Raw genomic sequence first — 69,456 nt, forward strand, 5'->3', positions numbered from 1 at the left:
GTACCTGATGCTTACAAAGTTGGTTTAAAGTTTCAAGGGAGGAAAGGGTTTCCAGCCACCTCCTAGATGTCACACAGAGACACTCAGCACCCCAGCAGCCCTGGTGCCTGACCCTGGCAGGCGAGTTCCCCACAGTGCCCTCAGGCGCCAGGCACACGGCAGGGACCGCGCTCCCTTCCGTGCCCCCAGCAAAGGTCTCAGGGACCCTGCTCCTGCCCAGCTCGCCAAGGGGCCGGAGGCTGTTGTGGAGCCCACACACACACCAAGGACACACGGGGACACCCACCGCCCACACCCACAGCAAACGTCCCACCATGCTGGTAAGGGCTGTAAAACGGAGCTTCACCAATTCCACAGGAGGATGGGTCACAACCAAAGTGACAAAAACAAAACGTCAGTCCTGTGTCACATGGGTTCACAGCTCAGAACATGAGAAAGGAATGAGATCAGTGACTTTTTCGTCTCCTGGCAAGACGCGCCGAGAGCCAGGGAAGGACAGACAGGGCCCCCAGCTCTGCCTTCCTGCCAGTGCCTGGGCGTGCGCCCTGACCGCCCGGACAGCTAACTAGGAAGGCGCAACACTTAGTGCCACGTTGGACGCAGTTTGAAACGAGAAGGAAGCTGAAAGGAAGACACGAGCACATCACTGAGCGGAAGCAAACCTACACGCAGCAGCCACAGCCGGCCACGCGTGGCCAGTGCTGCCTGGCCGATAGGCATGCTGCTCCGGTGCCCGGCAAGCCCTGCCCTCGGCAAAAAGGACAGGCTTCATCGTGCACCGATGCCAGCACTGACCACACGTGGCCCCGACTCTGGGGAGCCCCGAGTGAGGCAGAGGTCGCCCCCCACCCCCCTTACACACCAACAGGGGTGCCTCTCCCGGCTCACCTCTGCGCAGCAGGGACACTGACCACACGAGAGAGGAAATGTGCCTAGGGGTCTGTGTCCTGAACCAGGACGGGGACCTGACAGAAATCCGAGGAAAACGGCAAGGGGTCCTAGGGTACCAGGCCTCAGGCAAAGGCCGTCACCATCGTCATCACGACGATCTGCTATTCACAAACTCCATCAGACCTGCCCCTGGGGAGCCTGTGTGTCTAGGAAAAGATCAACAGACACCTGGCAAGCGACTCAGTGACATGTGACGGGTCGTGGCTGGGCTGAGGCCAGGCCCCAGGGACAGCACAGGGACTGCGAGGCTTAAGCCGGGCTCCTGGCCACTCTGGGGAAAAAGAACTCATTTCCTAAGGTATTCCCAGAAACATCACAAAGGCTGCTTCCGGCCTACAGCTCTCGCTGAATCCTGCAGCTGCTCCGCTGAATAGCAGAGAAGATGCCCCTGTCTCGCCTCCTCCCTTGTGCCTGGGGGTGGGGGGTGGGGGTGTGTGTGTGAATCAATGAATTTCATATCCTTTTATGAGGCCTGATTTCAGCATATTTCTAATTTCGCATCACAGTGCATAGCCCCCCTCTCATCGAATGTCTCTGTGATCCTTTTCATGGGCAGAAAACAAACCCAGCCCCAGGTCCCAATGCCAGCCTGCAAGAGTGCTCGGCCGGGGGCACTGCTTTCAGAGTGTCCGTTCTGTCCTGACACTGCTGTCCCATACAGCCACGTCCTGGCCACGTCAGCCTGCCCTCTGCATGGCCCTGAGTGGGCAGGCAAGGGCAGCGAGTGAGGACAGAGGCTTCAGGGACGCGTTCTGGTCCCTCTCTGAGCCAGGGAACTGCCACTGCACAGCTTCTCCAGCTCGTGCTTTTCTCCTGGAAACCCAGGGATGCTCAGCAGCGGCCACTAGGTTCATGCTGCAGAAACCAGGCCCACTTGGTCCGCTCGGGTCTCCAGCGGCCGGCTCAGGTCCAGCAGCGAGCAGCACATGCAGTATGCTGGCACGGGCACAACACAACCCCTGTTCCTCCTGTCTCCGCAGCAGGGACACCACCCACAAGGTCTGGGACATAGACACGACAGACGACTTCCAGCAGTTCACAAAAGGGGCTGCTCGCAACAGTGGTGAGGCTCCTGTGGTCCGGCTGCTGCCTAACAAGCCCAAGGACACTAGGGCCTCCCGGACCCCAACCCTGCTAGGCCAGAGTGCACCCTCGGTCCTGCTGGGCCTTCCCCCAGGAAGCTGACGGCCCCAGCTCTGCCGGAAGCATCAGCAAGGCCGAAGGGAGCAGCTGAAGAAAGGGGGTGGGGTGGGGAGTGGGGGGGCTGAGAGGGGCCATGCAGCCATGTGCCACCAGCAACTTGGGCCCCCAGCCCCTCTGACTACGATTAATTGGACCACTGCTACTGCTTGTGGTTCTGAAGTCCAGACGTGATTTTAAAGAGGCCACGTGGGCCTGAAGGAATGTGGAGGGTGATGCAGAGAAGGGGGGCCCTGTCCGTCCAGCTTGTGGCCTGGGGTAACACTCGAAGGACAGGGGCCTTGGGTCCCTGTGACTTGGGGACTCAGGCCAGACACAGGCAGACCACATGGTCTCAGGCCAGGAGCCTCCTACACCAACAAACTCACCCATGGGAAAAACCCCACCACACGGCCACGCACATGAGGCGAGCAGGTCCTGAGCAAACTGTCCTCGCCACCAACGCTGGGCGCTGGCGGGCCGTGCCCGTGGCTGGCCACACTGCTGGGGCAGCCCCCACCGCAGCCCCAGGGGCACAGGGGAGGAGCAGCCTGGGAGGCTCCAGCATCCGGCCAGGGCAGCCACACTGCACCCCACTCGCAGCGCAGACAGACATGGAGCGTGACCCCGTACATGCTTAGAAAGGAGACACAGAAGACAACGACGTAGCTAAACGGCTGTAAATACGGCATGCTACGCGCTTCACGTGGCAGGGGTCGGGGAGCCCGGCGCGGTGGCCCCCCCACGCTGGGACTACAGTTTATGATCCTAAGGTTGACGTGGCCGGCGCGGGCGTCTCCCGTCACGGCTGCTCCTGGGCTTAATTGAACCCGTCGGTGTGGTAGCTGGGGTGGGAGTCGGCCGTGAGCTGGGTGGTCTCTGTGGCAGACGCTGGCTGTATGACAATCGGCGTGTCTGTGGCCTCTGAAAAGCAATCACACGCGTGTTCATTGCACGAGGACGGCAGCCTCGCCGTCTGGCCCCTGACAGCACCGTCCTCCGATGACAACGCTCCGTCGCCTGGTCGCTCTACTGGGCCAGAGGTCGCGGGACAAGCACTTGGAGGGGAGAGGCTATTTGCTGACCTCCACCCAGCATGGCCTTCCAGACAGTCACCTCAGGCCACCGCCAGCCCGCGCGGCCCGCCCCCTCCTCGATCCCTCGGAACTACGCTACCACGGTGAAGGCAGGGACGGCCCTGTGCGTCTGCTTTTACCTCGGTGTCCAGTTCACACCTCAACAGTCCCAGCTGCCACCACACACACTCCCGGCACAGTGTCAGTGCCCTCCTGTTTGACGAGACAGGTGACACCGTTGAGGGCCCGTGCCGGCTGCGCCCCACACACGACGCGGCCCAGCTCGCACTCACCGCGCTCGTCCGACTGCAGCTGCGCCTCCAGGTCCTCGGGGGACACGTAGAAGTCGGCGTCCTCACCCTCGGGCGCCCTGGGCTTGCACCGCCCACAGCAGCAGTTGAAGCAGCAGCACAGGCAGCAGCAGCAGTAGCAGCAGGTCAGCAGCCCGCACACAACAAACAGGGCCTGCAGGGACAGGGGAGCTGGTTGGCGGTGTGGTCCCCACACCCCGGGCACGGCCCCCAGAGCCGCCCGGGCACTCCACGTGAGAGCAGTGGCTGGCCGACTGCGCAGTGTAAAGGGAGGGCAGAGGCGGAAGGAGGACAGTCTAGAGCAGCGGGAACGGGCACCGCACCCAACAGGAGGTGCCCAGGGTGGGCTTCCTGCTCCCAGAGCCACGCCAGCGGGCACAGCCTCGGCCTAACCTGTGGCGGGGGCATAAGATAAAGGAGGAATGTTACAAAAGAAAACAAGGGAATACGGCAAAGGCTTCTCAAGTGAGACTTCCAACGAGTCTTCCCAGCAATAAAACACCCCCCGCCCCGCAACGGCACCATGCTCTGTCCTGGCTCTACCTTTTGGAGAACTTACGGTGACTCGGGGCGAACATGGTGCTGACACACTGGCGTTGTGCATTTGGTGTTACAGGCAGAGAGCCAAAACCTCTGCCCACATGCACAGAGGACGAACACAAAGACCATCACGTGCCCAGAAATCAGTGCTCAGGAGTGTGGAGCACGGGCCTGGGACGCCCCATCCGTGAGATCGGAAAGCCTACCGGGCCCAAGACAGCAGCAGCCCCTCACCTTGGCCCACCAACTGGACAGCACGAAGTAGGTGTTCACGTTCTCCTCCCCAAACTGCTCGGCCACGTAGAGTCCTAGCGAGCCGTATTTGTCGTAGATGTTCCTCTTGGTGGCGTCCGTCAGGATGGCGTGGGCGTTGTTGATCTCCTTGAACTTGTCCGCGGCCTCGGGGTTATCGGGGTTCTTGTCAGGGTGATACTTCAATGCAAGTTTCCTGCAAACCAAAGCCATGTCTCAGCCTCACGCTTCACGTCCATCCACTGGACAGATGGGCCAGCGCAGACACGCCTGCCCATTGCCATCGCACTCTCCAACTTTCCACAGAATTCGAGAAGGGCAAGGTCAAAAGAAATCTCTGCAGTCATTTCAGGGCGTAGCTCCCTGCCCAATCCATCCACAGAGAAGTGGGTCCCCAGGGGAGAGAGGGTCACCCTGGGAACTTCCCACAGCACCAGGCAAACCCTCGCGTCTGTCCTGGCGGCTAACTGCAAATTTGCCAATTGAAGTGATAAGTGAGGTGGGGTGCTGTGGCCCCTGAGCGTGCATTTGTCAGTACACACTGCTGAGGACACAGGGGAAGTCCACCTGAGGCGTCTGGATTAGCGACGGTGTCTCTTACAGCTCAGTCAACAGAGCTGCACAGAAGGACATGCCCCTCACTGCCACCACTGTTGACGCCCTGCAGCCCCACTAGCCAGCAGCTCACGCCCGGTCCCCGCACAACTGTCCACTCCAGGGCACACAGTCTGTAGCAACTACAAAGTGCTCTTCACTGTTGCCAAGGAGACAGAAGTATAAGGAACAGTTGTAAGCTACAAAGGGACACACCACACATGCAAAGGCAATTTCCCAGGGAAATGCAGTCGGCAGTTCTGGGTCAGTGCCAAGAAAACCCCCGGGGCGTGCCCAACCCCCAGGAGGGATGCGGTAGGCCTCTTACCGATAGGACTTTTTGATGTCGTCGGCGGTCGCATTCCTGTCCAGCCCAAGCACATGGTACAGAGACTCCCCTGAGGTAGAGAGGGAGCGCTGTCTCTGGTCCGCCATGGTAGGCTAATCTACAAGGGAAATGTGAAGAAAACACCAAAAAGTACAGGTAAAAACTGCAGCCACAGAGCTGATGGACTTTACTCGACGCAGTGCTTCTAAGCACCAAGTCACAATACTGTTTGTGGGGACCATGACGTAGAGGCAGGACACACTGCAGCAGACAGGTGTGGGGCGTGGCCCCACGTCGGGCAAGGGGCAGTTTTCCACTGGGCATGTGTCCTGCCCCAAGGAGGCTATAAAAATCACGTGCATTTACTATCACCCCTCCAGCGGCCTCCAGCTAAAAAACGACCAAAAAAATGAAGAAATTGTGAAAATGGATAAAAATGCAAGACACGACCATATGCTACCTGCGCAAGGCACACTTTAAAGACAGAGCCTCAGAATACATGAAGACAGAATTAAAGGGAGACACAGACAAGCCTCACAGCTACAAAAATCTTAACACACCTCTCAGAAATTGACAAAAAAAAAAGAAAAGAAAAGAAAAGAAAAAGGACCAGGATGGGCTGGCCGAATGGCGCGATGGTTAAGAACTGGCTTGGGACACCAGAGGGCCCCGGTTCGGATCCCACATATGAGGGCCAGTGACACTGCCCTCTACAGCTAAGATGCTGAACAACAGCTCAACCTGGAGCTGGGCTGCCGTGAGTCGCCGGCGATGGTGTAGGCTGCAGCCCCTGCAGCAGTAGGTTGCCATGGGCTACCGTGTGTAGCCAGCAGCCAGCATGAGCAGCCAGCAGCCGCTGTGAGCGGCCATCCAGAGGCCGGCGACTGATGTGCCTCGCCCGGGAAGAGCACAATGATGGTGCCAACTTGGGCCAGTGAAGCAATGTCCTCCGCAACTAGACTGAAGAACAAAAAGACAGCAACTTGTCTGTTCCCCTCCCCCAATTCCCCAGCACTGTTCCCATCCCCCAATAAAGATCTTTAAAAAAAAAAAAAAAAAAAGAAAGAAAAAGGACCAGGAAAAACACTGTCAATCTGAAGAACACAATCAACCATGACCTAACTGATACTTACATGACATCCAGCATCTTAAAAATCACCAAGACATACTACATACTGAACCTTAAATTTCAATAAATTTAAATGGGTTGAAATCATACATAGTATGGTCCCTGACCTTAATAGAAGTAAATTAGAAACCCAACAGTAAGATATCTAGGAAAACCTCAAGTTTTTTTTTTTGTTTTTTTTTTTTTAGCTGAGCCACCCTGCCACCTGTTGGCGGCTCAGCAGCAGCTCAGCTTGGGCAGGGACTCGAACCGCTGTTGCTCAGAGCTCAAACTCTTGAGCGAGCTCTTAACCAACTGAGCCACTTGGCCGGCCCTCAAGTATTTAATCTTAAACAACACACTTCCAAGTGACATGTAGCTCAAAGAAGAAATGGCAAGGGGAATTTAAAAACATTTTAAATTAAATAACAACAAAATACAACATATTAATCAAGACCTAAGGTTCAACCTCATAATGCTACAAAGCAGCAGGGAAAACCCAAAAGAAATGGAAGGAAGGAAATAATGAAGAGCAGAAATCAACAAAATAGAAAATAGATTTTAACCAAGCCAAAGGTTGGTTCTTTGAAAACAACAAAACTAATAAACAACTGGCCAGACTGATAAAGGAAAAAAAAAAAAAAAGGCGCACAAGGAAAGAAAGGGGCTCCTCGCCAGACCCTACAGGCATGAGGACAGTAAGAGAAGGCGAGGGACAGCTTTACGCCAAGAGATCAGACCAAATAAACAGACACCTTGAATAACACAATTTACCAAAAGCGAACAGAGGATGAACAGAAAATCTGAGCAGCCCTACAGTCATTAACAATTGAATATGGAATAGAAAACTCCAGGCCACAGTGGTTTTTCTGCTAAATATTCAAGGAAGAAATGACACCGATGTTACACAAACTTTTTCAAAAACAAAGCAGGGGGCTTTTCCTAGCTTGTGTTTGGAGGCCAGCATGACCCTGATACTCAAACCTGACAAAGACAGGTTTATCAAAAAAAATTATCAAAAAAATCCCTCACATGGATGCAAAAACACTAACAAAACATTAGCAAATTGAATCTAACTTGATACAAAAAGTTATATAAATCACAATCCAGCAGAAATTATCTCAGGAACGCAAGCTTGATGTAACATTTCAAAATAATCAATGTAATTCACTATTTTAATAAAACAAGTGAGATAAACCACATGGTCACCTCAAAGATTCATAAAAGCATCTGGTAAAATTCAACACCAAGTAAAGATTTAAAAAATTCTCAGCACATTGGGAATAAACGGGAACTCCGTCTGTCTGATAAAGGGCAGCTCACCGCAAACCTACAGCTAACACACCTATGCTCAGGCGTGAAGTCCTGATTGCTTCTTTCTGAAGACTAGACTATGACAAGGATGCCCCACTCTTAGCACCTCCATTCAACACCGTTCTAGGACTCCTGTAAACTGCAACAAGAAAGGGCTAAAAAGACCATAAAAGACCTGTTTTGGGTCAGGATGGCAGATTTTTTAAACAAACAAACACAGACATAAACCTGTCCCTATTCAGATGACTTGGTTGTTTACATAGAAAATCCTAAGGAATCTACCAAAACCCAACTAGAATAAGTCACGGGATATAAGTGTAATACTTAAAACAACCTATTTTTCTTTGACAGCAGTAAACAATTAGAAAATTTTATTACAGAAGTCCCCCATCTCGGTTTCACTTTCCGCGATTTCAGTCAACCGCGGACCAAAAATGTTAAATGGAAAATTCCAGAAACAAACTATTGAGGAGTTTTAAATTGCACGTCCTGAGCAGAGTGATGAAATCTCATGCCATCCCACCCAGGACGTGCATCCTCCCTTCATCCAAAGCATCCCTGCTGCCTGTGCCCCCGCCCATCCATCGCTCAGTAACCGTCTGGGTGAGCGTCTGGGTCAGCGGTTCTCAACCTGTGGGTCGCAACCCCTTTGGGGGTCGAACGACCCTTTCACAGGGGTCGCCTAAGACCGTCGGAAAACAAAAAGATACTTACATTACGATTCATAACAGTAGCAAAATTACAGTTATAGAGTAGCAACGAAAATAATTTTATGGTTGGGGGTCACCACAACATGAGGAACTGTATTAAGGGGCCACGGCATTAGGAAGGTTGAGAACCGCTGGTCTGGGTGATCGGCTGTCACAGTATCGCCTGTGTTCAGGTCACCCTGATTGTGCTCATAATGGCCCCAAAGCCACTCACACACCTTTTATTGCAGCATATTGTTATAACTGTTCTCCTTTACTAGTTACTGTTAACCTCTTACTGTGCCCACTTTATAAATTAAACTTCACCACAAGTGTGTATGTGTAGAAACAACAAGGTGCGTGTACAGAGCATTCGGTACTATCCACCACGCAGGGAGCTACTGCGGGTTGTGGACGTGACTTCCATGCATGAGTGGGGACTGCTGTATATATAAATTTCACCCACAGCAGCCTCCAAAGCCATAAAATTATTTAGGAGTAAAATTTAACAAAAGACCTACGAGACCTCCACATTGAAAACTACATGCTGCCGAGAGAATGAAATGTCTAAGGAAGTGAGATTCACCAACTCATCATGGATTACGAGGCTCAGATGATCGCGATCTAATTCTCTCCAAATTAACCTATAGATTCAATGTAAGCTTCAGGCGTTTTTGTAGAAAATGACAAATTGACTTAAAAATTAGTATGGCAACGCAATGGGCGTAGATTAGCCCGGCAATGTCAATAAAAAGAACAAAGCTGGAGGATGTATACTACCTGACTTCAACACATGCCCATGTCAGTGTGTGCGAACCCAGGCTGTTTGGTGCCGACGAAAAGGAGGCAACAGCACAACAGAGGCCCCGGCAGACCCACACCTAGGCGGCCACAGGACGAGTTGGAACACGCCTGCTACATACACCTGAAAGATGGCTCCACCCACAACACACAAAAACATACACAGCTCAGTTATTAAGATGAAAAATGGGCAAAAGACTTGGACGCTTCAAAAGATATCTAGATGGTCAACAGTATATGAGATGTTCATCATCAGTCATTTAGAAATGCAAATAAAATGAGACAGCACTACACATCTCCTAGAAGGGCTGGTACTAAAGAGATGGGTTATATCTAGTACCGGTAAGGATGTGAACCAACACCAACTCTCCTAGGTGCGGAGAATGGGAAATGGGGCAGCCCTTTTGGAAAACAGTCTGCTGGGACTTAAAAAGTTAAACACTTCACATGACCCAGCAATTCCACTGCTAGGTATGGCGCTTACCTGCAATAATGAGAACCTATGTCCACACAAACACCTGTACACAACTGTTTGCAACAGCTTTATTCACAGTGGCCCAAGTCTGCAAACAACCCAAAGGTTAATACGGCATGACTCCACTGATATAGCATTTTTAAAATGATGAAATTCTAGAATTGGAAGACAGATTGGTGGCTGCCAGGGGTTAGCAATGGGAAGTGACTGCGACTATGAAAGGGCAGTACGAGGGTCCCTGTGTTGTTGGAAATGCTCAGCATGGTGACTCTCGTGGTGGACACACAAACCAACACAGGTGATAAAACTGCGTGCGTGCAAGCACGTGAAAGTAAAACAGGAAATCGGAGAAGGCCGAAAGATCACATCACACCAGCATCCTGGAGTGCGATTAAACTTAGTTTTGCAGATTGTCACCACTGGGGGAGCCAGGCAGTGTCTGTGTAATTTTTACAGCTATTGGGTTGTCGGGAAAGTCATGACACATTTTTGCAATGTAAAACATAGAAAAACTACATCATGACTTTCCTAACAACCCAATACATGTGAACCTGTAATGATCTCAATTAAAATGGAAATTAACAGCTAATCACTGGACCAACTCAAGGTTACTTGGTCAGTTTAGACCATGAAAATAAGTCTGAACTACAGACAACGCAGCATAGTGGTATCAGCAGCAAAAGCCAGATCTAAATAACCAGTAACACCAAAAGGCACACACAGCCTAAAGCCGTGACTAGCTAAGGGAGCTTTCCCACCGCTGCAAGTTAGCAAAAACTACCAGGCTGCCTTTCCAAGAAGTACGGGGGTGCAGCTTCATGGTCAGGCCCCTCGGAAGCAGGCTCCAGATCTTGCCAATCTCTCTGCATCTGTGAGAAGAGTGGTGGACGGGCCAAGCCCTGGAGCCACCCAGCTCCATCACTCACTGGCAGCCAGCAGCCAGCCGGCCAGCCATCTGAGAGACGGGGGTATGGACATGACTTCTACACTCGTTACTGATTTAATATCAATGTGAGATTATAGGCTGCTACGTAAAAATAAGGCGATGTGTTCATAATCACCAAAACTCAGAAGCAACCAAGACGTCCTTCAGTAGGTGAATGATCAACTGTGTCCCTCCACACAGTGGACTACTACTCAGCGCTAACAAGAAATGAGCCGTCAGGCCATGAAGAGACATGGAGGAACCTTAAATGCACATGACTAAGTGAGATGACCGAATCTGAAAAGGCTACACGCTGTAATTCCAACTACATGACCTTCTGGAAAAGGTACAACTATAGGGACAGTGACAGATCAGGGGTGGCCAGGGGTTGAGGAGAGGGGGAATTAATGGGCAGAACACAGAGAATGTTTAGGGCAGTGAAACTATGTCATGTGACACTACAATGGTAGGTACATGTGATCATACACTGTCCAAACCCACAGAGCATGCCACACCGAGAAGGACCTGAGTGTGAACTATGGCCTCAGTAATTATAATAAAGACATACCAACACCGCATCATCGACCGTTAACAATGCACCGTACTAATGCAGGATGTTAGTTAACATTATGGGCGAAACTTGGGTTGGGGGACTACGTGGGAACTCGTGTACATTCCACGCAATTTTTCTGTAAACCTAAAACTGCTCTAAAATAGTCTACCAATTAAAAAGCAAAATACAAAAAATAGCTGATGACCCCAGAGCAAAAGGGGCAAACTTCTGAAATCCTCAGAGAGTGAAGTCTATTATAATACTTTATATAAGTAGTGCAGAAAAGGAGTACAGAAGGGTGAGTGTCCGTGGAGATCGCCACTGGGCAGTGAAGCCTGAACTAAGCAGCTGGGCACAGTATGGGACCGAAGTGGCCGGAGGCCAAAGCAGAGACCACACGATACGGTTCGGGAAGGATCTTAGGAGAACCAGCACAGAGAAAAGAGGAAATCTGTCCAGCAGGAACCGGAAAGGCAAAGGACACAGCCAACTAGGAAAGCCAGTCAATTCAAAACAAAACAAGAGCTGAGAGAAAAGTCAAGTGGGCAGACTGAGGGCCCGAAGTACCAAGGCCACACTTGAACATCCCAGTCAAAACCGAGAACTTCCCAAAACCAAAAAAAGTTTCAAATTCTAAAGAGAAAAGATTTTCAGCCTCGAGTCCTATTACGAACCATGTGTAAGGTTGAAAGAACATATAAACGCAAGAGCTTGGGGAAAGCGCCGACAGTCAACCACACGAAGGGGCAGCTCAAGAAAGAGGAGAACACGTGGTAAGAGAGTTGGTGGCTGGCCAGGTGGCAGAGGGCCGGCAGGGGGGACGAGGGGTGCTCCACACTCCTGCGGGGGCCCCACTCCTTTCCCCATGCCCAGTTACAACCCACACTGCAAATGGGACAGACGACAGGACGCTGACAGCAGACAGCAGGCTGTGCTGGGGCCCCAACTCCCTCTGGGGCCCGCCTTGGCCGCTGGACGGGGTCCCTGTGTGTGGCAGTCCACAGAGGTCAGGGTCCCCCGCCACCTGAGGACGCAGGTACGACGGCAATATCACAGGCGAAGAGACGAAGCAGAGAGAGGTGAAGCTAGGGCCTGAACCCAAACGGCCCCGGGACACCAGGTAAGTCGCCGGGCAGTGGTGTGTGGCTGAGGGCAGGAAACAAACCAAGTCTCACGGCCAGGAGAGATGGAGGTGAGGGTTCTAGGCCCAGTTCTGAAAGCCTTGGGCATGTCCTTCTCACCTTCAGATGGAGAGGAGAACACCCAACACTCACCCCAGGGGCTGGGCTGGCACAGAGCCAGAGACCGTGGGCCGCTGCAGCCGTTCGTTGGTGGTGATGAAGGGGGAGACCTGGCCAGTGCCCCCCCAGCAGGTGTCAGGCCCGTTCTGCCCGTGTCAGAGTGCCACCGGGACGCCTGCTTAGCTGCTGTTAGGTCTGTGCTTTGCTCCTCAGAGCTGTTCTAGAAAGTATAAATTGGACAAAGTACTTTCTATTCTCAGGTACTCAATGTCTACTAAATAGTGGGCTTCTAGACCCCATCCGAGGGAAAATATCAAGAATGAGTACTTCTCTATCTGCTCCGTAAGCGACTGACTGACCTAAGACATGGAGAGGCAGCCAGCCACTTCCCCTGCCTGAAGACGACTGCCTACGGAAGCGGGAATTCTCAATGGCGACGCAGCGGAAGGCGGATGAGTGTGCCTGCCCCACGTCACAGTGCTGCGGGCACCAGCACACCCTCCTCTCAGAAAGGCCGCCCCAGAAGAACCACCACGCACTGGCCTGGCTACCAGGTAAGCACCCATCTTGGTTCACGACCAGCTTCTTAGCAGGTACAGATCACAGACTTTCAACACCTTAGAAATAATTTTCTTTGTTCCAATGAACTGCCATCCAAACCCCAAAGACTAACACTTGCTTAATAAGAAACCCAGAGATCAAACACTAAGGTGTCGTCCTGAGTCACTTGTGCATGGCAGCCCCCTGCCCAAACCGAGCAGCTCGAACACTCAGCGCCAGGACGCAGCGAATGACATTCAAACACTTGTGACCCAGGGATGTCACAGCCAGGCGAGTCCCCCACAGACAGAGGAGCACACTAACATTCCCATGGATGCGAGGGACACAGAGCTTCCAGAAAAAAACGACTTGGTGCTACAATCCAGCCAGTAAAGATGCAAACCAATAGGAGGCGGTCACACATGGAAAGCAGGGTAACAGGTCCGCAGGTAGGTGTAAACCCACAGGCACATCAAAACCAGGCTGAAAGACTGTGGGAACTCTGGCCACAAATCCAAACATAAAGGTCACAAACCTGCGAGGACAGAGGAAGTGGGGTGTGCAGAGTCCCCACCTCCTCGGCAGGTGGCGCTGCTGGAATGGGGGACAGGGGACCTGGGGTGGGAGCACAGCCCTCCTCGACAGGGGTGGAAGTTGCCTTGTGGACAGGGAGCAGCAAATCCATCCTATCACCTCAACACAAATTTGTTTGCCAAACTCAAGGAAAATGAAACAAATGCTCTTATTCTTTACCTGTTTCTATACCATTGCTTGATTTTTCAAATCATGGTCTTCTCTATGCTTTTTTGTACTGTTAGAATTTTTATAAATTTATGTATCATTTTGATAAAACCACAAAGCTGTCATTTTCTTTTTTTTTTTAGCTGAGCCATCCTGCTACCTGTTGGCAGCTCAGCGGCTGCTCAGCTCGGGCCGGACTCGAACCGAGAACTGTCATTCTCTAAAGTGAGCAGCCACAAGAGCTTGTCTAACGAACAGCTTCCAGGGCTGCGTGTCCTCCCCAGAGGCTCCTTGTACGAGTCACTTCTAAGATGGCTTTCGTGAGCACCTGGCCTGTAACCTCAGTGAGATGGGCCGTCAGGCACACTGACAACCCCAGCCTACCTGGCCACCAATGTCCCTGCACCGCAGGGGTCTGGAGCTCAGTCCTGTGTGCTCACTTGCCAACAAACAGTCCCCACAGAGCCCCTTGTCATCAAAACTCAAGAGGAAGCCGTTCATTTGGGGTCTGCCTCTTCTGGCCTCTAGCCAATCAAAAGGACCGAGATGGAGGGGCCAGTGAACCAGGGCCTGGCAAACAAAACATTTTCTAAGAATCGGCAAACATCCTAATTGGGCCTCCCTCCCAATACAATTCCAAAGCATTTGGACTTTTCCAACATCATCAACAGCGAGGAGTAAGAGACCAACCCTCCTTATATTTTAACGAAATGACTGACACATTTATTTATCAAAGCCAAGTAATAAACACAAGAAAAGAGCAGGCTGGATACAGCAGTCGGCACAAGCTTTACCACTTAGGTTTACTTTGGTGCCATTCTTCAAAGGGCTATTTACTCTAGAGCAGGCGTCGGCGAGCTTTCTGTAACAGGCAACACAGTAAGACTTCAGTCTCGTGGGCCAGACAGAGCCCGTCGCCTGCTCCCAGCTCTGCCTCTAAAGCACGAAAGGGCACACAACATGTGAAAGAATGGGGCACAGCTGGGGCTCAACACAACCCAACTCAATGCCAGGAGCAGGCACAGCGCCGAGAGGTCAGGTAATGGTTCTCCCGGGAATCATGTCAGGGAAGTTAGGTCTGACAGACGGTCACGTATGTTTATGCATGATGGACCGGTGGGAGCGGTAATGTGACTTTCATATGACTCAAAATTAACTTTGCACAAATACAACACAAACAAGCAGGCACACACTAAGGGCTGTAAGAGAGAAATGTTTTAAATCTACATTTTTAATCAAGATGGCAAAACTCAAAGACATGTGTTGCAACACAGAGCAATGAGGTCAGACGGTAGCAAGAGCGCCCTGTTCCCACAAAAACTGCTGGGATCGCTGCATGACAGTGATGGCGTTTCTCAGACACCAGCCGAGAGTGTTGTGTCACTCCTTACCAGTTAGTTTGTTCTTCCTACTTCATTTTTATTTATTTTTTTAAAGATTTTATTGGGGAATTCGGGGAGGGAACAGCGTTGGGGAATCAGGGAAGGGGAACAGACAAGTTGCTGTCCTTTTGTTCTTCAGTCTAGTTGTGGAGGACGTTGCTTCACTGGCCCATGCTGATATTGTGATCATTGTGCTTTTTCCCAGCTGAGGCAGTCGGTCTCCAACGCTGTTGTTCACCATCTTAGCTGTAGAGGGCGCAGCGTCACTGGCCCATGTGGGATCCGAACCAGGGCTCTGCAGCTCAGAGCTGGCATTCCAAGCCAGCTCTTAATCAACGCGCCACTCGGCCGGCCCCCATTCCTCCTACTTTAGATGATTATTTGTTCACTCTTGTCTCTGATAGTGTACCTGAAATGGTACCTCACAGCAAGTGCAGAAATTTAAACCAGAAGACATATTCAGAAGCCACGGGAACAGATGCTACTGCAAAGAAACACAGTGGTTGTCACAGCACCCTCTGAGGACCCTCTATGGGAGGGCTGTGGCCTGCTGCCTCACGAGCGGGTCCCCTAGATTCCCTGACAGCACAGCAGTGGAGGCCACCACGGCTCACACCAGACACGCTGGCCTCCCGGCCACACATCCACAGCACATTCCGAGGCTTTCCAACTGGCACGTTAATGAGATTTTCGTGTGGTGGGAACGACCCTTTTCTGCAGGCCAAAGGTCACAGAAACAAGGTCCCCTGTTCTGCACACTTCTCCAGGGCTCAGAGGACAGTCCACTGACTTACTAGTCTACTCCCTGTGACCACCAGGAGCCACGGGTCACAGCACGGCGGACGTGCAATGCTGTCCCTAAGGGACCGTAGGAATAAAGACAGCTCCCACGTTTTGCTGGGGCTGCGGTGGCTGTAACTTCATTCACAAGACACAAGCCTATCCCATGTGGCGTCTGTCATTCTCTCCGCCAGGCACTGGGAGCCTGGTGGTGAGCAGGACACCCAGCCCCTGACAATGGGGAGAGGGTCTGGTGAAGGATGATGCCTGAAATCAGGTGAACACAGTCCCCAAGGACATCCTGTTATGGGGACAGGCAAAAGAGGCAGCATGTTCATGGTTTAAGGTCACTCTGGCTGCAGGTATAGAATTCATGTGAAGAAAATCACACCCAGGCACATCAGACTCAAAGTGCTGAAAACAAAAGACCAAGAGAAAATCCTGACAACAGAGAAACGGACATGTTCCATGGGGATCGTCATTTTCACCACGCTCTTCTCATCGGAGGTCACAGAAGGCAGGGAGAACGTCTTTAAAGAGCTGAAATAAATAACCCGTCAAACCAGAATTTTATTTCCGGCAAACACATCCCTCAGAAATAACGGAGAAACAGAACATTTTCAGATAAAAGGAAACTAAGAAAACCCATCACAAAGACCTAAAACACAAGGAACGCCCAAGAGAGTTATCTGGGCTGGAGGGGAAGACACCAGACAGAAACCAGCACCTTCAGGAGGGAAAAAGACCATGCAAATGGCAACTTTCTTCCTTTTGATTTTAACTGTTGAAGGCCCAAGCACCCACCCTGGCCTGGGGTCTGTGATGCACGTAAGACCAGACGCGCAACACAGGGTGCCTGTGGGACAGGAGAGGGCGGCAGTGGGCCTGTGTGGCTTCAGGCTCCACCTCCAATGGGGTGCTGCCATCTTAGCTCCGATCTTAGCTCGGGGCAAGGAGGGCCAAAGGGCAGAGGCCTGGGAATTGGGTCCACTCTGCACGGGACACTCCCCACCCGTGGAGAGGGTAACACACCAGCACAAGCAGTGACACTAGACACAAAACGACCCCGTCTGTATACAGACGAGGAACAGGGAAAACAATGTTGTGATGAATTGCAGTGACAGATACTCGGCAACAATTTCACAACTATGCACACACACAACGCGGGAGATTTAGTCATACCTGCGCGCTGCACTGCACATCAGTCTAACCTGCACCAAAACGAGAAAGCAGTGTCGCCCTCGGGTTGCTTGCTCACAAAACGAGTCTGTAGGACAGGCTGCCCGTGGTCATACTTCCACCGGGACAGAGCCACACCCACGGGCTCCCATAAGCACGGTGGCTGCTCTCCACAGATGCTGTGCAACCGTAAGCCTAAACACTGTCTGGACCTTTAAGAAAAGCAGCAACTGCTATGAACACTATTCAAGTGGCTATTTTATAGGTCGAGTCAGAGGTGAAATAAATGCCGTCCAAGTACAGAAATTATTAAATTTCCACACTATTTCCAGTTAGCATTCTTTTTTTTTAAAAAAAGATTTTATTGGGGAATTGGGGGAGGGGAACAGGCAAGTTGCTGTCCTTTTGTTCTTCAGTCTAGTTGTGGAAGACGTCGCTTCACTGGACCACATTGGTATTATCATTGCGCTCTTCCTGGGTGAGGCAGTCACTAGCCAGCCATTGGATGGCTACTCATGGCGGCTCACGGCAGCTCACGCCAGCTGCTGGCCACTCACGGGAGCCCACTGTAGCCCCACTACAGCCTACACCATCGCCAGCCACTCACAGCAGCCCAGCTCCAGGTCGAGCTGTTGTTCACCATTTTAGCTGTAGAGGGCGCAGCGTCACTGGCCCTCATGTGGGATCTGAACCGGGGCCCTGCTGCTCAGAGCTGGCGTCCCAAGACAACTCAACCAATGAGCCCCTCGGCCGGTTCCCCAGTTAGCATTCTTATTAGAAACTAACCATCGTGGGCAATATGCACTTTTAACTTTATGCTCAGCTGGAATCATCTGGTAACTAAAGACAGATTTAAATCACAAGGAAGGCCAAGTGAGAGAGACAGTTAAGGGGAGAAAGGAATAATAAAATTTTTTGATTTTTTTAATCATTAAAATCAACTCCTGAAAAGTTATAATCTTAATACTTTATTTTCCTAATTTTCTGAAATGAACAGATATACTTTAATGATTAGAAGAAATAAATGTTTTTCCAATACAGGAAAAAAAGATCATCCTAAAAGTATTACCCTACAAATCGCAGACTGAAGGAATTGTGTACCTGGTTACTGTTCTAATCCCCCCAGTGTAGGTTTCTGTCACTTTTTCGTCACCTGTGTTCTTCTGTTTCCCCTGGAACCACAGGCACCCAGCTCCCAGCTGAGCGCTGTGCCACGCTGGCCCCAGGGAGTGCAGAGGACCTGGGTGTCCTCTGCACCAGCCTGCAGCCCAGGGGAAGCCCAGGCTCCTGAGCTGGTGACTCATCTGCAACTGAGCCCTGCACGTTTGGGGGTGCTCCCGTCCCTCGGGGTGACCAGCCTGGGCATGTATGCCACCTGAAGGAGCACCTCACCACTCTGTTTTCCTGAAGCTGTTTTAACTAAATTTCAAAGGCATTTCTGAGGCCCATGTCAAGATCTGGCAAGCAGCCCCGTGAACTGCACTTCTGCCACCACAGGTCTGTCCCCAGGCTGCATTCCAGGAGGGCTAAGCCCTAGTCTTCAGGGTACACCTTCTTTAGTGACATCGAATCTCTAAAAACAAAAGGGCACGTTCTGTGCACCTGCGGCTATGAAGAGCAGTGGGGCCGTCTATATTCAAACAATTTTTCTCAATCCCAAGGTCAAAAGTAAATAGTCCTATACTTTCTTCTAAAGTTTGGTCATACACAGGCAATCTGCTCCACCTGGGCCTAACCTGGGCACGAGACACAGCCCAGCTCCAGCTGTCCCAGGAACCCTGTGTAGCCTGTCCTCCCTGGGGCCTGAGAGCACTCCAACTCCCAGGGTGAGGGCTTCGGGGGCTCCATACCGCTGACCCATGGACAATACAGTTCCAGATGCGTGGGGCCTGTGTGTATGTGGGATTTTCCGCAACTGCGCTGTTCTCACAGTGTTGTCCAGAGGTCAGCTCCGACACAGAAGCTGGCTGTAGTCACACTCGGATTTCCCACTGTGCAGGCAGCCAACACCCCAGCCCCCATGCTGCTCACAGGTCAACTGTATTCTGTTCCTTTCTTAGCAGTTTATTCAAAACCTCTAAACTTACCTGAGGCAGCCTCAAAAACTTTTACAACAGTTACAAATTCTTTGGCATTTTCATGCACATCAATAGACAATACTGCCTAAAACAACTGTATTTTAATATCGGGTTGTCAGAAAAGTCATTACGTATTTTTTCTGTTTTTCGTTGCAAAAATGCATCATGACTTTTCCCACAACCCAATACAAGCATCCAATAGGAAGATGAGGGTTTTAAAAGCAATTACAGGTAAGCCGGCAAGTCACAGCTCCTCCATGCGCAGGGAGGGGTTTGCTCCTCACATCCTGAGCCCAGGCTCCCTGCCCTGCAGCAGTCTGGTGGGCCATGCAGCAGTGGGACAGGGCCACACCACAGGCCTCGCACGGCACCTGAGGACAGACACCCGAAGGCCGAGGCAGGTCCGTCCAGGAATGTGGCTGGACAGGCACCCCCGCGAGGACAGAGTGCCCACAGGAAAGTTCCAGGTCAAAAGATAACACACTGTATGCTCCTGACACACAGTCTGACACGACAGAAACTAAGAAAAGGCGAAGTGTAATGAAAAGGCTACTAGGAAGCCCGAGCGGAGAGGGAGCCCTCTAGCGAGAAACTGTAATCAGAGCAGGGACCTCGGCTCCATACTAAACATTGTTTCCACATGTGGAAATAACGGAAGCATTTAATGGATCTTCAGCAATAAACTTAGAGACAAGCAACTTTATGGTCACAAAACAAGGTAAATTTCTCTGCCTCAACAGTGCAAAAGTAGAAGGACCCACAAAACTCAGAAGAAGAGGGAATGGACGACACACTCAAGGCCACAAGTTAAGAGAGATGGCAGATAATGTGTGTTGCTGATGGAGCAAGGCAAAGTCACGTCACCCTGAGACCAAGGTAAGCACTCAAGAGCCACCAAGGGTGGCTGTGACACTGGGAAAGAAGGACAAAGGTGCTGCTGCCTCAACTCAGGACAGAAGGTACGGGTAATTCATTAGGTGATGGGTCGGGAAACAGTGGCAGATGTGGCAAGTAAGATGCAGGTGAGCAGCAGCAAACACCTCTGGGGGGAGGAGGTGCAGTCTGGGAAGGTGCTGCCGCTTTCCCCGTACACCCTGGACCCAGCCCTACAGAAGAAAAACTGCTAAAAATAAAAACACTAAAAATGGTGTTCCAAAGACAGCTGATTTCTAATCCTTGGAGCAAGATTCATTTAAAATCCGCGATGAACCGACGGCCGAAGGGCACTCAAGAAGCAGGTGCGTCTGAAGCACCTGCCCAGGAAGGGAGCCAGCTACCACCAATATTGGAGACACACTGAGAACAGTGAAAAGGTTCAGAAAACCAGCGGTCTGAATGTCTTAACTCTGAGTTTATCATGTATTCCAAAATAAAAACTAGTACACTGTAGAATAGAAGGAACTAGTCACCAATGAACTTCACAGAGGTGTGATCAAACAATACAGTGAATGTTTAAATTTTTAAAAATGTATTACAGTAAAAGACGCATTGCCATTAATCCCCCTCAAAGTACTCCCCCTCAATTTGAAAACACTATGGAGAATGATTTATGGCACACTTTAAAGCACACCTTCCCTCAACTGTAGCTCACACCCAGCTGACTGCACCAAATAAGTTGAAACTTGTCACACACTGTTATTAAGGTTCGACGCACCGCTTCCCATATTGAAGATCCCTGTCTTTCTGTTGGATGGCACTCGGCAGCAGCATTCACTGTATTTTGTGATCACAACAGAAAAGCTCTGTCTGGTATACGGCAATTTCTGTCAAATAAAAACATTACAGTGTGTCCTCATCCATCTTATTCACCGGACCTGGCACTGAGATTTCTGGCTCTTCCCCAAAGTCGAAAGGATTCAGGACATCGAGGCAGCCACGATAGCACAACAAAAGACACTTACAAAAATGGACTTCCAGACCTGCTTCAGAAAGTGGCAAGAACGACGGGATAAGTGTGTTCAAAGCAAGGGTGAGTCTTCAGAGGGGGATTAATGGCAATGTGTCTTTTACTGTAATAGACTTTTTTAATAAAAAAGATTTTATTGGGGAATCAGGGAAGGGGAACATTGTGTTTTCCCAAGACCCATCAGCTCCAGGTCAAGTTGTTGTCCTTCAATCTTAGTTGTGGAGGGCGCAAACTCAGCTCCAAGTCCAGTCGCCGTTTTCAATCTAGTTGCGGGGGTGGGGGTGTGGTTGCAGCCCACCATCCCATGAGGGAGTTGAACCGGCAACCTTGTTGTTAAAGGCATGCGCTCTAACCAACAGAGCCATCTGGCTGCCCGTTGGCAGCTTGCAGCCACTCAGCTCAAGGTGCCATATTCAATCTTAGTTGCAGGCAGGCGCAGCCCCACCATCCTATGCGGGAATTGAACCAGCAATCTTGTTGTTAAGAGCTCACGTTCTCACCAGCTGAGCCATTTGGCCGCCCGTTGGCAGCTCAGCGGCAGCTCAGCTCAGGTACAGCTCACTGGCCCATGTGGGAATCGAACAGGCATCCCTGTTGCTCAGAGCTCACGCTCTAACCAACTAAGCCACCCGGCTGGCACCTGTTATACATTTTACTTTTTTAAGATTTTATTGGGGAATTGGGGGAAGGGGAACAGACAAGTTCTGTCCTTTTGTTCTTCAGTCTAGTTGTGGGTTGTGGAGGACGTTGCTTCACTGGCCCATGTTGGTATTATCATGGCACTCTTCCCGGGTGAGGCAGATGGCTCACCGGCCCCTTGACGACTGCTCACGGTGGCTCTTGGCAGCTCACGCTGGCTGCCAGCCACTAATGGTAGCTTACGGTAGCCCACTGCAGCCTACACCGTCACCGACGACTCACAGCAGCCCAGCTCCAGGTTGAGCTGTTGTTCACCATCTTAGCTGTAGAGGACGCAGCGTCACTGGCCCATGTGGGATCCGAACTGGCAGCCCTGCTGCTCAGAACTCGCGCTCCCAAGTCAACACTTAACCAACGCGCCACTTGGCCGGCCCACAGATAGTTCTTTTTTTGTTGTTGTTTGGTTGGTTGGTTTTTTAGCTGAGCCATCCTGCCACCTGTTGGCAGCTCAGCAGCAGCTCAGCTCAGGCCGGGAATCGAACCAGCGACCCTGTTGCTCAGAGCTCACACTCTTGAGCGAGCTCTTAACCAACTGAGCCACTAGGCCCGCCCCCTGTAATACATTTTTTTAAATTTAGACATTCACTGTATTGTTTGATCACACCTCGTATCTAAAGAAGTTATAAGCAATAGTCAAGAATCGTGGAAGGCAGAAAATAGACGATACTGTGTCACACAGTCTCCTGTTATCGCCATTCCTATCTTACAATGAATTTCAAATGTACATAATTCCTAAAGTTGTGGAAATACAGGAACCCCCGAAGGTTACGCCTTTCCTCCTTAATTCTGAGAATAAAATGCAGCACTGATGCTCAGCCTCAAAACACAGAGGGAAATAAAAAGAGTAAAATGGTCACTCTTTCGGGACGACCTCCCCACCAACCTTCAAGGTACAGGAGGCAACGAACCTGATCGGAGGCGTAGGGACGATCAATATGCCCTGTGCCGGGTCACTAAGAAGAATATCCATGGATTCCAGTACTAAAAGAAAACCAATTCTGCTCTCACGATTACACAGTCAGCAGAAGCACCAAGCCTGACCCCCTCAACCCCCAACCCATCCCCAGCTGCAGCAGACATCTGAGGAAGAACTGCAAAGCAACCCCTGGGGCCACACCTTGCCCAGAGCCGTGGTTTCCCCAACAGTAAAACCGAGCAACTGCCCCGATCCTGGCAGGGCATTCGGTAAAAGTGCATTCATTTTATCGTAGTAGGGACTTGGGTCCAGACACCAAGTAAGGATATTCTGTAGTGAACTGATGCTCAGGGCACGGCAAGTCAAAGGAAAAGGAGCAAAGTAACTCCAGTTACTGGAGTTTCAGTACAAGGAGGGTCCAAAAGACTCAGGCATTCTCAAAGCCCTTTGCCAGTGGCCCTCCCAGTCCTTCCTGCTCACCATTGAGTGAGAACAGCGGGGCAGGGTGGGGTGGGGTGGGGCGGGAAGGGAAGGGACCACACGCAATGAGGTCCTGGGGCAGGATGGCATCTGCAATCCCTCCTATACGTACACGCGGCCAAGCACCAGCCCGGACCCCTACGCCAACAGCAACGTGGGTGGTGCCACCTTCACCACACTGCAGCCAGCAAGCACTTGGCTGTGCACAGCGGCAAAGACAGAGATTCCAGGGCACACCCATCACTATGACCAAAGACATCTGGAAAACCTTATTTCCAAATCTAAACACGAACCAGACGGAAAGACAAAGTATCCCTCGGGACAGTGATATGCTTTGGGCTTGGGGTACTGGTGTTCTAACTTCACAACACCCCAAGTCTCGGGGTGCTTCTCAGGCCGGGCAGGAACCTGCTGCTCCCCAGGCTCCCTGCAGACCCAGAAAACTCACAGGCACCTTACTCTCGGCAGGACAGGCGACCAAGGACGGACAGAGCCCACCCTCGTGAATGGCCACCAGAAGAAACGCTCTCATCATCTGCAGGTCATCTCAACTTCAAATACCATGAAAGTATGCACGACCACAAGCACAGTCACCCAGGGGCAGGCAGGCTAAGGTGCCTGTTTAAACATTCTTGGAGAGTCCCAGGCCATCAGTGCGTGACACTGACAAACAAATGACCCACCAACCTGTGTACAGCTCCGCCCCCAGAGTGGACCAGACGTCCCAAAAGGGCTGACTCCAGAACAAAAGCGTGAGACACACCCCATGGGTGAGAGTTCATAAAATGCGACAGAGGAGGCCACCATGACTTCTGTGTCTCCAAGACATGCACGTCCCGAAACACACCTGCTGGTCACAGCACAACCGCCGACCTGGGTGTGCATGTCCCCCGAGAGACGGCTGTCTGTTTCCCACATGGAGACGGCCTCTGATGAAGCAGATGAACTGGCTTCAGAGGGACTGCCTGCCCGTGACCATGACCAGAATCAAACTATTCCCTCAAACCTAGTACGAAGCCAAGTATAAGGTACCAGTTACACCATGACAAGCCAACTGTGAGACGCCTGGTGCCAGAGGCGGAGGGCGTGAAAACGGGAAGCAGCACAACTGTGACAAGTCGTGATCGCTGCTGCAGCTTACCAACACGGCGCTACAACTCAGGGAGCACCTACACGGCAGGCATGTGGGGCACACGTGCCCTGGACTCATTGCGCACCCAGAAGTTGGCTGTTTGGGCTGCCAGGCCAGTGGGGGTGGGTGGGCAGCTCTGGGGTCGCCTGCTGGGCTCCGTGATGGGCGGGTTAGCAGACCCCTCCACGTCTCCATCCCTTTGCCTCGTGGGGATGGAGACCATTTCACATGGTGGGGGCGTGTTGAGTGCTCACGACAGTGTCAGGTGCACAGGGAGGAGCAGCAGCCAAGGCCTCTGCTGCCTGGACAACCAGACTCAGGCCCAGCACAAGGGGCGATCCACTCGAGGCACCTGAGCTCAGGACTGCAAACCAAGTCTGGCGTGCTTCTCAGCACCCATTTCACAAACGGGAACACCTCTTCCTGAGCCCCACAACTGAACTTCTTGCACATTAAGTCTTACCTGAGTACGGTACTGTATCAGCCCTCCCCTTATTTTTAAATAAAAATAAACACACATATAGACCAAGTCTGTAATGCTGGGGTTGAAGTTAAGCTGGCTATAATTTATTTAACTCTTAGCTTGAACTCCAATATTAACTACAGCTGCTGCACACATTCTAGATGTAAAAGGTCTTCCTTTCTCGGGCAGATCTGTCTTCAAGACTTTAAGGGTTGCCGTCGAATTCAGTGAGGCTAACTGCTGTCCACTGAATCATGCTCTGGGACCACCTGGGACCACCACACACAGGAGCCAAGCCGTCCAGCAGCTGGATGACCATTCTGGAGTGAGGACAGGGCAGAGGTCGTGGGTGACCCAGGCTCTGCTTCACAACACACTGGGACTTTGACAGTTTGAGATACGCCACGAGAAAAGGTACCGAGCACAGCGTCTTCCCACACCACTGCGGGTTCAGGCGTGTGGCAGTGCCATTCCCACCTTGTGTGCGCCACAACCCACTGGCCTGAGCGACAGGATGTCAGAGCCAGCGGCACATGGCTGACAGCCACCCAGACAGACCCCTCAGGTGATGGGCCACAGCTCCCCCTGCATGGTGAGTTCCATAAAGGGACAGCAGGGCATGCACATGAGCAAGGGTGGGGACCACATCAACACTTCACACCAGGGAGCAAAGGATGCAGCTGGTGACAGCCAGGCAGGAGGAGCCAGCCCCACAGGAAGGCCCCCTGAAAGGTGTGAATCCTGTGTTGTCACTTGAACCCGCCATGGTACATCTGTGTGTATTCGGCACCACACCTTTACACTGGAGGAAAATACGTGACTCTCAGCTCCCTTATCTATAAACCGGTCCCAGCTGCCCTGCCCCAGCTGCCCTGCCCGGCTGCCCTGGGGACATGGCAGATGTGCGCTGAGTAACCGTGGTCAGTTCACAAACAGGGGCTAGGTCATTTCAGAGGGTTTCCTGTGTGTGGGGGGGTACATCCTCTAAGTGAACTTCATAAGAAACGTACTGTTTCAAACAGAAAGCAGCTTTACTTGGACTGGTTAAGACACACCTCATAGATAACCGTCATCCGTAAACTGTAGGCTTTCTAGTTTCATCACAAAATGAAATAGGGCCATTACGGGCATTGAAAATCTGAACTTTACACATGGTCCAAAGTCCAAGACGAAGACAGTCCAGTAAAAGTCTTTATCCAGAACACAACTTCCTTTTCAGTTAACTTAAAAAAGAGATGTTGACTGGTTTCGTGCATTTCAAAAAGTCCATTTATGACTAAACTTTTTATTTTACTTATAATTAAATTCCTATTTTAAAGGACACAGCAAAATTTATTGCAGCTGGAAAAAAACCTTAGCTTTAATATCAACCCCCAGAGCAGTAGCTAAATGAGCACCAAGATGGAAAGTGGTAAAATCCCACATGGGTGAGAAGACACACTGACAGAACACAGACTAGGTAATAGACGGCAAAAATAATCAAGTTTGTACTCGTTGACCCAGAGTTTTCCGCTATTTATCTTAGAGAAACCCTCTCACAATACATTTAACACTGCTACTTACCCCTCTGTCGGGTGCAGCTGATCTCACAGATTCATTGCACACAAATTTTCAAATATCTAACAGTTAAGTATCGTGACGCATCGCTTCTATATCGTCCCCTCTACTGTAAACTATCGCCAGTCGTATTTGTGACTTAATACAGTAAAGATGTATTTCATAGTGGCATCTCTGTGTGCAATGAATCTGTGAGATCAGTTGCGCCTGACAGACGGTTAATGAAGAAAATTAAATGGGACTGCCTGGCTAAAAACCACACATTTGCTAAGCTACTAATCCCTTCCAAAAACAGAAGTAAAAACTAAAAGCCAGGCAGGCGGCAGCAGCGGCTGCTCTGCAGAGCGGGGTCACTCCTGTCCCATGCCTGCAGTTCCCTCCCAACTGGTACTGCCTGCTGGGAGACCCCTGGCCCCTGAAGCAACATGGGGTTAGAACAAGACAGGAAATTTGTCACTGCAGCCGGTGACAAAAACAGGCACAGGGCAGGGAGAGCTCCCTAAGAAAGGGGCCAGCCATCCCATAGCCAGCCAGGGCGGGCACAGCGGGTACGGTGGCTGGTCAGCATTCCCAAGCCTCTGACTCCCAGAGCTGCAACTTTACAACCAGCTGGTACAGAATTCCTCAGAACACAGCAATGGAGACACCAAAGAACTGGACCTTTCGTCTTGTAAAACACCACGTTTGCTGGCCATACACTTTCAATGTAGAAAAATTAAAAGGACGATAAAGTTACAAATAACCTGCGATGATAGATAAGGGTCAGTCACACTCATACATTCAAGTAATGGTCAGGACAGCTCACAGTGTTTCACACTACTTAAAAATATCAGTCGGGTCTGACACACAAAGGTCTCTGCCACAGAGCTAAGTTTTAAAAACCATTCACGTAGATACCTGTACAATGTAGAATGGTTGTGGAATCAAGTGAACCCTGATTCTGTACAGACCAGTCCTGAAAAGGAAACTGCTTAGGACGCCATTTTCACTGACACCCAAAGCCGTTCCCACTCCCTACTTCCCTCTTTGGAGAGTGAGATGCTACACTCCATTTCTGCAATTTCAGTGTTAACTACCAATGTGTTTGCAAAACTCTTAGAATTTAGAACTATTTTATTTGCTGAGGACCTAAATCTATTAACTATCTGTCAGGACCGGGAACTGAGGCAGACACACTATTTCACTGATGCTACTCAAACAAAATAAATGCAGAGGAGGACAGAACGCAAATCTGAAGGGAAGGCTGTTTGGGAACCTAATCCTTAAACCTCGGGTGGTGGACAGCGGACTAGCTGCTAATCCTCTTGGGGCATGTCATTATGGTAGAGCTGGACCTGGTGTCACCACAGCAGGCAGCAGAGGCACAGCAATTCACTCTCGTAAAGGAGGGGTAGCATTTCCATAGGACAACTAGTCTCGCTTTCAGCCTCTCTGTTACTTACATCTAGGAAGCAGCGGATGAGATAGCTCTCTACTTGTCACCTCCTGTCCTCCCCACCAGGCCGGCAGGGCAAGTACCACGGCCCTCGTTTCAGTGCTGCCTGACCTGTGAGCCCTCCTGTTGCCCACTTTCAGGAAGGAAAGCCTAGCACAGACCCCACTGACACACAGGGGAGGACTAGGACAGAGCAGGAGGGGTCTGCAGCCCCCAAACGCACTGATCTAACCCCTCAGTTAGAACACACTCTGGGCCTCATCCCAGGAGCACCGCAGTTTCCACTGGACTCATGAGGGCACCAGCAAGAGTTACGACCCCCCTCCCTACTGCTTGTGCAAGGATCCATCCCCGGTAGACACCGGGGTCTGTTTCCTTACTGGAAAACTGGCTGCCTTCAGTGGGCTGAGATATAGTTTGCCTATGGCATTCCACACTCCAGCCCTGTCCCCAGTACTTTCCTTTTCCAAGGGCGGTATCTGTGCATATCATGACTTGAGAAGGAAACTCCCACCTTATGTGCCTTACCATGACCTCTAGGCTCACTGCATTTTACTCATTCATTAAACAAACACTACTGAGCGTCTGCTACAGCCCAGGACCCACGTGAGCCCCTCACGCTCATGTCTGAGTCAGCAGCTGGTTATGGGATTCTGCGTGGTGGTGTCAGGTAGGCGGTCAGACAGGGACCAGTATTAAAGGCCTGAATTTAAGCTCCAGGTCTGAGAGTGAGCAAGGCACTGGTCTCCAGGGTACCTCCCAACTAAGCACAGTGGCACCCACCTTCTGCAAATGAGGGAATGCAAGAACAAAAATGGCATCTTAGTTCAAGCCCTGTACATTAACCGAGTCGCCTTAGCAACACAGGAACATCCACCCACTCGCTCTGAGTTAATGTGGGCATGAGGTGAAGGTTCTAGAAACGACCCGAGTCCTTCAATCACAAAGCAGGACCCACTTTGCTCCATCCCAGCAGCACAGTGAGGACAGCTCACTTTCTAACAGACTACTCACCGCACTCCACTTAACCAACCAACCAATGTCACCCAGTATTAAGATGAGCATGTGGGATTTTGGGGTTTTTTGGGGGGTGAGGGGAGTAATCAAACACAAAATTTCTGAAAGCATTATGACCAGTGGAGATCTGACTTGAAAATTTTTATTATTTTGAAATAATTATAGACGAGAAACTGCAGAAAGATTGACAGGGTGGTCCCAAGCACCTCTCTGATCTGGCAACTGGCTGTTCTTGCCCAAAGGGCAGATGACTCGCCACAGACCTCCCTCAGGACCCAGTATCCCTAAGTGCTCGGTACTCACCCACGATGACTTCCAAGTGACAAAGTCATCATATCACCCAGCTGTCAGTAGGCTCATAGCTTTCATTCACTCGCAAGTATTTACTGGGCATGCAGTATTGCCAGCAACTGTTCTTTGCACAAAACAGCCCCTCTATGGACCTTATCTCACAGTAAAATAATAAGTGTAACAAATATGTATGTTAAACAGGACACTAAAAGAATCAGGTGCCGTGAAATCGGGGAAGGGAGACTGGAAACAGGAGGCAGCGGGCTGAAATTGGAGGGAGGGTAGTCAGGGAAGGCCCGGCCTCAGGGAGCATGGGCGTGAGGAAATGGAGTGTTTCGGGCAGAACTGAAAACAGCCTGTGTGTTTGCTCAGAGACCAGCAAAAAGGCCGATGTGGTGGGGACAGGATGAGTCAGGAGACAGGCCACACCGGGGTGGGGGTGGCCCAACACGGGTTCCCACCCAGAGGCCACAGCAGCTCAGTCTCCTCCATGCGCCTGAGTGTCTGCTCAGCACACGGCAGCCCCCCCACACTTTCACCACGGCCAAGGGGCCTGTGACACTCATCTCCCTGAGTCCAGTGCCGGTCCACCATTACCACCCACCCTGACCGCTGGGAGACAGTGCCGTCTGCATCACCCAAGCGCGCCTGCCACACAGCCGGCCTGCCAGCCCGACCGAGCCCTAGCACCCTGACACCGGTGACAGGGTAACAGTGCAGCATGACATCTCCCCAAGGCTCCCCATTTCATCTCCTATTTGACACATTACTCAATCCCGAAACTCAGCACATTTAACAAGAGAAAAGCAAGTAAATGAACATAGATCCTTTGGCTAGCTTTGCCCTTTGCAGCCATGGTAACAGATAAGGCCATTTCTGATTTGATGGTCTTGTCATCACGCCAGTTTTTAAACAGACAACTAAATCAGGAAAAGGTGTCTAACCATCCAAACACAGCACCTATTAGGCTATGGCCGGCTGGGTAAAACCTGAGAACAGGAAGAAAAAAAACAAACAAAAAAACCGGAAACTTTTGCTTCCCTTCCCTGTGTGACACAACTAAGTGAATTTTGAGAAATCGCCTCTGGGGCACATGGAAGGAGTCCTTAACCCAGCCACCCAACAAATACTAATACAGGAGGGCAGGAACCCTCTAGTCACGGGGCAGCGCGGGCGCAGGGAAGGCTGCGCGGTCGCCGCGACCTGGCAGAGCCGGGATGGCCTGACGGAGCTCCGCACAGACCCGTGAGACCCCCGGGGCGCGACCCCACCCACATGCGGACGCAAGCCCGCTCGGGGGACCGACGAGCGCACGCCGCACCCTGCGCACCCAGGCGGCACCCCCGCGTCTCCCGGCGACCCTGACAAAGACACGCGCGGCGCCTGGACCGCGCGGTGGGCGCACCTTTCCGCCCGCCCGGGGGTCGCCCCGCCGCCTGGTCCTCTCCCCAAGCCGCAGCGCCCACCGGCCCCCGCCGCAGCCAGCGCTCCCGGGAAGCTCCTCCCCGCAGACCCCGCGCCCGGGCCCGGAACGAGGGTCGCCGCCATTTCCGCCTGCGGGCGCGCCGGCCCCCGCCCCTAAGCCCCCGCACAGCCCGCCGCCCCGCCGACTTCATCCCGAGGCCCTTGCACAGCCCCGCCACCCCCTCGCTCCGAGGCTCCGCGGCTCCGCGACTCCGCGGCTCCGCTCCGCTGCTGGGCAGCCGGCTGACGCGCTCCTCAGCCGGGGCTGCGCCTCGGGGACCCCCGGCGGCGACGGCGGCGGCGGCGGTAGCGGCGGGGGCAGCGGCAGAAGGCGCGGGAGCGGTACCGGCAGAGGCAGCGGGGGCGCGCACGCTCACGCACGCTCACGCACGCACCCGCACCGGCGCGCGCGCCCCCGGAAGGACGTGGGCTCCGGCGGGTCGCAGTCGGAGACGAGGGAGGCCGCGCGTGCGCCCAGAGCACTAGGCAGAGGCTCCGCCCACCCAGGGGCGGAGTCCCAAGTGACAACCCTGGGGCCGAGGCCCCAGAACTGTGGGTGGAGCTTGCTCTGTGGAGCCGGAAGCGCCCGCTGCCAGGCGGTGGCGAGGCCTGCGGTGGGTGCCCAAGGTGCTCTTAGGCGGGCGGGAAGGTGCTGCGGCGAGCTGCACGGAAGAAGAGGTGCGGGGAGTTGTCTCGAAGCTGAGTTTGCAGCGGTTTATGTAAGGTGGAGAAAACGTAATTGTCATCAAAAAGCGCAAAAGGGAACTGGTGAGAGATGACCCGGAGGCCGACGCCTCCCATCCAGCCTGTTTGGGCCTGACGTTTGCTCCTCCCTGGAGAGCCGAGATGGGACTTCCTTCCTGCTCAGTCACCAAAGGGCCACTTCCATCATCCAGTCGCCCTCTCAGAATCACTCACAAACAACGGCGTGGAAAGGCAGAAACCAGCTTCCACTCACTTCCCTGCCCTGCTCATCCCACTGACCCCGAGGGAGGGGAGACCTTCCCCACCTGGACTCCTGTAACTGAGTGCCTGCTCTGTGCCCGCTACACCCATATGTGACCGTTTTCATCCTAAAAGCCATTCCAACAGGCCTTTATGCTCAGTGCTCCTGCCACCTCCCTTCCACTCTTCCATTAGCCATTTGTCTTCTTAAAACAGGAAGCTGATGACATGCAAGACTTCCTATGACACAGTAACATTCAAGCTCTTTGCCAAGAAGCCCTGGCCCCCACCTACTCTGCCCTCTTCTTAACCTCTTCACCGCCACGCTGGCCTTGTACTGCCCAGTTTGTCCCAGGCTGTGGGCCTGCCTGTAAATGGCAGGGAGCTCGGGAAGTCTCCTGACAATCAGTCATTAAATTGTGCAATATCAAGCAGGCAGCAAGAAAAGAGAGGCCCGTGAAAACCAAGAAGCAGAAAGGCCAGACGGATATCTGTGTCTGTTGATTCAAAAGGGTGAAAGATTTTGGGCCAGAATCAGGGGAAATGAGAGAACAAAATGGAGCTAGTGCCAATTTCAGATGGAAGCTGAAGCTGTGTGCAGCCTGTGTTGGGAGCTGCAAGAATTCTGCTTCAGGGACATTCTTCCTAAGAACATGTTACCAAATACAGGAAAGGCTGTAGGCACAAGGCTGCTCTTGGGGTTACTTATCACAGTGAAACGGAAACCTGCTTACTGTACAAGCAAGCACACTCAAAAGGAAGTCTAGTTATTAAAGTTGGACACAAAGGCTATGTAACATAGAAATTCTTGTGATACCTCCTGAGAGCAAAATGGGTAAGATTCATGCCACATCAAGTACCGTATCACAAGTACTTCATAAGCAAGCCAACCTTGGGAGAACATAAGACAGGAAGGATACCCGTGTGCTTCAAATGCCCTTTTATTGGGTAAGACGGACCCCATCAGCCTCACCCTGAGGCGAGGGAACCGAGGCTTGAGAGAAGCAGGCCCTGGGCTGCTGGGCAATGCCGGCCCCTCCCGTGCTCTTGGTTCTGCCCACCCACCACTTCTCGAGTCATCCAGGCTCATCTCACACAAGTCCATTATTCATGGAAGCGCCTTGTCTTCCCCACAAATGGAAGTGCGAAGTCCCTGAGGGTTGGGTCCACATCAAATTCACCCTTGTAACCCACAGAAGCCCAGTGGACTCTTACCCCAGGACATTTAATAAACGAAGACCACGTGAGACCCATTTCCAGCATAAATGAGGGTAAATGTTGACTGCACACAGCTGTGGTGCTTCCCACCCTTTGTACCAGCTCACTGTTGCATTGGACTGTCGTGTGGGGACTGCCTCTGACAACTACAAGCCACTAACTTCCCCCGCTGTCACATCTGGGGCAGGCCTGGCTCCCTGACCCCAAAGGAGGTCAATGCCCCCTGTAAGGGGTTCCCACTGTGAACACCTGAGACAGGCAATAGACTCCTGAGAGGCAGCAGGCAGCTGTCCCTCCAGGGCCTGGGGAGGGGGTGCAGCTAGTACTGCAGCATGGCGCTAAGCAAGGAAAGCAGGCCACAGGCCTTGCACGCCATCTCCAGATAAGAAAAGGAGGCGAATGAGAGTACATTCCATTTGCTGGCTTGTGCAGGATGAACGGTCGTCAGAAGATGGGTGGGTTCTGAGCATGCCTGGTCATGCTTGTTTTGGATCCTGTAGATGGACCACCTTAAAACTGTGCCCGGAGGCAGGCTTCCCGTAGCCATCCTCCCTCCCAAGGCCCCAGCCCCAGGCAGGGTCTAAGTTGCTGTAGCTCATCTTCACTCTGCGCTGTCATGTTCCTTCAGGATGGTCACTTGCCCGTCATCTTCCTGTGGCTCCAGCTGCACAGGGGAGAGCTGGGGGTAACAGCCAGTACACCGCTGGTCCGAGGAGCAGGACCGTCTCCTTCCCGATGCCACTGCCCGCTCAGTGTGCTCTGCCCACTTGTCCAAGGGATACATGTGGCCCCCCTGCTCACAGCAGGGGCTCTAACAGCAACTGGAGGCAGGCCTCACCCCAGGCCACCCCTTCAAGGGGGTGCCTCCTGGTTTGCTTGCCCAACTCCTACAGCTCAGTCTGACCTACACACGGGGTGACCCACTGGCTTCCCCTCATCCTCCATGCCCCTTCCTCAGAGAGCCCACAGGCTTATCATCTCTATACGCTGTCACGGCATGTCCTTCTTTCTTCATAGCACCAAAAGTTCGGAATTTGTGTTTCAGACCATTACTTCCTGCCTCCCTCTCCCTGGGGTGTGGGCTCATGCCACAGCAATTGTGTCCGTTGGTTTGTTCGCCACTTTCGTCACCTTCCTGAGTGAAGTAAGACACACACACAACTGAAGTGGCTTTTCCCCCAGAGGAGTGCTTTATTGACAAATTACCCATTATTTACTTTAAGGAGAAGACAAATCCTGCCTTCTCTGCAGCCCGTCTGAGAGATTCTAACTCTGGAGAGAGGAAAGTGTGTGGTGTTCTTCCCACAGCATCAGCGGGGACCAGCAGACACACAGGTCCAGAGGGCACATCACCGTCCACCAAAGTGGACACTCTGGCTGACGGGCCCCCAGGGAGGGCAGACAGACGCATATGCAGGCCAGGTCTGTGCCCCGTCCCCTCAGAGCCGGTAAGGCACAGCTGTCCCTCAGACACCCCGACACGTGGGGCCCTGGGTGAGAGGCTGCTGGGCTGTGGCAGCTTCAAATTGGGAAAGAGACTTTTGTAGCTCCTGAGAAAGGCGACAGCAGAGTTCCAGCTGACCCCACACCCAGCCCGGACCCGCCCTGCAGGGTCCGCCCGCAGCTCACTTGGCCCTGGCATGTGGTAAACAGGCAGGCTGGAGCCACTGACCAGGGATGCGCTGGCCAGGCCTGGCCACCCCACTGTGGAGGGTGCTGGCTTTTCCTTCTCCTGTCTCCCAGCCCCAGATGCCCAGGAGCCTTCTGGCCAGCAGGAGCTGCCTCGGTCGTGGAGGACAGAGAAGCGAGTTTCATCCACTGGGATGGAGCACGTTAGATAAAACACACCATAAGTACAGGCATGCTGCCCTCGGGCTAAATGCACAATCCTACAGTGCTCAGAGCCCACTAAGGAACGCTTGCTGTTTTTATATATATATATGTATATATATATATATATATACATATATATATATAAAAATTTCTTTTTTTTCTTTTCTTTTCTTATCTCTTTTAGCTGAGCCATCCTGCCACCTGTTGGCAGCTCAGCTGGGGCCGTGAATCAAAACGGTGACCCGGTTGCTCAGCGCTCACACTCTAGAGTGAGCTCTTAACCAACTGAGCCACTTGGCCGGCCCTAGGAACCCTTGTTTTTATATATAAAAACATTATAAACAAATAAAGCATAAGGCGACATAAGGCTTGTATTTCAGCTTGAGTCCAAACAAATAATATTTTCTAACTATGAGGCTAAAGCTGCTTTCCTTAGTTTTAAATTTTGAAAAATTCACTGCATTTAAAAAATAAAGAATTTGCTTCTGTTAAAGCTAGATCATCAGTGTAACAATTAGGCAGCTGCTGATAACCAGTTTCTTCTTAGAGGGTCTCAGAAGCCGTGACTCAGGGAAGGCCAAGGTTAGAAAATACACTGATGCTCCTTTCTCTTCCTGTTCTTTCAGCATCCTGATGGACTAAGGTTGCAAAGGGAGCGTGGCCACGACCCCCACCCCACCCATTTCCTGCACCAAGGGAAGGACGGTACGGTGACCTATGACGGCATCACCAACTTCAGTGTAAAGCATCTGTGTGCAGACTGTTCTCTAAGTCATGCAACGCAGCGGCCACGTCTACATGTGGATGGCACAATTGTCCTCAAAACCGCTCGCTGCACCGGCCGCAGCCTGGCTGGTGCTCCATGCTGCAGTGGCAGGTGTGGCGATGAGGGTGTCTTCTTGTCCCGTGGCCGGGAGAGCTGCTGCGGGCTTAGAAAGGCGTGTGATCGGGCAGGGGCTTGTCACCACTCCCAGTTGGAGACGGAAGGCTGTCACTGCCATTCTCTCTGCCACCCACCACCTTTGACTACATAGAAGAAGACCAAGAAAGAAAAACCTGAGACAGAGCACATAATGCCAGGCAGAACGTAGGTCCCCGTTGGGAACTCAAGGTGCTCAATTCTCCACTTGAGTTACGAGACATGAACACTGCTTAGCAATAAGACAGAACAAATCACTGACACAGGCAACAGGCTGGATGTTATCTCCAGAAATTTATGCAGAGTGACAAGAGCCAATCCCAAAAGGGAACACCCCACATGGTTCCGTGTACATGACCCTCTTGCCATTACAGAACTACGCACATGGAGAATGGACTAGTGGTTGCCGGGCAGGGCTTGAGGAAAGAAGGTGGGCACCATGAAGGGTTGTGGTGGGGGTGGAACTGCTGGTAGCCTGTCAAGTGTCACATCCTGATGGTGATACTGCAACGTTATCACTGGGGAAACTGCCCAAGGTACAGGGCTCTCCGTATGACTTCCTTTAACTGCACATGAATATCCAACAATTATATAATTTACATAAGTGCCAGGTCACACCCCATCAAGAGAATTGAATGGTTCAGGTTCCGTTACCTTTATGGTCCCAACTCGGTCTTCAAATGACTTGAAGGTTGCAGAATTCCTTTAAAGAAAAAGGGAAGCGGTGTCGATATAAGGAACAAACAGTAGTGTTGTCCTGAATTTATAGGGCCTCAGGGTCAGGGTCATCCTCCGGAAAGATCCCCAATAGCATTCTGAGGTCTCACTGCACAAATGTGACAAGCCAAAAGAAGGGGGGGGGGTACACCCCCTGCAGAGAGCCCAGCCAAGGTCACTAGGAGGCTTCACCAGGTCAGAACCGAGGTCAGCCACACTTGCCCACCACAGGGACAGAAGACCCGCATGCCACCAGCTGGTAAGATTCAGACCTCACGTGGGCGAGCTGCGGACCTGGCCTGCACCGCGGGTGGGTGCAGGGCACCTTTCTGCCGCCCCTGCGTGTGGCTGCACTGGCTTAGGAAAAGTGCCACATGTCCTTCACACAGATCTCCCCTGGAGTGAGATGCAAGGAGAAGCAAGGGCACCCTGGGACAGGGAGTGGTAAGGAGGCAGAGGAGGGGAAAGCAGGCTAGCCCCAGCGCCACCCAGCCCTCAGGCCACTGCAGGTAGCCTGTCAAGGGCTCCCAGCATGCTCTGGGGTATGGCAGCAGCAACAAGGACAGGAGCAGAGGGGGAGAAAACAGGCAGGGACTTTGAGAGGGAACAGCCATGGCTTCCAGGGCTCTTGGGAGACCAGGGATCCATGCCAGGAGCAGATAAAACCACACAGGCCTCGTGGGTGCCAGATATATGTGAGAGCCTCTGCCCCTCCCCGGCCCGACCCTGCGGGCAGCCCTGGAACGTTCCAGATGAAGCCCAGTTTCGCACACCGTCTCCCCTGCTAGCTCTTCAGCCTAGAAGGGGCCTTTCCTAACGCTTATCCAACAGGAGGCTGCCAGGGGAAGGTGGTCCTTGGTCCAGGGACGGGAAGTGAGGCTGACCAGCAGGGGCCGCCCGCTCCCACCCGGCCCCCGGCTCTGGGAGCCTGGAGCAAGCGTACGTTACCTCATGGCCGGCATACTTATGGAGTGGCGGATGGCAGAGCTGCTGCTTGGAAGCATGGGAAAGCAGAAAGGGAAGCAAGAGTTAGGGTGGGGACGAGATCGGTGCATCGGCTGGGGTCACACAGAACCCGACCATGGGGCAGGTGGCGGGAGCTCCACTCCACTCCCAGCCTGACCGTGGGACAAGAACAGGGAAGCCTCGTGAGAACCCTCACCAGGAGGAGAACGCGACCCCAGGCTGCTCTCTCCCACTCCAAAGTCGCCCCAGAAGTGCGACACTGCTGAGGCCTGCTTTAGGAAAGCTTTAGGGACAACCGGCTGTCAGATGTCCTTACTTAACCTCACAGCAAGTGAAATGGTTTTTTGGCAAAAGAGAAACAACCAGGCCAACAAGGTAAAGACATTGATCGTCGCAGAGTATTCTGAATGTGGGTCGCAGACCTCCCAGCCAGAACAGCATGTGACACCGGGGTGCTGGTGTCGCTGGAGGCAGACGGCTGGGGGGGTATCTGACTGGGTGTCTGCACCGTGCGGCCCCCGTGCAGAGAGCACTCTCGGTCACAAATGAGACAAGCGCCCCTTGAAGCGGTGGGGCTGCTTCTCAGGAGGGTGCAGGGCTCAGGACACATGAGCATGTCTCTTTGGGAACAGACATGGGAGAATGCAGAGGGGCAGCTGTGGGGCTGGTGGGGCAGGCTGCCACAGAGCCCAGTGGCAGGGAGGCCTGGGCAGCAGCCCTACACCCGCCACGCTGCTGGGGACGGCCCACAGGGGCCACAGCTTGAGAAGCCAGTCCCATGGCCCCTCACCACCTCACCCAACAGCCTCCACGGCCCAGCAGAGCCCACCCTGCCCCGAAACAGAGCAAAGCCCTCCACAGGTGTGTCCAGCATCAGGCTTACCTAAAGGAGTGTGAGAGCGGACGAGCCCTGAAAGGTGGCAGCAGGAGAGAAGAAACGCGGGGTTAGGAAGGGAAGGCCAGTGCCCGCTCGGCTCGGACTCCAGAGGCCACCCTCTAGTACTCAGGTCACCACGGAGAGCAGGACGTGCCTGAGGCCCAACTGGGGCAGGCTGCCGCTCCCTGGCACACACACTAAACCTGCGCACCCTACAGCTCTGCCCTCCTGGGTGCAGTCACCTACGAGGGCCCTACACGTCCATGACCCTGTTTGGAGGCTGGAGGGAAAAAGTCCCAAAGGGATGAGCAGTGCAAAGGTGAGACACGCCATGGCGCCCCGGGACCCGGAACTGAGTCACCCGGCTCAGCTGCCACGCTGCACCTCGGCAGAGTGCCTGTGTCCTGCAGACACACAGGGCGACAGGACTTGGGATGCCGTCAGGGCTGAGCACTTGGCGCTCCGGCCCCATCACCCCAGATGACAGGAGCTGACCTAGAAGCCAGCATGAGCCCCAGGGCGCTGACTAGAGGCAACACGACCCCCCTCCTTTCCCAGCCAGGCCATGTCCTCTAATACTGAGGCTGCCCCACAGGGAGGTCCTTTCAGAGCCACACACACAGTGCCATGGTCTGTCGTGCCTGGACCGCACAGGTGGGCAGCAGGGCCTGCTCCCTTTGGGATGGGAGGAGGGGGTGAGGGGAGGAGGGTGCCTTGTCAAAGGTCCCCAAATTGGACTGAGACCCAACCTCTGACCCAAAGCCAGTCCCACCACCTCCAGCCCCAGGACACGACAAAGGCTTCTCAGGCCAGGTCAGGGCTACTGCTGGACAGGCCACCGAGAACTCCAGCCTGGGCAGCTGTCCTGAAGACCTGGCCCTAAACGTCGCAATGCAGTGACCCATTAGGGGTCACTGGCCCAAACTCATGGTGGAACCTTGCTGGACCCAGTTTTCATTCTCAGGAAGTGATGAACTCACAAGCTCGAGCCCTAGACCAGGGAAGTTAATGGCCTCGGCCTCAGAAACCACCTGAGACCACGTGATGACACAATGGGGACACATCAAGGACCCCCAAGACGTCAGAGTTCACAGCACCACTGAAACACAAAAGGACAAAACCAGTGGAAGATGAAAGCCCCCATGGTAACACACACCAGCAAACAGGATGATCCCTCCAGGCACCCGAGTGCCACCTGGTCCCTCCCCCTGGCTGGCCCCACACAGAGCGCAAGTGGCGATTCCACACACGGGAAGCTCGGTGAGGCCGGGCATGGAGCCATCCCAGCGTCACTGTGACAGGAAATGGGCTCACTGCTGGCCATAGCCTGCATGCCCCGAGTTGGCAGCAAATCCCAGTTCTCTGAGCAGAAGCGGACGTGTCACTGTCGCCAGAGCAGACCGTGCAGAGCTGCGCCATCAAAGCGGCCGCGACAGGCTCACCCACAGCCGCTGCCATCAGCATCACGCCCGCCGTCCTCACCGCTTTCCACCCAGGATACTCTGAACACACTCAAAGTGAGTGAGGGCACTTCAGGTGAGCAACAATGCCAGAAGGGGAAGACAACATCCCGGGGGGACGCACAGCAGACGTCCTGCTTCCCTTAAGTGCTGTCATCAGACCAGCATTTTGAGGAAAAAGCAGACACAACCTGACACGCTGCTCCCTCCAGTGGCACTGGGAAGGCCCGCCTCGCCTGTCCTAGCAGTCCCTGGAGCTCAGCCAGGCCACCAGTGGCATGTGATCGGTCTGTCACTGGGCTTACCACAGCACAGCTCAGGTGGCCAAAGCAGGCATCCCAGAGTGCAGCAGCGATGGTGTCATCTATTTTAAAGGAGATTCGTTACAGGAACACAGCCACAAGGCAGGTATTAGCAGCTCAGTGTGAGACCTCTGGGAGGGGTCACAGCAGGACCCCTCACTGCCAGCTCAGAGCCCCGAAGGGGGGGCACATGGGGTGGGGTGTCTCCTGGGCCTAAATCACAGCCGTGTGGGCAAGGCCTGCATTTATAGGCGACCACAGGGACCTGCCCCCCACCCCACCCCACCCCACCCCCAGCCACAGCTGCTCAGGAGTACGGCCAGAGCCCCAGTGTGGGAGGCCGCAGTCCTCAGGCGCAGTGGGAACACACAGACCACATACGACTGTTCTGCTTCTCCAAAGGTTTGAAGATGTTCAGAACAAAGCTGGGGAGAGGGTAATTATGTGAGACAAACAAAATAAAATGTGGGCAGGGAGCCAGGCCTAGGCCATCCTCTGCTGGGCTGGGCGGGTGCCTGGGGGTGTCAGCATCTGCCTTTTGCCTCTAGCTAAGTGGCCAGGGCAGAGTCCCCAGCAGGCAACTGTCAGGCCTGGGAGGTGGACAGGCAGGGAGGGAGCTCACCAGGGTAGAGGTCAGGTGAGGGGTCAGAGAGGGGGGAATCCCCAACGCCACACTCAGCACGCCAAGCCCAAAGGCAGCGCCCCGTGTGGTTCTCTCGGGATGGGCTACAGGGAGGCATTCCCTGAAGTCAGGGAGTGGGCTGGCGATGGTGGCAGCACACACTGCCTGTCTGTTGCTCTCTGATGTGCGTCTCATCCTAACAATCCCCGGGAGGGAGGCCTTGCCCAGGGCACAGCCAGGAGGCAGCGAGCCAGGATCACGCCCTGGCCTCTGGCTCCAAGGCTCAAAGGCCCAGCTGGGTGATGGCATGGCCATCAGGCTGGGGTCCTCCAAGTGCCCGAGTCACCCTGCACTCCCTGGCCCCCAGGCCCTGCTCAAGGGGTACCCTCGGTGGCCATGAGGGTCGCGTGAGCCTCTGAGAGAGGACACTCAGTCGGGGTCCCTGGCATGTGACCACACTGTCTGAGGTCTGGGCCAGGAACACACCGGAGAAGGCCCCACACTTATCCTGGCCCTGTCCTGACGCCGACCCCCAGACCTGAGTCCTTCTCTCTCCAAGAAACTTCAACGAGAAGCACTCGCCTTCACCGACCCAACCCCAGAAGTCACCCATGGCCGCCCCTCCCAAGAAATACAGAACAAGCAGAGAGGCTGCCAGCGGAGCAGCACAGCCTGCACACGAGGGCCTGGGGCGGGCGCGGCCACACCTGTGCGTGTGCCCGAGCCCTGGGGCTCCAGCAGGCTGCCCATAGAACCTCTAACAGGTGTAAAGCCCCAAACATCTGCCCGATGGGCCAGGCCTCAGGGCAGAGGGGCCGGCCAGGCAGTGGCCTTACCTCATGTCTCCAAGTTTCCTGCTGATGGCAGAGCCCACGGTGGACAAGGCAGCTGAAGTCCTCTGTCCCGCCTGAGACAGCGTCTCCTGAGTCCTCTTGTAGCTGGCAAGAAGAAACACCAGTTCAACCAACCAAACACAAGGGGCAGCCACCACCCATAAGCCAAGGACACAAGGCGCCCAGTCACCATGGAGGAGACGCGTTCACGCTCCAGGCCCCTGGAGAGGGACAGAAGCAGCACTCCCAGGTCGTGACCTCTCAACCCTACATGACACCATTTTCTGACCTCGCTGGGATGCCAGTTCTTCCACAGCGACTCTGACTAGGGAAGCACAGGGCCTGCCGGGGGAAGACAGGATCCTCCTGGCTATTCTCATGGGACAGTCCGCAGTGGAGAACACAGCTTACCCAACCCACAGGAGCGCGCTCCCCAGAGTGCCCTCCAGCCCCGTCCGTCCCACATCGCTTCAGAACCGGGAACCTTGGCCCCACGCCACCACTCTCAGCTCCAGGGAGGTCTGGGCGCCCAGCGCGGACCACCCTCTCCAGGCCCCCTGCCAGTCTACCCTCACACTCATGCATCACAGGAGACACGGCTCCATGACCCCAATATCAGCGGGCCAGGCAGGAGGCCTGGGCCACAGGGACGGCAAAGACACCCCTGGGCCCACCTTGAGAGCCAACACCTGGAGCTGCCGGCCCTCATCCAGCTGTTACCACAACAAAGACACCGCAGCCTGAACCCAAGAGCTCCTTTCTGGCCAACCTGGCAACCCTGAGAAAGCAATGGCTTGGGATGGCAGGGCTCCCAAGATGCCAGCCTGCCCTTCTCGCCTGCTAGCGTCCTTGGTGACAGGTGAGCGCAGGGTCAGACAGCGCCAGCAGTGGGTCCTCTGAGCCCTTCCCTCCCACCTGCTGCCATCCGCCCTCAGGCCAGCCTCTGACCACTGCAGCCTGCCCATGTTGTCTGTTTCTGCCATGAGCTTGGCCCTCTAACTTGACAGCGTCTGTGCCTGACGCTGCCACCTGCACCACAACCTGTCTCAGGGTCTGGCAAGACTGGCAACGATGGTGAAGAAGCACCTGTGGCAGGGGTAACGACACACCCCACCACATAGCTTCCCGAGGAAAGGCTCTAGAACCTTCTTGGAGACCGCTAACTTGCAGTGCCTGCTAGCCCCTACCCCCCACCCTAAGGCCTAACCTGATCGATTGCTTTCATTTCAAAATGAGCTAAGTAAAATTATCTGCAAAAAACAGGCTTCTGTGCGCCTGGAGCCATGGTCGTTAACACAAAACCCCAGGTGCATAGTAGCTGAAGACACGCCACATCTCGTTAGAAACACAAATCCAGAACATGTCTCCAGGCACAGTTTCCCTGCAACGAGCAAGTTCGGAAGATCACGTTAACATCCTGTGGTTCGCTGGAGTAAAATGGTCTGAAGCGGAGGGTTTAAAGAAAGCCTCCTGGAACCTCTGTGGCCACAGGACCATGTCTGGGAGGCGCAGGCTGCAGAGCAGCACGAGCCTGTGCCAGAAGTCCTTGGTGACGACCCTGGGGGCAGCACCCCACAGCCCCGGCATTTCTGGGGTGCAGAAACAGGCGTCACAAGAGACTCCTTCAGCAGGAACTGCGAAGCCAAGGCAGATGTGGTGTGGGCGCCAGCATCTGCACCCACCTTAGTGCCACACGGCCAGCGCCCCTCAAGAGTCACTTCTACCTGTCAGGAAGACACAGGCAGAGCGCCCCACGACCAGCGCCCGTCGGTCAGCATAGGGCGTCTGCTGGACGCACCTTCTGCTGCATCTCCATTCGGGGCTGCCCCATCTCCCACTCAGGGTGGGCATGTGACCCCGGTCTGACTGGCCAGAGCTTACCGCTCCTGACCATAGCGAGAGTCCGATTAGAGTCCACATCGGGCCACCTTGTGTTGGGCTGCGACGCTGGGTGCCCCGTGCATCAGAGGACGAGCTGGCCTGAGAACAAAGCCATCCTGGGGGGAACGAAGGTCCCCAGCTCCTAAACAGCTACGCAGTGACGGGCTGTGTATCCAACTACACAAAGAACCTAACACATGACGCTCCAAGGACCCTGGTGACACCTAGCTGCAGTGGCTCCCTGTGCACAGCCAGCAAACCTGGGGTCCCAGGCACCTCCACGACAAGCTTGGCAGGGCCCGTTTCCTTTCAGCCCAACACAGAAGGACTTTCTGCTGTGTTCTCCGGCAACCATGACAGTGCTTTCTTCTAAACAAGAGATGGAAAATCCCAAAACGTGACTATTTTTAAATATGGTCCCACCCAGTTGAAAGGTGTTGCAATCAGGTGGGAGCATAGATAAATCAAGTGGTATCATCTCATTTAAGGGTCTCAAATAAGATGCCAGGCGCCATTTGGGACTGCAGCACCTAGCAGATACAAGATGCTGTCCGTACATGTCACACGGGTAATGTGTGTGTGGCTGATAGCGTGGTGCCTTCAGGATAACAGCGGCATGGCCCACACTGCCCCACACCCAAGAAGCCCCAAGAGCTAAAGTGCTAGTGACACTCTGAAGAACCGCCCAGCATGAACTCAGTCGGCAAGGAAGGAGGATCAATGAAAGTCACCGTCGACGCCAGCCCCGATGGCACTCGACCACTTTGCCACTTTGAAAGCCGAGGAGCGTCTATGGGCCAGAGACGCTGCAGGGCCTCTTATCTAAGGGCCACATGCCAGGCAGAGGGATCTGCAGCGCGGGCCAGTGTCTGAGTGGACCTCTTCAGCAACTGCAGCCCGCCCCACAAGTCCGAAGCATCATTTCACTTGTGGTGGAGAAAATTACACTAAAAACGAAGCAGCCAGAAAGCCGCTGGCTCGGCCTGTGCCCAGCACCCTGCCTGCCTGGCTGGGAGGCGCATCGGGAGAGGTGAGGAGGGGTGCTGTGGGCAAAGGCACTCACAGGTCCGACTGGGTCATTTTCTCATTCCACTCTCCGAGTTTCTCAGAAGTTTTCACATAGCTAAAAACAGAAAGGCTGTGGTAAATTATACAAAAAAATTATTTCAACTCAGGTTTCAAACTGCAGGTGAAATTCCAGGGAAAATGGAGATGCTCCGGCTGGCAGGACGCTGGGTCTCTAGCCTGAGGACAGGAGGTGCTTCTGCCAGGACCTGCTGTGCAGGCCAGGTGAGGCCTGCGGAGGGGTCAGCACACCGACCAGTTCTCCTCCCGTCAGGCAAAGGGATGGCCTGCGTCATCCAATGCAGGAGGTTCTCAGGGAACAGCAGTGTTGTGAGGAGCAATGGGCGCAGCCCGTGTCACAAACGCTTCTCTGACAGATGCCCCTGGCATTCAAAACCTACGGTTTGCTATGACAGGAACGGGCTTTGCACAAGTGACTCAGAAAACACCAATCTGTCTTTCTGTGGGGACGTGGGGAACACTCCCCGTGCGCACACCAGGGAGGCTACATTTCAGAGGAGCCCCGCAGCTGCACCCCCAAATTCAGATTGCTGAGTCACGTTTGGTTAGGAGGTCCTGGGGTTGTGACCACATGACACTCATGAAAAGGACTCATGTCCACTTCAGCAGACAGTAAGCTATAGGGAACAGAGGAAAGACAGCCTGAGTAAGGACCTGACTGTCCCCAATCTGGACCCTGCAACATCTTCTTGTCACATCCCACCTGGACAGCTAGCTCGTGTCCAGCTGCCTTTTAAAATGTGTAGACTCCAGCCATTTGAATCAATACAAGCACAAGTGCTCGGTCAAGGACTCAGGGCACACCTGATTCCCAGGTCCTGGGATGCCCTGGACAGAGCAGCCTCCGGGCACACAGCGGGTACCTACGCGTTAGAGACCTGAACGTCATGCCAGCTCCGGGACAGGTTCTGCTTCAGGCCCTCCAGGGTGGAGAGGCCCAGCTTCCTCTTCAGCTCCCCACAGTGCTTCTCCTTAGCTGCCAGGACCTGGCGCAGAGTGACAATCTCCTCTTCTACCTGCAAAAGCATGCAGTGGACATGATCAGCTGCCACGACTGCAGAAGTGGCCAGCACCCTACACACTGCAGAGGCATCTAGAATAATGCAGCACTGTCTGCCTACAGAGGCACAGCTAGTCTCAGAGACAGTCTGTGGCTGACACCCGCTGTTTTTATCCAGTACTGGCACCCCAACTTCTTTTGCAGAACTAGCTCACCCCCAAGACAAGTGCTTCCAAGGGGGCTACCAATCACCATGCCTACCTATGGATGAGCCAGAGCTCTTCCCAGGGATTGGGCACAGGTGTTCGGGGAGAAGCCCTGTCCCTCGGGACTCTGGGTCTGGGCTCAGAGAACAGAAGCTGGAACTTCCGGCAGCCAGGCCCCACGCACACTGTGGAGGGGTTTCACATGCAGTGGTGAGGAAGCAGAGCTGACAGATGGGTGGCCAGAGACCCAGGGGACAGAAACAGCCCTTAGGACGTGTCCCTGAGGTCAGCTCCAGACCTTAGCAAAAGCCAGTCACATAGCCAAAAGCAAATTTGCTTTTGTTTAAGTTGGGTAACAGGAGGAATCCTGACAAAGTCCTGAACCTCCTCAGGTCTCACAAAAAAAAAAAAAAAAAAAAGTGACTGTGACTTTAGAAGGGAGCATCTGTTAGAGCCTTACTACTTTAGAGCTCTCACTATTTTCAGCTCCTATGTAAACAGCTGTTCTAAAAAAAAAAGGTCCTTTCTTTAAAAAGTGCTTGTTTGGATCAAAGCACTAAAAAAAACCCTTAGGACTCTGTACATCACTAAATTCTTCTTTGGGAAATAGTTGAAACAAGAAATAATTTAAAAATACAGTGTCGTCGAAGGACAAACTATAACCAGTCACTCAAGCAGTTATAACCAGTGACTAGAATGTCCCATTTATGGTGCAATGACTGACACGGCTTAAGGGCACTAGTTGCCTAGGGGAACGTGCAAGTTGAAAACTGTAAGTGACATAAGAGTGCCTTCACTTTGTAATTCCACTCTGAAAATGACCTGTGGTTTTAGTTTCTAAGCCAAAGTATTCGAAATAAAACGTGAAGCCTAAGGTGTCCTTGGACTTCCTGCTGCTTCTCTCTTAACCTTTGTTCCTTCATGCTTCCATGACCTAAAACCTGCTCCTGGGGCTGAGGTTCATCTACAGCTCACTTTGTTCAGACCCACAGCCACACCCGGGATGTGTCAAGACAGAGCCTGTCTGGACACAAGAGCACAAGCAGTGCTTCAGCCTCTGCCTGACTGGACGCTACGGTCAGATGTGAACAAGTTCATCTCTACAGATTCTGGAATGTCAAGTGAGTCACTATTAGACTCTGCATCACACAGTGAAAACAAGCTCTTGGCAGCCGGTTTGAATAAAAATTACACTTGGGGGCTTTTGTTCTAAACTCCTATTTCCTCTTAAGGGACTCTGTCTTCAAAAGATCACGTGGCACTTTTTACAGAAGTATTTTGAAGGAGAAATCAAGATCGAGGGGCAGATAAGACTCGTGGAGTCTTTAAAACATCATGGCGTCTTTAAAACATCGTGTTAATTCCAACAGAGAGACTCCCAGCAGAGGGTGTGCCCAGAGCAGCTGTCCCTAGGTGGACATCCTCAGGCAGCACCGACCAGGTGCCAGGCACGTATAAAGCCCAGGCTGCAAAGGGCAGTTTCTCTGGGGCTCTGGGGTGGCCTCCCAGGACAGTTTCCGCAGAGCACAGCGAGCACTCGGCCCCTCAGGGCTTTGCCTCCTGGTGACTCAGGACAGCACCTTGGTGAGCTCCGCCCTGAGCTCCTCCTCCTCGGCCTCCGTCAGCCCCTCCACGGCAGGAGTTGGGGCAGCCACCGCGGTGTCAACAGGGACGTCCGTCATGGAGTCGGACAGCAGGCCTTTGTTAGGAGAGTTCAGGTTGATATCTGCCAGGGACAAAATGAGGCCAGAAAGTGGCAAGCAAGAAGTTACAGAAAAGTAAATAGGGTAGAGGGCTCCACCAAGGGAGAGAGCAAGGCTGAAAGGGCAGGGGGGCGGGAGAGGGAGCTGGGGACTAACAATGCCTCTTCTCTGAAAGGTCCTGACGGTTTGGGCCATTAGACTGCGGCAGCCACTCCACAGGCCACTCCCGATGCTGCTTCAGGGAACCGGACACGCTGCTGCACGGCAGCCCTACCCTAATCCTGCTTCCCTTGTGAAGGAGAGAGTACTATCTTCTGAGAGAGGAAACCTTCGCTACAAATCAGCCTGATCTAATAGCTCTGCCATTTTTAGAGCAAAGGAACACAATACAGTTGTACACACAAGCACCACTTTCCAAAAACCGATCTGCCAGAGCGCACGCTACGCTCACAGCCACGGAGCACATGCTAGTCACCGGCCCTGCAGGGGGTCGGCAAAACACGTTCCCGTCAGTCCATCCTAGACCCTCGCCGCAGCAGGGCCCGCAGCTCGCAGTGGGTGCAGACGGCACACTGCTCCACCTCTCTGCTATACCCAGGTCAGGTTCAAATTCCTGCAGCTCACAGTAAATGCAGCTTCTCGTCCACACGAAAAGTTTGGAAGATCCCATGCAACCAAAAATGAGTCTGCTCAGTTCTTTCCAACTCCAAACATACGACTGTCACTTAGTACTTTTATACGCTCAGCACTGAAAACATGCTCCCTTTGATCAGCATACTCTGTGAAGAAACAGACTTTGTATGGTGTCTGGCACATTTACAGGTCAGTTAAAAGGAAAAGCACAGAGATTAGAAAGAAGTAGAAATCTCCTTAATTGCAGGTATGTTTGTCCACTATAGAAATCCTCGAGTGTGCTAAAAACAGACTGAATGCAGTCAAAAGCAAAGAGGCCCTCTTAGTGACCCCCACGTGTCCTGCAGCTGGAGCTATGGGCTTCCTTGGTGCTCAGTAGGTGTTTACTAAAGAAGTGGATTCCGACTTTTCACTGAAAGCAACCTACATGACTTTGCTTCATCATTTGTACCCGTTATGTTAAACCTACTCAAATTCAGTAAATGCCTTAAAAACCACTACAATTTTTATCTTCTAATCTGGCTAAAGCTAAAATTGGATCCCATGGTAAAACCTGGGTACTTACCAAACACACCGGGCAATGGACACACTGGTGACACCGCCTCAGCACACCCCGCAGCTAGATGCCACGCACACCCTCATTAGAGGACGCCGAGGCAGCCAAGTGTCTCACCAAAGGACCCACCAACAATAAGCGTGGGGCCAGAGTCCTTCACCCTGGGAGTCCCAGCTCTCTAACCCTGTATAATCATCTGCAAAATGGGGGCAACACAAGGACCAGTCTCAAACGGTTATTCTGAAAGTGGAAAAAGGTCATCTGAGACACAAGCTCAGTATGGTGTCTGGCACACAGGGCGTGCCCAGCTGACGTTTTCTGTCAGTCTCATGATCGGAACCCAGTGCTTGTGACACCTGCCTAAAGCAGAGATGCCAGTCAAGCAGCGAAAAGCCTCCCGAACTACCAAAGCCCCGGGCTTTTGATGCTCACTATTTTATAAGTAGACGTGAAAAGTCGGAAAGTCTGCAGAACATCACCAGGAGCCAGAAGCGCTAACGTTTAGGTCAAACGGCAGGAAAGCGCCCCGACGTTGTCCAGTGAAGCTCTGCGCACACAGGCCTTCAGCACCCCTCCCTCGAGCCTCAGAATGAAGACTGACTTGTATCACTTTCTCAAGATTTTAATCTGGGCCCGCTCCACACCCGCGGCGGCCACCTCAAGCAGGTCTGGGGTGTCTGCTCTGGAAACAGGCCAGGGATGCTGGGTGTGCCCGACTCGCTGCACCCCCCCGCCCCCGGAGACAACCCCTAAGGAGGCTGGGCTCCGAGAGGCGTTGCCACCCAAGGGGCGCTGCGCTCAGCGCGAGGGCGGGTCCCCTCCCCTCCCCGCGGGCCGCGCACAACACCTCAGCCCAGGTCCAGCTGGAGCGTCTCCAGGGGCCCTGGCAGGGACAGAGGGCGGCCGACCAGGCAAGCGCCGGGCGGCGGCATAATGAGGGCTGCCTGGAGAGGAAACCCGAAACTCTGGGAACGAGGGGAGCGGTCCAAGCCGCGGGCGGGACACCCACGCCACGACCACCGGGAGCTTCGCGGTCGAGCGCCTCGGAGCTGAGGACGGGCCGTGGGGTGGGCGGGCGGAGAAGGCGACCGAGAGACCGAGACGCGACCGCGGAGAGGTGCGGAGTGTGGGCCCGGCCGGTAGGCGGCGGAGGCGCCGCGCCCGCGGGTACCTTGGCCAGCAGAGTCCATGTTCAGGCGGCGGCCGGGGTCGCAGGCGCTGTAGTAGCCGAGCGGGCCGCACTGGGAGTCGCTCGCCGCGCACACACCAGCCAGCGGAACCGCCTCAGACGCCGCGGCATTACGTAATCAGCGAGGCGACGGCCCACTTCCGCTTTGACGTGTGCTCAGCCTTCGTCCCGCCCCCACGATCGCTGTCCAATAAGGGCGTTGTTTGGCCCAGACTTGTTCACCCGCTCCAACCTTATTGGCCAAGGCTGCGGACGAAGCAGGAAACGGAGGCCGGGTTCTGAAAGAATCCCTCCCAGGCCGGCTCCACCAGCGAGACGCACAGGTAGAACGGTGCGAAGGAACCCTGGGAAGGTGGGAAGTGGGATGACCGTCCAACATGGCGCCGTGGGACCCCTCCAGCCCGGTCCTTTGGAGATCTCGGGGATGCTTGCCGCTCCGTACGAGCGCCAGGGCACACGCAGCTGGACGGGTCGGACTCAAACCGCTTGCGATCCCTCCAAGGCCCGACTCCCTGACTTTGGGGTTAGCCTCTCCCCCCGGTCTGTCTTTTTTTTCTTGTTTAGGCCGTCCGTTGACGGAGATTTTTTTTGTTGTTGTATGAGGGTTGTGCAGAAAAAGACGTGACCACGATCCATCCTCTTCAACTGCAGGCGCCGCTGCCCTCACCTGGTTGGAGGCGTCTCGGTCCCTGCGCGGGCACCGGGCGTCATGCACGCGCAGCTGACACGGGCATGAGCACGCCTGCTGGGAAGCGGCCCGGCCCTGTGCAGCTTTCACCAGGTGTTCTCGCAGTTCCGTTTCACAGCCATGGGGTGAACCAGGTGGAGCCTTCCCCGCTTTACAGATGAGGAAAATGAGGTTAGAGTAAGTTGCCCAAGGTCACTCAGCTAGTTGAGGGGCAGACGCTGGAACAAGAGTTTACCTAACTTCACGTAGGACAGATGTGTAACCCGTCTGGCAACCTGTCCTGCTAAGACAAGTCCCACAACTTCCCTTCTTTGTCTCCTAATTGCCCCTGGAAGCTAAGCCATAAATGGTATTCAAACTCTTTAGTATTTGACCTTTCTGGGACTGTATCCTCCATTTCCAACCAAGCCACTGTGATCCCTCCGCACGCAAGCACCTTCCTTCACCTGACTTAACTCCTCCTCCTGTCTCAGCTCAAAGTTCACCTCCGCCACAGGTGTCTTCCTGGTACTTTGGTCACATTAAGTACCTGCCTCTGCTATTACTTGCCGAGGTGCATCATGGCTGTGTCCTGTGCTGGTGCTGTCAGTTACTCCTATGTCTGCCCCACTTGCCTTTTTCAGTTTTTCCGGAGTTTCTTGCCCAACCCACCCTTGCCAGCCCTTGTCCCCAGAGGCAAGGGACAGCCAGCAGTCCCTGCTTCATGCAATTCAGGGCAGATGGCAAGAAAGCGACTGCATTACAGATAGTGGTGAGCAGAGGGCTTGTCTCTCTCTCTGCATTGCATCCCTGAGCCAGGAACGAAGCCCAGCCCAGGTCTGGCTCAAGAGGATGCTCGGCAGTGAGTGGCAATGCAGGTGTGTCCAAAGCCCTAGATGGGCATGCCACGGTGTGTATCTGTTCCTTTGAGACTGTGGTCCCACCGTGCACCCCTCCTGTAGAAGCTAGGAGCGGAGGTGGGAAGGGGACCCTACGGGGCAGCAACATCACACTCCAGGATGGTCCAACTGCTAAGACCTGCTCTATAGACCTCCAATGCCAATGTCCTTTACAGTTAGGGGCGACTTGTACAGACCCTTTAACATTATCCTTCTGAGAGTCATCTGGTAACTCAAACCAGGTGAAGGGCACCTCCTAGGGCTCCCACCATCCTTTTGAGGCACCAAGTACACAGCATTGCTATTAATTGGGTCAGCTTAATCTTTGCATTCTATTTAGGAGTTGGGAGCAGACTGGGACATCCACAAGTGTTTGAGGGAGGAAGGGAAAGAAGGGAGTGGGGAACACCCTCCTGTCCCCCAGATACCAGGTCAGGATTCCCAGGTGGGGCCAGCTGTACTGGTCAGGGTGTGGGGAGGAGAACGGACCTGAGGCCCGGTAGGTGTGCGAATATAAGAACTGGCCAGCTGCCGCAAGGGAACAGGCTACAGCCTCCAGGGCAATTGGAAGTCCTCGGGCCCCAGCGGACTGCAGTGAGTCGCCTCCACGTTCTTGAGGTGCTTGCGCGCCAGAAACAGCGCGAGCTGCCTGCGCCGCCGCGAGCTCAGTCCCTGACCCACTAGCCACGGGAAGGCGAGTCCGTGTGGTCCCCAGGCCTCCTCGTCCTCCGCGTCCTCGCAGCTGGCGCAGTAGGAGCGCAGCAGTTTCAGGCACCATTCGTCTTCCACGCGGTAGCGCGCGTAGAAAGCAGCCTCCTGTGCCAGGCTGCCAGCGCGCAGCCAGCGGGTCACGATGGCTAGGCCCTCACGCGCCATCACAGCGGGGTAGCGGTGCTGCAACAAGCGCAGTAGCAACTCGTTGCCGCGGTTGCCTTCCACGTCGCCGGACGGCAGGGGGCGCAGGTGGCCCGAGGTGCTGACCACGTCGTCCTGCGTGCGCCGGAGCAGCAGCACCGGCCCCGGGTAGCGGCACAGTTGCTCTGCTACATTGAGGTTGAAGTGCTCGCGCACGGTGCGCACCACCAGTCCCTTCCAGCTGTGGGGCATGACCTTCACGGCTAGCGGCACGAGGTCGTCAAAGGTGGCATCGAGGACCAGCGCACCCAGCTCTGGGTATGTCATGGTGGCCCACGTGGCCGTGAAGCCGCCAATGGACCACCCATAGACCATCACGTGCGCAGGTGGGAAGTGCAGACGGTGCAGCGCATACTTGACCACCACGTCCATGGCGTTGGCGTCGTGCTGAGGAAAGGGCGCTCCGGTGCTGCCCCCGAAGCCGGGGTGGTTCCAGCCCAGCACCGAGTAGCCGGCTTCCAGCGGCGCCGACAGGCATCCCATCTCGTAGAAGCCAGCGTTGCCTTCGCAGCAGATGACCAGGTGCAGGCCGCGGCCGCTGCTGCCCGGGTGTTGGCGGCGATCCATGAACATGGTGTCAATCTCGTTGCCGTCACAGGCCACCAGCTTGGCGCGCCGGCCGCGGTAGCGCTCCACGAGGCGCTCTTGGCCCTGCTGCAGCAGCGGCAGCAGCGCGCGTGTCATCAGGAACATAGAGCCGGGGTACACGAGCCAGCGGCCCAGGGAGTGGGCCAGTGCGTAGCTGGCGAGCTGGACTGGCAGCTCGCGGATCTGCTGCAGGAGGCACTGCGCCTGGCTGCGTGCCCCGCGCACTGGCCTCCCAGGCGCGCCCCCACCCAGCGCAGCTCCCTGCAGCAGCCACACGCCGGCTGCGGCCGCTGCGCACGTTAGCGCGCTGTAAGCGCTGCCGCCCCCTCCGGTGGCGCGCACGTCATCCCAGCGGAAGTCCACCGGCCAGCTGCGGAAGTTGTAGGTGTAATTGGCGGTCAGGTAGATCTTGAACACGTGCACCAGCGCCTTCACAAAGCAGACTACACACATGGGCGTCGAAGCTACCCGGTGCTCCGCGCTAACCCTAACACCCAGTCCCTGGGCTGGGGTCGAGGCGGGAGGCCCGGGCCCAGCCCGGTGCAGGGCTGTCTTGGGTCATGCCTCCTCAGGGCTTCGTCTTAATGGCCTTCATGACCTGGGCCTTCAAGGGCCCAGAGGATGTATTGGCATCTGCCCCGCGGGCTGGCTTTATGAGTCACTGTTGCTGGGGGAGAGGCAACACCCAGTGATGGGCACACAAAGGGTTCCCGGGCACGGAGGCCCTCAAGTTGTGCCCCGCCCCTGGGACACAGCCTTAGGACTGTGGCGGCCACACCCTCCCAGGGCCTCCTGGCCTGCATCTTCCCTGGGCCCCGTACCACTCACATCTTGAGCAGCACCCGCCCACTCTCCTCCTCAAACTGAAGGTGGATAGACAGGCCAGAAATTGACAGCCTTCACCTCTTCCTGGGTGGAGGCCGGGGTCCCACTGGGGAAAATGCAGGGCTTCCCCTGGCCCTGAACCAAGATTGCTGTGGGACCCTCCCCAACCTCTGGAGGTCCCTGTGCGGCTGGGAAGGGAGCTGGGGCAGGCAGAAGCAGCTCTGGGATCAGGCTGTGTGGGAGTTGGCAAAGACTACGTAGTCATGTCCAGGACAAGTCTGGGGGTAGCGGTTCCCTGCCCAGGGCTATGCTAGGTGCCCCCAGCCCTCCTAGTGCAAGGGAGCAGCCCAGAGAATCCCAGGCTGTACCACCCTGGGGAGGGGCAGAGGCTGGCTGGGAGCCCTGAGGATGTTTTCTCCTGGTCTGCGGGCCCCCATCCCTCCACACCGTCTTCCCCAGGAAAGGGGGTAAGTGCCGGCTGGAAACCCCCGCCTGTCCTGGATCCTCTTTCCACTGGCGCCAGCAGAGGCAATGACCTTCTCCAGGTGGGTCCTGCCTGGCCAGTGTTCCTCATTTTCAGCCCCTGAGCAAGCATTCCCCACCCTGAAACCACCCACAAGCTGTACCTTCCTCTTTTCTAGAGGCCTCTGATGGGTTCCCCTTTTTCTACTGCACCAGAGAGGGCCAGTCCACCTGAGGGCAAAGGTGACAGGGTGAGAGGCCACCAAGGGGAGCCAGTGAAGAGCCGGACTTGGGGATCAGTCAACAGTTGCTGCACCTGCAACAGGGAGTTTGTCAACTCCAACTGGACCCTTGCAGCCCAGGACGCAGGCCCGCCTCAGAGACCCCAGCCTTCTGGGGGGCAGCTTCCAGGACCAGCAGCCCTGTCTGCTCCCCCATGTGTCTGGGTCAGGGGCACTGCCGGCTCACTCATTCCCTACCACGTTTGGGAAGAGCCGAGGATATTTACTGTCCTTAGGCACTGGGGGGCAGGAGGGGGCAGGTGGCAGTGAGTGGGTTAGGAGAGTTGAATATCCTCCCAGGAGTTCCAGATATAATACAATACAGAACACCCAGTTAAGTTTGAATTTCAAATAGAGAACAAATAGTTTGAGAATAAGTATGTCCTAAGTATTGCATGGGACATACTTAAACTGGTCAGATATCCTGTTTGGGGGTTCGTTTGGTTGTTTTTTGCAAAATCTGGCCACTCTGTCCTGGCACCCCTCCCCCCAGCCAGCTGTGATCCAGGACTGGGCTGCTCTGCCCTGCTCATTGGTCAGGTTCTGGGGACCAAGAGGGTGTCTGGGGGTGCACTGGACAAGGGCTCCTGTTCTCTGCCCTGCAACCACCTCCCCTCTTCACTGGGTCCTGAGTGGCAGCAGGGGCAGTGGGGGGAATAATTTATGATGGAGAACCACTACTCTATGGAGAGAAATCGGACACCTCTTCATGGGCACACATGCACATTGGTGTGCATGTGTGCACACGTGTCTTGTCAAGGGAGTGATATCAGTTGTGTTTCCGAAGCTCCACACCTGGGTTGGGCAGATAGAACTGCCGTGGGGATTAGTGGCCTGGGGGTTACTGTCCCAGGAGCCACTTTCATAAACTCAGGTGCTGCTGAACCCAGCGGGAAAGGGGCAGTGCAGACCCAGAGGCTCCTGGCTTATTTTGTGACATTAGAGGGGTGACGCCAACAGCAGACGCAGTGGGGGTGTTCTGGATGGCTGTCCACACAGGATGTGGGCCATGCCACATTCTGTTCTAATTCCCCAGGGAAAGATGGGGCTTGGGGGAGCCTCGGCCTCCTGGGGACCATCTCCCAGCTTGGTCAGCTCAGAGACTTGTGCTTGGAAATAGATGCTTTCCTTCAGCCAGGCCCACCTGCCCCTGGCTTCCCTGGGAGAGCAGGAAGCGAGCCAGAGACCTGATTCCGAGGGCAGAGGTCAGCAGGCCAGAGCTGCTGGCCCCCTGGGGCCCTTACCCTGGGTCTGGCAGGCCCCTGACAGCTCCCCTCCCCCAGCCTATAGGAGCCTGAGTGCCTCAGAACCACCAGCTCTGTTGAGAGCATGTGACAGGAAGGGAGCCCTCCTGGTGTCCCCTCTCCAGAAGGGCCCCCCAGACTGGACCAGCTGCAGCAGCAGTGACCTCTTGTGCCCCCATCTGCTCAGGAAAGGTGGGGCTGTGTCCCCAGTTATCAGTTCTGTTCCAGGAGGCAACCCCCTCCCTTGCCCCCTGTGTCTCCAGGCAGACATCTAAGTGTGCACCCCACCCCACAGAGCCAGCTGGGCTCTGTGACCTCTAGCCTTCCTGCTCCCTCTGGCCAGTTATGCTCAACCTCTGCAGAGGCCCTGATTTATGCTGCTAGCTAGCTGAGAGCCAACCTTGGAGCCCGGAGTGGAGGGAGAGAGAGAAAACCAGTCCCAGAGGCTGGAGGGCTGGGGCCAGGATCAGAGCCCCTGGCAGGGGATGGCCAGCCAGGCGGCTGGAGCCGACCATAGCAGCCCCGAGCTCTGGGAACAGAGCCCGGGCCTTGGGAAGGCTGAAGCTACCCCATGGGAGGAGGAGCTGAGTCTGCACAAACGCCTCTGCTCAGGAAGTGGGGTGCAGGGAAGGTGGGGGCTGGCTCAGAGCCTGAGGACAGGAGGAGATGCTTCCTGGCGGATGCAGGGTCAGAGGGGGCGGAAATGGCCAGGACAGCTGCTGGACATCTGGAATCAGACTCACACAGCGCCCTTGAGGATGGCGGGGTTGGTGTGGAGTGGTGGTGCCAGGCCCTGTTCCTGCGTCCCTGCAGGGCCCGCTCAGGGCCCTCAGGCTGCACCCACTGTTGGGTTGAGCCCTGTGGCCGTCCTCTGGGGGCCAAGTTCCACTGGGCTGAGTCCCCTGGGCAGTGCACATGTCTGCAGAGTCCCGTGCCCCCTGGAGTTGTGCAGGCCTCCGTGCCCCTCCTGGGATGGTCCCTGGGGCCCATACGTGAACTTGGGAGGATTCCTGTACCCTGGGGCCCAGTGTCACCCCTGGCTGGGCACCCCTCAGAACAAGCTTTGTCCTTTCCACCGCTGACACCCAGCGCAGGGTTTGATGTAAGGTGAGCTGGCAATTATTCTGTTATTCAAACTGCACCCAGTGGGACAGGACAAAAACGCTCGCTGTGCGTTCTATACCCACCTGGACTCCTGACCTGGCTGGGCGTGTCTCTACTTCCCTACCTGCATGACCACAGTCTTGACTACAAAGGTGGTTTCATCACTGGCATGGTGGCTACCATGAGCCCCCCTGCGCTCTTGCCCACACACCAGATTCCGGGTCCCTGCCGGAATCAAAGTGCTATGTGTTTTTAAGGCCAGATGGGGCCACTGCTTTTCCACAAGTTGTTGCCGGCCCCTGAGCCCTGTGAGGGAGCTGGTGCTTTTCGTTTTGCCGTGAGTTTAATGAATGGTCACTGAGCCTGACCCTCTGACCAGGCCGGCACCGGAAGCCCTTCCGCCACTTGAGCAATCCATTCCGCTTTTCGCTCTCTGCCTCTTGGAGACCCCTTACCTGTGGGACCCAGCGCCAGCGGCTTGGTAGTGGCCAGATAGAAACTATGGCCTGGATCTCCGCCAGCCACCCTGGCTTGTGGGGGAGGGGTGAAGGGAAAGGATGCGGACCTTTGGCCTTGGCCTCAAAGTTGGGTCTCGGGCATTCCAGAACCTCGGCGTTTTGCCTTGCCAGCGTAGGACCCCCCGGAAACCAGCGATGGGGGTGGGCAAAGGGCACAGCTCAGCGTTGGACATGGCACAGAGTCCGCTAGTCGCCAGCCGCTGAATCGGAGCCCGCGTTTCCGGGTAAAAGCCTTTCCAGGCAACTCTGACTTCACCTGGGGGCCGGGGTCCCCTGAGCGCACAGAGGCTGCCTTTCCCGGTTCCTCCAAGTCGTGGAGGCCGCGCGGAAGGTGGAAGGTTTCACCGAAGGAGCAGTTCACACCGCAGCCCTGAAAGGATGGAGGGGTGACCTGGAGTCCCCGCCCCAGCGCCTTGTTGCCCCACTCGCGCCGCCTTGTGGCTCGAGTCTCCTCCGGGACGGCTGCGGCGCGTGTTTTGGGGTAGGGAGGGCGTTTCTGCGTAGCCCCTCCCAGCACCCCTAAGAGGGGAAAGTGGAGCCTTCCTCGAGCCCGGAGGAGCCAGAAGGGTGGCGAGGACCGGGTGGCACTGGCTGCCAAGAGCCCGCCCGGGTCCCGAGTGGGGACACGGAGGGCGCTGCCAGGAGTCCCCGCGGCCTGCGGTCCAGACCCCCAGGCCTGCCTTCCCTGGGCGCAGGTTTCCCGCCTGCGGGGGTGAGTGGGCTGAAAGCTGGTTTCCACTTAGCCCCAGGCGTCAGGCTCATGAGTGGGGCTCCTTCATGACCCTAAATCGGGGGAGTCCCGGGTTCTGCAGCCACACTCTGGTCCCCGAAGACCTCGGCGCCCAGACGAGGAGCGTGGGATGGCCCTGGACGCTGGGGGTGGGGTGGGGGGGCGGGGAGCCAGTCACCAGCGAGGCAGGACCATGCAAGGCTACCGCGGACCTCGGGTGGGGAGGGCCACAGTAAACTCAGGTCTCTGGCCGCAGGACAGGGCTAAGACGGCCAGGGTCCCCTCTGTCCTGCGGGGCTCACGGCTGGGGGAGGGGCTGTTCTTGGGCCCCACCGCTCGCACCTCCCAAGCTTTCTCTGAGCAGATCTAGGTTACAGCCCTCGCGGCTCCTTCTAAGTCTCTTGCACAGATTAAAAACGGCAACTGTCCCAGAGCTGACCCCAGGGGACCCTGAAAGCTTCCTCCCCCACCCCCTTGCTCACAGGCACTCTGTGTTCTCCGAGTCTGCTGAACTCTGGGCGGCGACTGGGAGGCTCTAGCTCCCCCACCTTTCTTACACTGCGGGTCTCCGGGGAGCTGGCACAAGGTCAACCCCACTGCAGCCGGTCCAGCCCACCTCTGCGGCGGGTGGGGGCAGGGCCACTTCAGGGCGGACAGGCAGGCCCTTCTTCCCTCTGTCCTCCCCCCTCCTGCTGCCCCCACATGCGGGTGCCGGCTTCGGGCAAAAAACGTAGGGAAAGACGAGGTGAGACCCGGAGCCAGGGAAGCCCGTGCGCCTTTGCCTCGCCCCGTCCAGGGCCCTGAGGGGTCCAGGAGGGGTGGCTCCATCTTGGTTTCTACGGTTTCTCTAATGGGGTCCACGCTCCAGGGTGACCCCACCTGGACCCCACACACATCCTACAGACAGGAAGGCATCACCACCCCCAGGTGGCCCCCTGCTGCAGGACAGGATCTGGGGGCCAGGACAGTGTCTGCTTTTGCCCTGAGCCCACCCAGGAAGGGAGTGGGGTGGTGAGGATGAAGAAGCAGAGGCGAGAGCCCCATTAGCCCCCCTGCCGGTCCCCCGTCCTGCCCTGGGGGTGTCACTGACCGCAGGGCTGCCCACCCCGGCTGCTTTGAAGCTGCTGGAGCCCGACTCAGAGGCCAGGGGTTCGTGAGCGCCCCGCCCCTCCGGCTGCGTGGGAGCTGGGGAGTGACCACAGGGCCGCCAGTGGCCTTTGAAGTGCTGGGGCGCGGCTGCAGGAAGTGGGCGGGGGCGGCAGCCCACCCAGGCCCTGGGCCCACCCCACCGAGGCCTTGAGCCCCTGCCCACCGGGCGGGCAGGCGTGTAGCCCAGGCCCCTGAGCCACCTTGGATGCCCAGGTGTGCTGGGGCGCGGGACTGGGTGCGGGACGGGGCGGGGAGCGGGGCGAGGAAGGAAGGGGCTGCCAGGCCGCTGTCTCTCCAGCCTCTGGGGCCCAATCCCAGTCCCAATTTTGCTCAGGCTCCTGCGGGTGAGGCAATGGGGCCAGGGTTTGGTCTTTCTCCCTCAGCTAAAAATAGCGGCCTTGGCTTTGTGGAAAGCCCCTTGGGGCGGGGGAGGAAGCAGCGGGGCTGCTGTCCTGTGGCCGGGAGGAGCCAGCCCAGGCAGGAAACGCCCCGGTGCCCGGGCCCCCCAGCAAAGGCTCTGGTCAGCGGGCACAGCCCCCTGGAAAGTCCCAGGCAGCGCCTTCAGACCTGCATGGGGCAGGAGTGTCCTGGATCCTTCCGGGTGGGCCTCCCCATCCCCAGGCTGAGGACATCCTCCTGGACCTGTTCTGGTCTCTTGCCATTGACCCCAGGACGGCAGTTCTTTTCTTGTTCACCTGGCGATGACCTGAACTGTCCCGCCCTCAGATTCTCCCTTGTTCGCATCCCAGCAAGAGCCGCTCAGCAGACTGTCACTGAGTGCCTGCTGTGCTAGTGACAGGGCAGGGCTGAGCAGGGGTGGCTGTCTCTGTCCCCAGGTTGCTTGCTGAGCACAAGTAAGAGTTTAACCCAAAGGAGGGCTTTTCAGGGAGCAAACACCTGGTGGTCGCCAACCTCGGGGGTGGGGGTCGGGAGCCGAGACCAGATTGCTGGGTAGGAATCAGGCCATGAATTAGCTTGTGGAGTGGGGGCGTAGCCCTGGGAGAGGCCCTGGCGCTGAAGGGAACTTGGCCTCTTGGAGGAATAACAACAAGGTCTATGTGGCTTGAACCTGGGGGTAGGGGATATACAGGAATGAGGCTAGGGGTGGGGGTAGAGCTCGTAAGGCTTTGTAGATGGGTGAGGAGTTTGAAAGAAAGCCACTGCTCAGAAACCACTGAAAGATTCTCAGCAAGAACGTTCCAGACTCATGTTTTCATTTCAGAGAAGTCACTCCCTTGTGGAGGAAGAGCTGGGGGTGGGGGAGCTGATTCTGGAGGGAAGGCAGAGGACGGTCAGCACAGATGCCTGGGGTGGGACCAGGAGTATGAGGGTCCGGCCCAGGCCGGCTCTCTGGTAGCCCCAGTCTTTCCTGGTTGATTTTCCCAGCAGTGAGCAGCGGCGTAGGTGTTGACAAGGAGAAAGTGGGTGGCTGGGGCTCTTCCAGACAATGCCATGAGAGGACAGAAATGCTAATGCTGCCTGTATTTTTGAGAGAAAATACAAAATCTCAACTGGACAAGAAGGAAGCCAGAGAGGGGAAAGCCAAGTTTGGGAGATAAAGGGTTGTTTCTGGAGTGGGGGCTTAGTGGGTGTCGCAGCTGTGTGGCAAGCTGGGTGTGGGCCACATGATGGAGAGGTGGAGATGTCATTTCCAAGTGGGTGTGGGCTTTGGTGACAGCTCGCTCCAAGGTGTGACTGACAGTGGAGGTGAGGAGGGGAGGGGGCATCTGAAAGGGGCTGGCATGATTCCCCCCCCCCGTGGGGGGTGTTTAGAATGTTGGTACCTGACACCTCCAAGGAGGGACAAAGGAGGCCTTTCTAGCCTTCACCATTAACACAACCACCACCATCACCGCCAACAGCCACTGCCACTGTCACCTACCTAGTCACCTTGGTCATCATTACCTCTGTTGTCACCTCCTCACCATCACCGGCATCACCGGAATCCAGCCTCCTATGAAGGCAGCACCGTTGTTCACTCAGTGGACACCCTGGTTGAGAATATGCTCTTAGCTTATTGTGTTGGGCTCTGGGCATGGTGACCAGCGGCACAGGTGAGGTCTCTACCCTTGGGGAGCTTACAGTCCGGGGGTGGGGGTGGGGGAACAGGCTGCAAACAACCACGTGAAACTATTTAGAAACCAAGAAGCAGAGTGATGACCCAGCAAACCCACTTTTAGGTCTTTACCCAAAAAACAAGAAACACTCACAGTTGTGCTGCACGGCGGTGTGAGTCATCCTGGCCCCAGGTGGAAAACCCCAGGTGTCCATCCATCGGAAGTGGATGAACGAATGTGGTCCATCTGTATGGTGAGAAGAAACAGAGAGGACTGCCGGTGCAGAAGGGACCGCACACGCGTGGGGCTGCAACATTCTGTGTGATTTCATGTGTGTGAAACCCAGGGAAAGACCACCAGTGACAGCACGACTGTGGTTGGCAGACTCGGGAGTTTTGGGGTGACGCAAGTGTTCTATATCGTGACGGTGATTACGTGATTCCATCTGTCACAGCTCATCAAACTACGCTTGAAATGGGTGCATTCGTTGTATGTAAATTATACTTCAATAAAGCTTGATTTGTAAAAAGACGGGAAGATTGTGAGTGGAAGCATGAAAACCATAAGGTGGCGGGGAAGGAGGCGAGGGCTGGGTTTTGGTGGCTGGCTTCTTGGCAGAGGTGTCCTTTCTCTGGGGTGGCCACCTGGGGGTGGACTGGCTGGGTCATGTGGTAACTATGCTGAACACCCCCTTTGGCAATTTTAGCCTTAGGTAAACAGAGGCAAATCCAGACTCAAGCTGTGTGTTGAGGTAATTCATTTTTCTAGGCTGTTTCCAGATGAGACATCATTTCCTGCTCAGGTAACCAGAACAGCCCAGCAGAAGCTGCGGTGAATGACCAGGGCACTGCGTTGGGCATGAGGCTGAGGCCAGGAGACTGGTGTGGGAGGAGGGATGGGACCCTCAGGCCCTGAGCAGGCAGGGTGCTCTGGTCTAGATTCACCAGGGGCCCAGAGGCAAAGCCCAGGGAGCCCCTGGCCGGGTCCTGGCAGCCTGGATAGGTAAGCACCGCAAGTCCTTTGATCTGTTGCCTTCAAGCACCTCCTGGGACCCTCATCCCCAGCCAGCAAGCAAACTATCAGCCAGTGTCCACCAGCAGTGCCAGCTCAGGGAGGCCATGAGCAGCAGGAGCCCAGGAACCCCATGGCCTTCACCCCTGTTGGACAGCCCCGGGCTTCCTGTCCTGGGCAAGCGAGGGCTCTCCTCTAAAGCAGTGGGCTCCCCGGTGAGAGGTAGAGGCTCCCCCACATGGTGTGACAGCGACCTCCCATGGTCCCTGGGGCTCCCTGAGGATGTCCTGGGACTGGTGCCCCAGGCAGAGTATGTGGCCGCTCCACATCCTGGCTGGCTTCAGTGGGGCCTCGGGGTGTCAGGGACTGAGGTGCTTCGTGGGTGCTGGCTCTGCTGTTCTTGAAGTCAGTGTTCCAAGTAACTGGCTCTCGGGGCCCCGGTCAGCCTCGGACCTGGTGAGCCCCAGGCCCCAGTGACCTTTTCCCCTGTGGCCTTGACTGGGGCTGGGAACCTCCGGCCTGGCGTCCTGTGTCCTGCCAAGAGGATGTCCTGTCCTCCAGGCTCGCTGCCCTCCCTCCTCCATCCCTGGGGCCTCTAGGGTGGAGGTGGGGACATGGGGGTGGAGGGGATTTGGAAGTTGTGGCCGCCCTCGCTGTTGGGTCCTGAGCCCCTGCTCTCCCAGCTCCCTCCGCCCCTGGACCCGGATGCGAGGGAAGGAGGCCCCCAGCCCAGCACCTGGGTTTTTTCCAGAAGAGACTCCAGTCCCCCAGCAGGGTGGGGGTAGCTGCTTCACGGAACAAAGGCTGGGGGAGGAGAAGGGAAGTGGGGAGCAGGGAAAAGGAAGGGGCTGAGTGTGCTCTGAGGCCACCTCTCCATGAACTGCCTCCCTGTCCCTCTCTTGGGTTTCCTGTCCTGAGCCCTGTGTGGGTGAGAATGTGGGGGACTGCCCCTCACCATGGAGGAGAGCCAGGCTGAGGGTGGAGGCCTGTCGGGGCGGGTGCTGAGAGGCGCCTGAAAGGGCTGCAGGGGGGCAGAGTTGGCTGAACACCCCCACCTGTGGCCCCTCCCCATATTAATCTGTGAGGGTGACCTGAGGGTCCTCCCTGCAGCCCCAACTGGTGATTTCTGCTTGTGTGTGTGCGTGTGCGTGTGGGCACGTGTGTGCCTATGCACACGTCTGCATGTGCATGCGCGTGTTCCTTTAAATCTGTATCCCAGGTGTGTGTCTGAATCTAGGGTACCTGTGTGGCCTCTGTGTATGTCTGTATTTGTGGGGTACAGTACTGTTTCCCCTCTAGTGTCCAGAATGACAGTTCCCCAGAAAGCCTAGACCCCTAGAGAGGTGGGACAGGAAGACAGCTGTTGCTCCACCCCCCTTCTGTCCACCTTCTGCATAGGCAGCTCAGCTGAGTTAAAAAGAGCCTAAAAATAGCCCCCGGGCCTCTGGGAGAGGAAGGGGTGGAGGGGCGGGAGAAGGGGGGCAGGCCAGGGCGGTGGGGTCCACGCCAGCCTGCCAAGGCCAGCGGGTCAGGCTCCAGCAGGGGGCGCATCCGCCTGGCCCTCCCTGCAAGGCTGAGGACCCCCACCCTGACCCTGCTGGGTCCTCTGGCCTTGCTCTTGAGAAAGGCAGAGCCAGGCCTGGGCAGTCGTCCTGGTGGGAGGCTCCCAACACCTGCTTCCTCCAGGGAGGGTCCCTGGAGGTCCAGGATGGGGTGGGGAGGGAAGCAGAGGGCCCCAGGGACACTGCTCCCTCAGGGAGAAGTCAGTGAAGGGTTTGGGTTTTTTGTAACTTTTGGTTGAAGCACCACATACATACAGAAAAGTACATACACCTTAAGTGTGTGCTCAGCGAATTGTCATAAACTGAGCGCATCTTGTCCCCAGCACCCAGATCAAGAAACTGCCCCGAAGGCCCACACCCCAAGACCACCACTGTTGGGTCCTATTGGCCCCTCTGGTCCCACCTGTTTCTGGACTTAGCCTGTCACAGATGCTGCTCTGCCCCCATCTCGGTGCCACATGCCTGGAGTCCACGGTGGCCCCTTCTCATGGCTGTCGCCTCCCACCGTGTGACAGGCCACACTATTTACCTGCACTAGCTCTGATGCGCACGTGGGCTTTGCCAGCTTGGGGCTATCACAGATAGGCTGGCTTTGAACAGTATGTGACGCTAAGCACTACTTCCTATGGGCATCCCTGGGATCATGGTTTGAACTGGTCACAGATCCCCTGAAGCTCCGATGCAGGCACTGGAACACTCCTAGCAATCTCGGATTTGCCCTGATTTCATGGAGTGCCCCCCCCGCGCCCCCCACGCCCTGCCCCAGGTCCTGACACTCGAGCCCCAGCCTGCCAGGCCTCCCCAGCCTTTGGGGCCTGTTTGTCCTTTGCTGAGCTGCATCTTGGGCTGGGGTCTCCCAGGGAGAGACTGTCCCCTCCCCCTGGGAGGGATGGCAGCGTGTGCACCCTCTACCAGGCCAGGCACGCCCAGAGGAGGCGCCCATCCCGTAGGCCCACACCCACCCTTCCTTCCTCAGGAAAACCTGTGGTCTGATAAGGACCTCCAGTCTCCGGTCTTCAAAACCACCCCGGCACCAGGAGCCCCCAGGGGAGGAGCAACCAGAGTCCCTCGCAGCCTGTGGCGGCTGGGGAGCCTGGTCCCTGGTGCTCCACTGCCATCCCTGTATGTCAGACCCCAGCGTGGCTCTGAGAAGGGTGCTCTGAGCAGCCCCGGATCCTGGCAGGGCCTAGGGGCTGTGAAGCAGAGGTGGTCAAACCAGGTGGGATTGGCTACTCCTTCCAGCCCCTTCCAGCTTCCATACCCCCTGGACAGGGTACCCCCTTCCCCCAAGGCCTTGGCAGAGGTCCCAGGCCCCCTCCAGGTCCTCCCACTGCGTTCTCTCTACCTGAGCCTATGGGGACAGAGGGCCCAGAGGGGGTGTACCTCCCCCGGCAAGTCCCGCTCGGGTGCCCGGCATCTGCTGGATTGTGGCAAGCTGCCGCCAGCTCCCAGCACCAGGCAAGCCCTTTCCTCCAGCATGTCCTCTTCCTGGGGTCTGTCAGCCCTGGGGCTCCCAGCAGCTTCCCAGATGACTCCAACCCAATCCCAGCAGGAAGGAGGTGCCCACAGGACACCCAAGACTCAAGATGCAGCAGGCAGCTGGGCCTGCTCTCACGCCCCCCGCCCAGCCCTGGACCCTTCCTCATGTCCACCTTGCACAGTGTTTGCTAAACTCCCCTTAAGATAATAATGCCGAAAGGACCATTTTCTAGGCTGCTTTTGTGTCCTGCCTGCTCGGCTCCATCAGGCAGGCTTTCTAGGTGCAGGCTGACTCAGAGAAGGAAGGGACGGACCCAATCACACAGCGTGCAGACTTCAGTCCGGCCAGGATGGCCCCAGAGCCCGCAGGACCCAGGACACAAAGGGGCTCAGACAGGGCGCTGCCCTCCTGGAGCACAAGGAGGGTGAAGGAGCCCAGAGTGCAGGCCTGAGGCCAGAGGCAGGCCCTGTCCAGGTGGGGCCCTCTCCCCAGCAGGAGCGGGGGCTGTGAGCAGGAGGCAGGGGCCAAGGATGGCTGCGAACCACCGCTGGGTGGTTGCAGGAAAGGCACTCTAGTGGAGGGCACAGCAGGTGCAGACGCCCTGGGGGATGAGGACCGGTGGTGTTTGGATCCTGGCAGGCTGGGCAGCAGCCCATGAAGCTGGTGGTGGGCAGTGGCCGAGGGCCAGGGTGGGCGCCAGCTCAGCTAGTGAACCCTCTCGTCCAAAGCAGGATGTGCGGGCTTGGGGTTCAGGTATCATGAGACCAGCACAGGTACAGGCTGGCGGTGGGCTGAGGCTGACTGAGCAGGCTGGTAGCAGGGGTGAGGGAGGCCCAAGCACCCACAAGGGACAGAGGAGGCGGTTTTCTATTTCATTTCCGAGGTCCCCTTCTCCCCTGAGGCTGTGCTGACCCAGAGGAGACCCTGCAGGCTCTGAGTGAGGGAACATCCCAGTCCTGGAACAATAGGAGGAAAGGAGTGTCTGTCCATCAGGGGCTTGTCCCATCTGGGAAGGACTGGACGTCACCTTGCCCCATTTAACAAGGACCCCAAGGCCCAGGGAACAGACCCCCCCCAAGCCAAGGAGGGTGTCCTGGGAGGGGCTCTTGGGCTCTGCGGTCGAGGATGGCTGAGGGAGTCCTGGGCCAAGCTGAAGTCCAACCCGAGGGCCGACGGCCGAGGCTCCATTGCCTCCAGGCACAGCTTGTGGGAGCCACGGGGGTCCAGGCATCCCGAGGACCCGGCTTTGCCCGGGCCCCTGCCCAAGGGGCATCCGAAACCCCCGGTGAGCAAGAGGGAAGAGTGCCTCGAGGTGACCCCACTGCCACACACCTCTCTTGACCCCAGCCATGCTGGGGTGGGAGCCGTGTGTCCCAGGGATCCCAGGGACCCAAGCCAGCTCGTGCCTTTGAGGCCTCCGCTCCCCCATGCTGCCTTGCAGCCCTGGCCTCTGTCCTCAGACCTGGGCCAGTGGCCTGGGGGTGGCTCTCCTGTGTGCGTCCCCCAGCTCCCTGCACTCCCGGAACTGCTGTTGCATCGTCTGCCTCCTGCTCAACAGTCTTCAGTGGCATCCTGTAGCCTGCAGAAGTGCCTGGAAGCCCCAGCCTGGCAGCTGTTGGAGCCTGGCTCATCCCACGTGGCCCCAGGCCTTTGATCACCTGTCCCCCAGCAGCACCAAAGACCATGCCCTGCCGGCTCCAGCCGAATGCTCTGTTCCCATCCATGTCCACGACCGTGTCCCCACCCTTCCCATCCACAGCTGTGTCTTGCTGTCATTCCTGAGGCTTGGGCAGGGCCATGTCCTGCCCAGTGTCCAACACAGGTGTGGGTTTGTTCAGTCAGGGGAGAGGAGCGTGCACAAGAGTGTGCAGGACACTCTTGCACACACAGACCCAGCCACACACATGCCAAAGGATGCAGACACGTGTGCAGACACACACTCAGAAGCAGCAGCAGCACCGGATGCCTGAGGGGCAGCAAGACGGACTATATGCGGACTGCTGCAGGGGACAGTCCAGCACAAATGTCAGCTCCCATGAAGGTGACGACGAGCAGAGGTTTGAAGGGAGGACAGACAAAAATGGGGCATGGGGGGCGAACGCCTAGAGAGCAGTGAGGGGGAAGACAGACAGCACAGCTGGGACAAAGCAGTGTGAGGTTTGGCAGCAAAGACTCAGCTCAGGACTGGGGTCACCTTTAGGGACACGGGGGCGGGGGTTGGTGGCAGGTGGAGACCAGGCTGAGGTTGGGTCACGGCCCTCGCACGGTGCCGGGCGAGTTGGCAGCACGTGCAGTGGGCAGCCCAGATCACCCTGAGACTTTGGTGAGTAGCTGGCTGAGATGGACCCTGGGAGTCTGTTTCGCTCCCGAAACCACGGTCTGAAGGGTGTTTTGTTTGATTGACTAGTTGGGTTTTGAAGTTTTTACTTTTTAAAAACGAACCTTTTATTTTGGAATAATAGAGAAAAGCTGTAACATTGCAAAGTACGGAGTTCCTGTGTGCCCCCTCAGTCCCCCCCCCCGCAACTCCCCTTCTTGTTAGTCTTGTTAGTCTTCTGTCACGGGGACACGTCTGTCAACACGGAGAAGCTCACACTGGCACATTTTCCTAAATGCCATCCAGACTGTATTTGGATGGCACAGGTTTTTCCATGTCCGTCCAGGGTGCCCCATGGCATTCACCCTTGTTTTTCAAGACCTGGACAGTTGTGAAGAGGACGCGTCAGGGGCTGTGTAGAACATCTCCCAGTTTGGGCTTGTCTGATATCGTTTCTTGTGATGACACTGGGGTCGTGAGTGTTGGTGAGGTGCCCTTCCTGTCACCATGTGGCAGGGGTGCCTGACTGGCGGCCTGGTGACGGACGGGCGGGCCTCTCGCTTCCCACTCACGGCTCACTCGCCTCCTGGAGGGAGATTCCACACACCACCTGGCAACCTGGGGGTCCGGCTCGCACTCGCTTCCTTCTGGCCATGTGTCGTGTCAGCGTGCCTCATGGGTGCGTGCCTCACGTGTGGCGGGTAACCCAGCGTGCGCTATTCTGATGCTCTCGCGGTCCCAGCTCTGATATCTTTCCCATCAGCTCCTGTGTCCTCTGTCCTGGCTGCTCTGTGCGTCCTGAGCCCTTCCATCCTGCATTTCCCTGCCCCGGCTCCTCCACTGAGCCCTCATCTGTCCGAAATGCTCTGGCCCACCCCTTAGCTGACTGTTTATCACCCAGCTCCCTCCTGGGATTCAAGGGTTTTGTCTTGCTCCTACTGAGAGGGTCCCTGGCACATGGTAGGCTCCGTATACTTCATGAATGTTGCTGAATGAGTGAGTGAGTGAATGAATGAATGAGGTTGAGACCTCAGGCTGGCATTGTACAGGGTTGGGGCCACTCCATGCCCAACAAGGGGACCCCAGAAGACCCTGGCGGAAGGGGAGAGGCCTGTACCCGTCCGGGCAGGACAGAGCCCTTCGTCCTGCAGGCCTCTGGGGGCCTCCTCACTGCCTTTTCCTCCCAGCTCCGGCCCCTAGAGCAGGAGGTGAGCCAGGTGATACAGGGCAAGCGCTCCCCCACAGCTCCCCACGTGGGGAGCCTCGAGGCACGGAGCAGGTGCTCAGCAGACCTGCCCTGTCTCCCCTTTCCTCCCGGGATCAAACCTGGTCAGGCTCTGTGGACGGAGCCCTCCAGTACCTCCCCCACCGTGTCCGGGCCTGGCCGCTCCTGGATGGGACGCTGGGGAGAGCCGGTGTCCCTTTCACCTGCCAGGGCTATCTGCAGCATCTGCAGCCTGTGCAATGCGAGCCTAGGCCCTGGGGAGCAGCTGTGCTCCTCCGGCGGGGACTGGGCCCCTGGGCCCCTCGCCCTGCTCCAGCGCTGACTGGCTGGTCCCCTGCCGCCTCCCACTTTCCAGAACCCGCCAGAGATGGAATTACAGCCCCCGGCCCGCACCTGCGACAGGCAGCGGTGCCTCCTGGCTCTGCCAGGATAGGACCAACTCAGAGAGGCAGCCTGCTCTGTGCCCTGGGGCAGTGGCCTGGAGGTCCCACATGGGGAGGGGCAGGGGACCACCGGGCGAATAGGGAAAGGGAGGTATAGGAGGAAGGGGAGGCAGCAAGGTGAAGGCTAGGACCCAGGGGTCAGAGGATAAAGGTACCGGGCTGGCCCAGGGTGCTGGGGTGACCTCGGACAGCTGAAACCCAGGAGCTGGGCCCACCTGGGGCTGTGGAAGGCTGCTGGCTCCCAGAGAGAGGCCTGGTGGTACGGGGAGGCCAGGCCAGGCCACAGTTGGTGGTCAGGCTGAGCTGTTCGCAGACCCTCAGAGGACAGGCCTCAGCTCCACCCACAGCCCCCTGGGCCTGCCCAGGCCATGCCCTGGCTGCCATCCCACCGCGATGCTGGCTTGGCCGTACAGCTGGCACTGCCTTCTACCTCCTCCCCTGCCTCGGCCCTGTTCTCTCCCCAACCCTGCCCCTCTGTCTGCCGGCCCTCAGCCTCCAGCCCCTTCTCCAGCTTTCTGCCCCTGCCTCCTGCCCCTCCCTGGGCACAAGGCGGGTGCGGCCCAGCCTCTGTCCTGGAGGGAAGGCTTGGAATGCAGAGCTGTGGTGCCAGGCCTGGGGGTGGTGGTGGGAGCTGGG

General features: G+C 55.7%; 3 protein-coding genes across 11 annotated transcripts in view; all 3 read right to left on the reverse strand.

Moving 5' to 3' along the window:
* The window catches only part of DNAJC5 (DnaJ heat shock protein family (Hsp40) member C5), a 5,777-nt gene extending 393 nt beyond the window's left edge, over positions 1-5,384 (reverse strand). The window contains exons 1-5 of one of the 2 annotated variants that reach the window (XR_002123378.1): positions 5,232-5,384; positions 4,292-4,505; positions 3,500-3,671; positions 3,347-3,419; positions 2,962-3,054 (exon numbers count right to left, since the gene is read on the reverse strand). Coding sequence is in view for 1 of the 2 variants with exons in the window: in XM_019637387.1 (XP_019492932.1) it covers positions 2,951-3,054; positions 3,500-3,671; positions 4,292-4,505; positions 5,232-5,338 (597 nt within the window). In the remaining variant the exon portion in view is untranslated. Of the gene's footprint in view, positions 3,055-3,346; positions 3,420-3,499; positions 3,672-4,291; positions 4,506-5,231 lie in introns of both variants that reach the window. The other variant, XM_019637387.1, reaches the window with a different exon arrangement.
* A 29,851-nt stretch (positions 5,385-35,235) lies between these two features.
* On the reverse strand, positions 35,236-49,798 carry TPD52L2 (TPD52 like 2). Of its 8 annotated transcripts, none has more exons than XM_019637249.1 (9): positions 49,326-49,798; positions 46,843-46,988; positions 44,924-45,072; positions 44,034-44,093; positions 41,093-41,194; positions 37,879-37,905; positions 36,978-37,019; positions 35,967-36,015; positions 35,236-35,419 (listed from the first exon to the last, which is right to left on the reverse strand). In XM_019637249.1, exons 1-9 carry the CDS (start codon positions 49,342-49,344, stop codon positions 35,324-35,326), a joined length of 690 nt encoding a protein of 229 aa, XP_019492794.1. In that variant the 5' UTR covers positions 49,345-49,798; the 3' UTR covers positions 35,236-35,323. The 8 variants fall into 8 exon arrangements, with proteins under 8 accessions (XP_019492794.1, XP_019492798.1, XP_019492795.1 ...); XM_019637251.1 differs by lacking the exon at positions 35,236-35,419 and adding an exon at positions 35,428-35,878; XM_019637253.1 differs by lacking the exon at positions 44,034-44,093.
* Positions 49,799-49,890: 92 nt separating this feature from the next.
* ABHD16B (abhydrolase domain containing 16B) lies at positions 49,891-58,932 on the reverse strand. Its single transcript, XM_019637248.1, has one exon. It carries the CDS (start codon positions 52,863-52,865, stop codon positions 51,456-51,458), a length of 1,410 nt encoding a protein of 469 aa, XP_019492793.1. The 5' UTR covers positions 52,866-58,932; the 3' UTR covers positions 49,891-51,455.
* Between the last annotated feature and the right edge of the window lie 10,524 nt (positions 58,933-69,456).

This window comes from Hipposideros armiger, unplaced genomic scaffold, assembly GCF_001890085.2.
Source record: "Hipposideros armiger isolate ML-2016 unplaced genomic scaffold, ASM189008v1 scaffold_32, whole genome shotgun sequence".
Lineage (NCBI taxonomy): Eukaryota > Metazoa > Chordata > Mammalia > Chiroptera > Hipposideridae > Hipposideros > Hipposideros armiger.

Excerpts from the sequence above, each read along its gene's own strand:
- ABHD16B (XM_019637248.1), bottom strand. The coding sequence starts at position 52,865 with ATGTGTGTAGTCTGCTTTGTGAAGGCGCTGGTGCACGTGTTCAAGATC.
- TPD52L2 (XM_019637249.1), bottom strand. Across the intron at positions 44,094-44,923 it reads GACGTTCAGGTCTCTAACGC|CTATGTGAAAACTTCTGAGA; the intron begins GTAGGTACCCGC and ends TTCTGTTTTTAG. Across the intron at positions 35,420-35,966 it reads ACCGAGTTGGGACCATAAAG|TCAAAGGTGGTGGGTGGCAG; the intron begins GTAACGGAACCT and ends TCTTCTATGTAG.